General features: G+C 41.0%; 2 protein-coding genes across 3 annotated transcripts; both read right to left on the bottom strand.

Annotated features, from left to right (window-relative positions):
* Window positions 1-21,212: 21,212 nt before the first annotated feature.
* Window positions 21,213-37,700, bottom strand: rpia (ribose 5-phosphate isomerase A). 2 transcript variants are annotated; one of them, XM_031895223.1, is made up of 10 exons: window positions 37,596-37,700; window positions 35,896-36,027; window positions 35,019-35,079; window positions 32,508-32,563; window positions 31,216-31,275; window positions 30,370-30,434; window positions 29,069-29,137; window positions 27,754-27,895; window positions 27,533-27,632; window positions 21,213-23,373 (listed from the first exon to the last, which is right to left on the bottom strand). In XM_031895223.1, the coding sequence occupies exons 2-10, from the start codon at window positions 35,986-35,988 to the stop codon at window positions 23,276-23,278; spliced, it is 744 nt and encodes a 247-aa protein (XP_031751083.1). In that variant the 5' UTR covers window positions 35,989-36,027; window positions 37,596-37,700; the 3' UTR covers window positions 21,213-23,275. The 2 variants fall into 2 exon arrangements, with proteins under 2 accessions (XP_031751083.1, XP_031751084.1); XM_031895224.1 differs by having other exon boundaries at window positions 37,498-37,682.
* Window positions 37,701-42,274: 4,574 nt separating this feature from the next.
* LOC116411610 (vomeronasal type-2 receptor 26-like) lies at window positions 42,275-59,598 on the bottom strand. Its single transcript, XM_031904207.1, has 6 exons — window positions 59,348-59,598; window positions 54,781-55,072; window positions 52,648-53,451; window positions 49,547-49,774; window positions 48,029-48,152; window positions 42,275-43,176 (listed from the first exon to the last, which is right to left on the bottom strand). The coding sequence occupies exons 1-6, from the start codon at window positions 59,596-59,598 to the stop codon at window positions 42,275-42,277; spliced, it is 2,601 nt and encodes an 866-aa protein (XP_031760067.1).
* Between the last annotated feature and the right edge of the window lie 12,491 nt (window positions 59,599-72,089).

Raw genomic sequence — 72,089 nt, 5'->3', positions numbered from 1 at the left:
ACAGTTATATTTTATATATACAGTATAGTGTGAGTGGGTCCCTAAGCTCAGTAACTGACAGCAGCACAGAGTATGTGCAGCGAATCAGTAGAAAAGAAAATGGGGGGCTACTGGGGCATCTTTGGGAGAACAGTTCTGCCACGCTAAAGGGCTGTGGTTGTTATGGGCTGGTACAAGTATAAATTCCTATTGTGCTCCCTGCAGACCCCTGCGGTACTCAACAACACTGGCCCAATTAGAAAATGTTTCATTTACTGCCACTCCTTGTAATCTATCCTTCAGCCAGTTCTCTATCTAAGAACAAGTATTATGTTCCTTAATTTTATCATTAGCATTCTGTGCTGTATCAAACGCTTTAGCAAAGTCCAAGTAGATCCCATCCACTGCCATCTCAGAGTCAAGGTTCCTGCTCACCTCCTCATAAAAGGCAATTAAATTAGTCTGGCAAGATCTGTTACACATAAATCCATGCCAGCACAAACTTATAGTATTGTGACACATTACAGGGATGTATCAGGATCCTGTGGGTTAACAAATAATGGTTTCTTAGAGACAGACAGCCTTCACTAGAACCATTTGGTCTTATGTTAGTGGAGGTACAGAATGCAAAAAGGTTCCATTGGCACAGAAGTTCCCCCTCAACACACATGCCAGCGAGGCACAAATCCAAAGTAGCAGCTGTTCCACCCATAGAACCTGCACCTCCAGTGACATCTTGCCCCTAGCACTAAATACACACACGGGTCACTATGGGTGCCCCTGGCACAGTGGGTAGAAATACTTCTTCATGCCTGGTAGTGATTTTTTTTTTTTAACAGATCCACGAGAGAAAATGAAAGCTCAGTGTAGCCTGTGAGTATTAGAACATTGGGCAGGTGCTGATAAAAAAATGAAACCTTCCAGAAAATTTTAGCTTGTTGGATATTAGAGGATACGTTAGTCTTTAAAGGAATACGCTCATGGGAAAACATGTTTTTTCAAAACGCATCAGTTAATAGAGCTTCTCCAGCAGAATCCTGCTTTGTAATCTGTTTTTCAAAAGTGCAAACATAGTAACATAGTAACATAGTAAGTTAGGTTGAAAAAAGACATACGTCCATCAAGTTCAACCATAATGCCTATATATAACCTGCCTAACTGCCAATTGATCCAGAGGAAGGCAAAAACCCCCATCTGAAGCCTCTCTAATTTGCAGCAGAGGGAAAAAAATTCCTTCTTAGTTAGTCAGTGACTTTCGGAGGGGGGGGCATGGGACATGGGACATGCAGGTAAGATTCAAATACAAACTAGCTGACTAGTTATGTCCCATATATCCCCCCCTCTAGTTACTAACTGGTTACTGACGGCTAACAGCTTTCAGAGCTGTATAGGAGGGAGTAAAGTCCTGGCTATTATGTTAGACATCTGCTCAGCCATTATAGGTTACATTTTTGCTGTATAGGTTACTAACTGTATTGAAAACATTTTTTATTTTGTGCAGTCTGTCTATTTTACCCAGTTTCATTTTTACACTGAACTGTTCCTTTAAGTGTATAAGTGGCTGCATATTTTTACATCCCAGGTGCATGACCTTAAATTTATCCACATTAAATCTCATCTGCCACTTAGCTGCCCAGATTGCCAGTTGGTCAAGATCCTGCTGCAGGGATGTCACATCCTGGATAGAATTGACTGGTCTGCAGAGTTTTGTGTCATCTGCAAACACTGATACATTACTCATAATACCCTCCCCTAAGTCATTTATGAACAAATTAAACAAAAGTGGACCCAGTACAGAACCCTGAGGGACCCCACTGAGAACCTTATTCCAAGTAGAGAATGTGCCATTAACAACCACCCTCTGTACCCGATCCTGTAGCCAGTTTTCTATCCATGTGCAAACGGCTTCACTAAGACCAATAGACCTTAGCTTAGAAAGCAGTCGTTTGTGGGGAACGGTATCAAATGCTTTGGCAAAATCTAAATAGATGATATCTACTGCATCCCCACTGTCCAGCTTCTTACTTACCTCATCATAAAAAGCAATTAAATTGGTCTGACATGACCTGTCCTTCATAAAGCCATGCTGATTACTGCTCATAATGCCATTCTCCACTACATAATTTTGTATGTGATCCCTTAACAAGCCTTCAAATAACTTGCCCACCACGGATGTCAGACTTACAGGCCTATAATTGCCAGGCTGAGATCTTACTCCCTTTTTAAATATAGGAATGACATCAGCTTTCCTCCATACAGGCCATTGAACCATTGTACCCAAGGGTGTATTCCATCTGGCCTGGGTGCCTTGTTCACATTAATTTTGAGTAACCCTTTATGCACCATATCCTGCATCAACCACTGATTAGAATGAGCCGAGCCAACAGTGCAGCTATTGGGTGGGACTTGGCACTCTGTCTCCTCTACTGTATACACTGAAGAAAACAACTAGTTTAATAGATTTGCCTTTTCTATATACGTTATAACCATATTGTTACTATAACTCAATGGGGCCACACTTTTAACCCCCATCTTTTTACTATTAATATACTTAAAAAATATTTTGGGGTTAGTTTTAGCTTCTGCCGCAATGCGCTCCTCATTTTCTATCTTTGCCTTTCGGATTGCTGTTTTACACACTTGTTATAGTGTTTATATTCATTAAATGCAGCTTCTGTCCCCTCAGACTTATATACTGTCTGTGGCAGTTGCTCTTGATCCATTCCCATATTAACACTTGCCTGCCTGAACTCTGCCACCCATGTCCTGTTACCTGTTTATTGGTGCTGAATTAACCTTTGTCTTGCCTTTTCTCCCTGCCTTAACTTGATGTCCCAGTGTCTATCTTCAGTTAACCCTTTCTGTGCCTGTCTATTCAATTAAATGCAGCTTTTTTTGTTAACGCTTGCCTGTTTCCCAGGCAGCCTCCTTCTTGGTCCCTACACAAAATCTAAGACCAGTGGCCCCTGAGACCCTGCTGTGGCTCCACTGGTGTTCATTACAGTTTGATTAAGCCTCTGGTCAATGCAAATGTCTGTCCAACATCTCATTCTGAAACCAACTGTATCAACATGGATTTGGGCCTCCTGTTGCTGCTATAACAGCCTCTACTCTTCTGGGAGGACCTCCACTAGATACAGGAACATTTAGATTGGACACTAATTTCAAGAAACCAGTCCTACGTGTGTTTAAAAGGGTAGATATATAGCACTGTGCAAGCATTAGATGTTATTTCATTCCTATCTCAGTAAATCAATTCTTTTTGCATAGTGGCCTCACCAACCCCTTTGGATGTTGCTCGCAGTGGCCTCAATGTAGGTGCTAATTTTTGAATTCCTGGCTTGGAGACAAGTATTGGAAACCCATTATCATGAAAGCTCTGAATTACGGAAAGCCTGTCTTCCATGGACTCCATTCAGATTTTTAAAATTGATTTCCTTTTTCTCTGTAATAATAAAACAGTACCTGTACTTGATCCCAACTAAGATATAATTACCCCTTATTGGGGGCAGAACAGCCCTATTGGGTTTATTTCATGGTTAAATGATTCCCTTTTCTCTGTAATAATAAAACAGTACCTGTACTTGATCCCAACTAAGATATAATTACCCCTTATTGGGGCAGAACAGCCCTATTGGGTTTATTTAATGGTTAAATGATTCCCTTTTCTCTGTAATAATAAAACAGTACCTGTACTTGGTCCCAACTAAGATATAATTACCCCTTATTGGGGAAGAACAGCCCTATTGGGTTTATTTAATGGTTAAATGATTCCCTTTTCTCTGTAATAATAAAACAGTACCTGTACTTGATCCCAACTAAGATATAATTACCCCTTATTGGGGCAGAACAGCCCTATTGGGTTTATTTAATGGTTAAATGATTCCCTTTTCTCTGTAATAATAAAACAGTACCTGTACTTGATCCCAACTAAGATATAATTACCCCTTATTGGGGCAGAACAGCCCTATTGGGTTTATTTAATGGTTAAATGATTCCCTTTTCTCTGTAATAATAAAACAGTACCTGTACTTGATCCCAACTAAGATATAATTACCCCTTATTGGGACAGAACAGCCCTATTGGGTTTATTTAATGGTTAAATGATTCCCTTTTCTCTGTAATAATAAAACAGTACCTGTACTTGATCCCAACTAAGATATAATTACCCCTTATTGGGGGCAGAACAGCCCTATTGGGTTTATTTAATGGTTAAATGATTCCCTTTTCTCTGTAATAATAAAACTGTACCTGTACTTGATCCCAACTAAGATATAATTACCCCTTATTGGGGGCAGAACAGCCCTATTGGGTTTATTTCATTGTTAAATGATTCCCTTTTCTCTGTAATAATAAAACAGTACCTGTACTTGATCCCAACTAAGATATAATTACCCCTTATTGGGGCAGAACAGCCCTATTGGGTTTATTTCATGGTTAAATGATTCCCTTTTCTCTGTAATAATAAAACAGTACCTGTACTTGATCCCAACTAAGATATAATTACCCCTTATTGGGGGCAGAACAGCCCTATTGGGTTTATTTAATGGTTAAATGATTCCCTTTTCTCTGTAATAATAAAACAGTACCTGTACTTGATCCCAACTAAGATATAATTACCCCTTATTGGGGCAGAACAGCCCTATTGGGTTTATTTCATGGTTAAATGATTCCCTTTTCTCTGTAATAATAAAACTGTACCTGTACTTGATCCCAACTAAGATATAATGACCCCTTATTGGGGGCAGAACAGCCCTATTGGGTTTATTTAATGGTTAAATGATTCCCTTTTCTCTGTAATTATAAAACAGTACCTGTACTTGATCCCAACTAAGATATAATTACCCCTTATTGGGGGCAGAACAGCCCTATTGGGTTTATTTAATGGTTAAATGATTCCCTTTTCTCTGTAATAATAAAACTGTACCTGTACTTGATCCCAACTAAGATATAATTACCCCTTATTGGGGGCAGAACAGCCCTATTGGGTTTATTTAATGGTTAAATGATTCCCTTTTCTCTGTAATAATAAAACAGTACCTGTACTTGATCCCAACTAAGATATAATTACCCCTTATTGGGGCAGAACAGCCCTATTGGGTTTATTTCATGGTTAAATGATTCCCTTTTCTCTGTAATAATAAAACAGTACCTGTACTTGATCCCAACTAAGATATAATTACCCCTTATTGGGGGCAGAACAGCCCTATTGGGTTTATTTCATGGTTAAATGATTCCCTTTTCTCTGTAATAATAAAACAGTACCTGTACTTGATCCCAACTAAGATATAATTACCCCTTATTGGGGCAGAACAGCCCTATTGGGTTTATTTAATGGTTAAATGATTCCCTTTTCTCTGTAATAATAAAACAGTACCTGTACTTGATCCCAACTAAGATATAATTACCCCTTATTGGGGCAGAACAGCCCTATTGGGTTTATTTAATGGTTAAATGATGCCCTTTTCTCTGTAATAATAAAACAGTACCTGTACTTGATCCCAACTAAGATATAATTAATCCTTTTTAGATGCAAAACAATTGGATTTAATTAATGTTTTATTGGTTTTTCTGTAGACTTAAGGTATGGAGATCCAAATTACAGAAAGACCCCTTATCCGGAATACCCTTGGTCCCGAGCATTCTGGATAATGGGTCCTATACTTGTACTGCCAAACAGACCCTCCTGTAGGCTGGCAGTGCATATTGGGGCTACCAAATACCCAATCATAGCTCTTATTTGGTACCTCCTGAACTTTTTGCTTATGTTGTTGCCCAACATGAATGTGGCTCAAGTATATAAAAGGTTGGGGACCCCTGCACTATAGTATAGGTTGGCTCTCTCTGAAACCATAGGCTCTAGCCCAAACCAGGAGAATCAGCCAACCAACCTTATAGTGGGAATTATGCATTCAGACTGGTAGAGTAGAGTAAGTAGAGTAGACAAAAAGTACATTTCATCATGGCAGGGAACATGTTTTTCACTTCTCCAGTCCAATCAAAGTCCAGTCACCTGTACCCCACTCTAGAATGTGACTTGGATCACACATGATAATGTTGAGTTTAATATTAATGATAGAGTTGCTCCCACAAAAACCTGTGCCCTTGATGATAAGACCATATAGTATTTTATAGTATATTCGACCACATAGTTTATTCTATCCTTCATATTGGTGGGTCATTAGTAAGTCAATCTGACTCAAAAACACTTCAGAGAAACATTATTGGAAAAAAAAAAAGCAAGTGAGTACAGACCTGATTCTAATATAGAACTTTCTACAAGAAACGCTCCTCTCTGTTTTAGAGGAACTGAGAAACAGAACGCGCAGGTGGATTCGCCGATGCGAGAAATAGCTCCGACTCTTTCGCTTTGACTGGTGGGGCACAAACCCATTAACACCTTGTGCTCATCCAAACTGGCCAACTGCTCAACTGCCAGGGACCACTTTTATCTGCTGAAATGAAGTAGAAAATAATGATACGATGGATATTGTAAGTTTAATGAAATAGAATACAGGTATGGGACCTGTTATCCAGAATGCTCAGGACCTGGGGTTTTCTGGATAAGGGATCTTTCTGTAATTTGGATCTCCATATCTTAAGTCTGCTAAAAATCATTAAAATATTGAATAAACCCAATAGGGCTGTTCTGCCCCAATAAGGGGTAATTATATCTTAGTTGGGATCAAGTACAGATACTGTTTTATTATTACAGAGAAAAGGGAATCATTTAACCATGAAATAAACCCAATAGGACTGTTCTGCCCCAATAAGGGGTAATTATATCTTAGTTGGGATCAAGTACAGGTACTGTTTTATTATTACAGAGAAAAGGGAATCATTTAACCATGAAATAAACCCAATAGGGCTGTTCTGCCCCCAATAAGGGGTAATTATATCTTAGTTGGGATCAAGTACAGGTACTGTTTTATTATTACAGAGAAAAGGGAATCATTTAACCATTAAATAAACCCAATAGGGCTGTTCTGCCCCAATAAGGGGTAATTATATCTTAGTTGGGATCAAGTACAGGTACTGTTTTATTATTACAGAGAAAAGGGAATCATTTAACCATTAAATAAACCCAATAGGACTGTTCTGCCCCAATAAGGGGTAATTATATCTTAGTTGGGATCAAGTACAGGTACTGTTTTATTATTACAGAGAAAAGGGAATCATTTAACCATTAAAAAACCCAATAGGGCTGTTCTGCCCCAATAAGGGGTAATTATATCTTAGTTGGGATCAAGTACAGGTACTGTTTTATTATTACGGAGAAAAGGGAATCATTTAACCATTAAAAAACCCAATAGGGCTGTTCTGCCCCAATAAGGGGTAATTATATCTTAGTTGGGATCAACTACAGGAACTGTTTTATTATTACAGAGAAAAGGGAATCATTTAACCATTAAATAAACCCAATAGGACTGTTCTGCCCCCATTAAGGGGTAATTATATCTTAGTTGGGATCAAGTACAGGTACTGTTTTATTATTACAGAGAAAAGGGAATCATTTAACCATGAAATAAACCCAATAGGGCTGTTCTGCCCCCAATAAGGGGTAATTATATCTTAGTTGGGATCAAGTACAGGTACTGTTTTATTATTACAGAGAAAAGGGAATCATTTAACCATTAAATAAACCCAATAGGGCTGTTCTGCCCCCAATAAGGGGTAATTATATCTTAGTTGGGATCAAGTACAGGTACTGTTTTTTTATTACAGAGAAAAGGGAATCATTTAACCATTAAATAAACCCAATAGGGCTGTTCTGCCCCCATTAAGGGGTAATTATATCTTAGTTGGGATCAAGTACAGGTACTGTTTTATTATTACAGAGAAAAGGGAATCATTTAACCATTAAATAAACCCAATAGGGCTGTTCTGCCCCAATAAGGGGTAATTATATCTTAGTTGGGATCAAGTACAGGTACTGTTTTATTATTACAGAGAAAAGGGAATCATTTAACCATTAAAAAACCCAATAGGACTGTTCTGCCCCAATAAGGGGTAATTATACCTTAGTTGGGATCAAGTACAGGTACTGTTTTATTATTACAGAGAAAAGGGAATCATTTAACCATTAAAAAACCCAATAGGGCTGTTCTGCCCCCAATAAGGGGTAATTATATCTTAGTTGGGATCAAGTACAGGTACTGTTTTATTATTATATTGGTTCTGGGGGGAGACCCACATTTCTCAAGCTCAGACCCCAAACGGCCTAAGATACAATGACCCTACGACACTAACATGGTGCTGCCCTCAGTATTCCCACCCCGCACCTTCTGCTTTCCCACCCATTATGCCTGAGTGATTACTATCAGAATTATCCAATGATGTACAATGCTTTTTTATCCCCAAATTAAATGACTTGTACCCCCCGCTACTATTAACATTTTCTTCAAAGAATTGGGTTAAAAGAACACAAATGGGTTTATTTATCAATGTGTGAATTGGAATAAACTTGCATTCCGATTGGTCGCTTATTTATTCATGAGGAAAACCTGACAAAACTCAAATAACTTGAATTAGCCAAGTTACAATCTCAAATAAAACTCAAATTGAGAATAGAGATGTAGCGAACTGTTCGCCGGCGAACGAATTAGCACGAAAATCGGGTGTTCGCAAGTTCGCGAACTTTTAGCGAAGTTCGCAATTTTGGGTTCGCCTTAGCTGGAGCCAAATTTTGACCTCTCACCCCAGAGCCAGCAGATACATGGCAGCCAATCAGGCAGCTCTCCCTCCTGGACCACCCCCGGACCAATCCCTTCCATATATAAACCGAAGCCCAGCAGCCATTTTACATTCTGCCTGTGTGTGCTTGATGAGTTAGCATAGGGAGAGAGCTGTGCAGGGGTTTGAGGGACAGTTTAGGTAGCTTTGCTGACTAGTAATCTACTTTCTACTGCTCTGTATGTAGCTGCTGTGGGCAGCTGTCCTGCTGATCATCTGCTGTAACCCAATAGTCCTTGTAAGGACTGCTTTTATTTTCTGATTACTGATACTCTAGTCTTCTTTTCATTGTGTACTGCAGCTCCGTCTGTGTGTGTTGGAGACAGGCGTGCTGCTCATAGTAGTGCACCAAACACGTTACACATAGTAGTGACATTGCATTGCAATAAAATCACCTGAGCGATGTTTTTCCACCAGCAATAATATATTCCGTATCCACTACTGCGGCGTTTTGTCTTTGTGTGTGAACCGGCCGTAACCTTTACACGACTTGATTGGCATGTAGGCGCCGGAAGTTTAAAGCAGTTTATTACACAAGTTTAGAAATGTAGTGTGATTTCTCCCCTTAACAGCACAAAACGCAACTCTGTGTCAACAACGTATTTTTCAGAGAAGTTTTTGCCCTTGATCCCCCTCCTGCATGCCCCTGTCCAGGTCGTGGCACCCTTTAAATAACTTTAAAATCAGTTTTCTGGCCAGAAATGGCTTTTCTAGGTTTTAAAGTTCGCCTTCCCATTGAAGTCTATGGGGTTCGCAAAGTTCGCAAAAGTTCGCACTTTTTGGCGGAAGTTCGCGAACGGCCTGACTGTGCCTAGGGCAACTCCCATTGGCTTCTATAGAAACTCACATGCCTTCATGGTGAAGTTTTACATCCGAGTCTTTGGGTTTTTTACACTTAATAAATACCAGGCATTCAAGTTTTTGAACCCTAATCCTAATTGTGTGAGTTTCGGCGCTAAAAGACTTGAATTGTGGAAAAAAGTCAAACTCGAATGTTGATAAACCTCCCCCTAAAAACTGGAAATCCCCTAAATGCCTTTATACATATTGTTTATTTAGTCTGTCACATTTCTGCATAATATAAAGAAACATGATATCTGCAATTATAAATACTTGTAGTTTCTTTATTTGGGGGGTTTGGGGGCGAATCACACACCTCATGTACAATTTGAGGTTCCATTAAACACAACAGGCTAAGAAGGGTTTACTTTTGGCAACAGAACGATGACTAAAAGCCATAACAGGACCCGTGTGATTGATCAGCTGATTGTAACCTGATAAAAAAAACAAAATAAATAAACTAAATAAATAACTAATATGTCAACATCAGGTTAAATGAATCATTTTTTAATTTTTCGAAGAACTGAAAAGCAATTATTTTGGGGAGTTCTTTTGTTAGACAAGTGGAATTATATAGTACAGGTATCGGACCCCTTATCGGGAAACCCGTTATCCAGAAAGCTCGGAATTACGGAATGCCCGTCTCCCATGTACTCCATTTTAATCAAATAATTCAGAATTTTAAAACTGATTTCCTTTTTCTATGTAGAAATAAAACAGAACCTTGTAATTGATCCCAACTAAGATATAATTACCCCTTATTGGGGCAGAACAGCCCTATTGGGTTTATTTAATGGTTAAATGATTCCCTTTTCTCTGTAATAATAAAACAGTACCTGTACTTGATCCCAACTAAGATATAATTACCCCTTATTGGGGCAGAACAGCCCTATTGGGTTTATTTAATGGTTAAATGATTCCCTTTTCTCTGTAATAATAAAACAGTACCTGCACTTTATCCCAACTAAGATATAATTACCCCTTATTGGGGCAGAACAGCCCTATTGGGTTTATTTAATGGTTAAATGATTCCCTTTTCTCTGTAATAATAAAACAGTACCTGTACTTGATCCCAACTAAGATATAATTACCCCTTATTGGGGGCAGAACAGCCCTATTGGGTTTATTTCATGGTTAAATGATTCCCTTTTCTCTGTAATAATAAAACAGTACCTGTACTTGATCCCAACTAAGATATAATTACCCCTTATTGGGGCAGAACAGCCCTATTGGGTTTATTTAATGGTTAAATGATTCCCTTTTCTCTGTAATAATAAAACAGTACCTGTATTTGATCCCAACTAAGATATAAATAATCCTTATTGGTTGCAAAACAATCCTATTGGGTTTAATTAATGTTTTATTGATTTTTTAGTAGACTTAAGGCATGGAGATCCAAATTACGGAAAGACCCCTTATCCGGAATACCCTTGGTCCCGAGCATTCTGGATAATGGGTCCCATACCTGTAACATGGTACAATTTTAAAACACTGGGGTGTATCAGAATTTTTGTTTCTATGCCTGCCCCCCCCCCCCCCCTTTTGCCTTAATTGTGGGTTCTTTTTGATGGAAAAAAACAGTGATCAGCAGCAATGAGCAATAAACTGTGGGTGACCCGTATTTTCTTGTGCATTGTGGGTCACCCCACTGTGGCCCTCCTACTCAGGAACCTGCCCCCCCCCCCCCCCCCAGCTGTAGGGACTGCTCTCTCTGTAGTTTGGCCACTGAAAACATTCAATGTATTGCGCCATTACTAGAACTTATTCTTCAAGTACTCAAAGGAGTCAGTTTTACTTTGAATTACATATTTATTGTGTTAATGATGAGGGTTAAAGGAACAGTAACACCAAAAAATGAAAGTGTATAAAAGTAACTAAAATATAATGTGCTGCTGCCCTGCACTGGTAAAAGTTGGGTGTTTACTTCAGAAAGTCTACTATAATGTATATAAATAAGCTGCTATGTAGCCATGGAGGCAGCCATTCAAAGGAGAAAAGGCACAGGCACATAGCAGATAACAGATAAAACACTATTGTATTCTACAGAGCTTATCTGTTATCTGCTATGTAACCTGTGCCTTTTCTCCTTTTTTCCAGCTTGAATGGCTGCCCCCGTGGCTACACAGCAGCTTATTATATAAATTATAGTAGTGTTACTGTAGCAAACACACCAGTTTTACCAGTGCAGGGCAACAGTGCATTATATAATTATTATATTAAATCTCTTTAATTTTTTGGTGTTACTGTTCCTTTAAGCATTGCAGCATTAATGTTACACTATGGGGGGGGGAATGAATGTTACACTATGGGGGGGAATTAATGTTACACTATGGGGGGGGGGAATTAATGTTACACTATGGGGGGGAATTAATGTTACACTATGGGGGGAATGAATGTTACACTATGGGGGGGGAATTAATGATACACTATGGGGGGAATGAATGTTACACTATGGGGGGGGAATGAATGTTACACTATGGGGGGGGGGGAATGAATGTTACACTATGGGGGGAATGAATGTTATACTATGGGGGGAATGAATGTTACACTATGGGGGAATGAATGTTACATGGGGGATGAATTCACTATGGGGGGGAATGAATGTTACACTATGGGGGGAATGAATGTTACACTATGGGGGGAATGAATGTTACACTATGGGGGGGAATGAATGTTACACTATGGGGGGAATGAATGTTACACTATGGGGGGGAATGAATGTTACACTATGGGGGGGGAATGAATGTTACACTATGGGGGGGGGAATGAATGTTACACTATGGGGGGGGAATGAATGTTACACTATGGGGGGGGGAATGAATGTTACACTATGGGGGGGGAATGAATGTTACACTATGGGGGAATGAATGTTACACTATGGGGAATGTTACACTATGGGGGGGGGAATGAATGTTACACTATGGGGGGAATGAATGTTACACTATGGGGGGAATGAATGTTACACTATGGGGGGGGGAGTGAATGTTACACTATGGGGGGGGGAATGAATGTTACACTATGGGGGGAATGAATGTTACACTATGGGGGGAATGAATGTTACACTATGGGGGGAATGAATGTTACACTATGGGGGGGGAATTAATGTTACACTATGGGGGGGGAATGAATGTTACACTATGGGGGGGGGAATGAATGTTACACTATGGGGGGAATGAATGTTACACTATGGGGGGAATGAATGTTACACTATGGGGGGGGAATGAATGTTACACTATGGGGGGGGAATGAATGTTACACTATGGGGGGGGGAATGAATGTTACACTATGGGGGGGAATGAATGTTACACTATGGGGGGAATGAATGTTACACTATGGGGGGAATGAATGTTACACTGGGGATGAATGTAATGGGGGGGAATGAATGTTACACTATGGGGGGGGGAATGAATGTTACACTATGGGGGGAATGAATGTTACACTATGGGGGGAATGAATGTTACACTATGGGGGGAATGAATGTTACACTATGGGGGGGGAATGAATGTTACACTATGGGGGGAATGAATGTTACACTATGGGGGGAATGAATGTTGCACTATGGGGGGGGAATGAATGTTACACTATGGGGGGGGAATGAATGTTACACTATGGGGGGAATGAATGTTACACTATGGGGGGGGAATGAATGTTACACTATGGGGGGAATGAATGTTACACTATGGGGGGAATGAATGTTACACTATGGGGGGGAATTAATGTTACACTATGGGGGGGGGCATTTATATTACACTATGGGGGGAATGAATGTTACACTATGGGGGGGAAATTAATGTTACACTATGGGGGGAATTAATGTTACACTATGGGGGGAATTAATGTTACACTATGGGGGGAATTAATGTTACACTATGGGGGGGGCATTTATATTACACTATGGGGGGGAATGAATGTTACACTATGGGGGGGAATGAATGTTACACTATGGGGGGAATTAATGTTACACTATGGGGGGGAATTAATGTTACACTATGGGGGGGCATTTATATTACACTATGGGGGGAATTAATGTTACACTATGGGGGGAATTAATGTTACACTATGGGGGGGCATTTATATTACACTATGGGGGGAATTAATGTTACACTATGGGGGGGGGGAATTAAAGTGTGACTGAGGTTTATCAGAGTACAGGTCACATGGCTGTGGCACCCTGGGAAATGAAGAATATGGCTAGCCCCATGGGAAAAACAGATTACAATGCAGGATTCTGCTGGAGAAGCTCTATTAACTGATGGGTTTTGTAACAAACATGTTTCCCTATGACAGTATTGCTTTAACCCTTGCCTTTAAGAGGGGCCTGGATGAGTTCTTGATCAATCAGAATATCCAAGGCTATTGTGATACTAATATCTACAGTTAGTACTAGTGGTTGTATATATAGTGTATGTATGTGAGTGTATAGATTGGTAGGTGTGGGTTAGGTGTGCTGGGTTTACTTGGATGGGTTGAACTTGATGGACACTGGTCTTTTTTCAACCCTATGTAACTATGTAACTACTATGTAACCCCTCGTAGTGTTTGTGTTGCTATTATCATCATGAAATATCATCATTTCAATAGGAGTACACTTATAAAACTCATTGTTCCTACTGTAAACCACATTCCCTATTGGTAGACAATAACCATTTATCCTGTATAGGAAAATAAAGAATATATCAAACCTGCTGAATCCATGTTCTACAGACTCCAATGAATATTTGGTCTCTGTGTGACCAGACCCTGCATCTTCTATTTCCTTCTATTTGCTTTAGAGTGAAGGAGAGGCTGAAAGGAAACACTGTGTGACTGAGACCCTATAGAGGCAATGTGATCTCTATAACATTTGAGATTTTTTTTTATACATTTATGGGCTTATTTATCAATTTGCGAGTCTACAAACTCGAAAAAAAAACTGGAATTGGAAATACGACCTGACTTTGCCCAGGGCCATTCCCATTGACTTCGATAGAAACTCTCCGGCTTTTAGATGGCAAAGTTTTATATTCGAGACACCAGAACCCTTATTAGACAGGAGAATTGTCCCATTGAAAGTAAATCAGCAGACAAAAATCTTATTAATTTCCCCATAGAGACTTGCAATTAGAACTTGTTTACTTTCATTCGTTAGACTTTATTGGCTTCCAAAGGAGAACATGATTGTGGATAAATCCAATATACAGGGAATCAATATAACTATATTGTTAGGTTAGAAATAATAAATTAAAGACAAAATATCTAACAAACTCTGAATTTTGAGCCCAGGATGTATTAAGATGTTTATAAGTATAATTGGAACTGGTATCAAAAGATCTAATTAAAATAAAAGGTTCCTCTTGTTTCTTCTCAGGTTAGGGCTCAAGAGCACCCTCTAGTGGTGAAACAAAACCCTCCCTCAGTGTAGGTGGCTACTGGCCCAATTGGCTTATGAAATGCACAGGGGCATCTTTCCTCGATAAAGAGAGCTATGGAAGCCATGTTACCCTTTTTAAATATAATGGAAAGTTCCTAGAAGCCAAAGGCGGATGGTAGGAAAGGATGGAGGTTATGTCTTAATAAAAACTGTCTTTGGGCATATTTTTCCTATGAAGGCGATGAGGGAATGTCGCCTGCATTAAAATGAACTCTGAGTGACTTCTGCTTCCATTCTCCCCAGTCAGTCGTTTCCCCGTCCCACACAGTTTCAGAAAGGGCTGGTGAGTCAAGGATACGACCCCCTCAAATAGCAGAAAAATGTACGACTTTCTTAATGCTTAGAAATTCATTTTTATTTCTATCTATCTATCAATCATCTATTTGCCTATCTATCTATCTATCCATCTATCATCTATCTGTCTATCTATCTATCATCTATCTATCTATCTATCTATCATCTATCTATCTATCAATCTATCATCTATCATCTGTCTATCTATCTATCTATCTATCTATCTATCTATCTATCTATCTATCTATCCATCTATCATCATCTATCATCTATCTGTCTATCTATCTATCTATCTATCTATCTATCTATCTATCATCTATCTATCTATCATCTGCCTATCTATCTATCTATCTATCTATCTGTCTATCTATCTATCATCTATCTATCTATCTATCATCTATCTACCTATCTATCTATCTATCTATCATCTGTCTATCTATCTATCTATCTATCTATCTATCATATATCTTCCTGTCTATCATGTATCTATCTATCATCTATCTATCTATCTGTCTGTCTGTCTGTCTGTCTATCTATCTATTTATCTATCTGTCTGTCTATCTATCATCTAATTGCCTATCTATCTATCTATCTATCTATCTATCTATCTATCTATCTATCTATCTATCATCTGCCTGTCTATCTATTTATCTATCTATCTATCTATCTATCATCTGCCTGTCTCTATCTATCTATCTATCTATTTATCTATCTATCTATCTATTTATCTATCATTTATCTATCTATCATCTGCCTGTCTCTATCTATCTATCTATCTATATATCTATCTATCATCTATCTATCATCTATCTATCTATCTATCTATCTATCTATCTATCTATCTATCTATCATCTGCCTGTCTCTATCTATCTATCTATCTATCTATCTATCTATCATCTATCTATCTATCATCTGCCTATCTATCTATCTATCTATCTTTCTATCTATCTATCTATCTATCATCTGTCTATCTATCTATATATCTATCTATCTATCTATCTATCATCATCTGCCTGTCTATCTATCTATCTATCTATCTATCTATCATATATCTTCCTGTCTATCATGTATCTATCTATCATCTATCTATCTATCTATCTATCTATCTATCTATCTGTCTATCTATTTATCTGTCTGACTGTCTGTCTGTCTGTCTGTTTATCTATCTATCTATCATCTGCCTGTCTATCTATCTATCTATCTATCTATCTATCATCTGCCTGTCTATCTATCTATCTATCTATTTATCATATATCTGCCTGTCTATCATGTATCTATCTATCTATCTATCTATCTGTCTGTCTGTCTGTCTGTCTATCTATCTGCCTGTCTATCTATCTGTCTGTCTGTCTATCTATCTATCTATCTGCCTGTCTATCTGTCTATCTATCTGTCTGCCTGTCTATCTGTCTGTCTGTCTATCTACCTCTCTTCATTTAATTTTCATCTAAATCTGCTGGGTTTACTTGGAAGGGTTGAACTTAATGGACTATGTAACTCTGCTGATAAAGCCAAGCCCCATTGAGGCTAGCAGTATAGTTGCCCCGGAATGGGTCGGCAGATGGTACTGCTCAGTGGAGAGAGACAGAGCATTTAGGTGGAACTTCCCGTGTGTGAGAGTAATGGGCAAAGCCAGTCACGGGTATCAGGGTGGGGAAGGCATGAGAGACTGAGCAGGTGTGTAAATGTGACATGGTGCCGGCAGCTGAACTCATAGCGTAATGCCCCAGTAATGGCTGGATAGCGACAGATTTCCTAACTGTCTAAATACTGACTGCCAGCAATGGGCCGATATGCACAGGGTATTGTCTGTATTTAGCAACTCATGTTCCCACAGCCACCACATATTTCCAATTGTACAACACTGGCACATTGGCACGCATTGGTACTAAGCAATGTAGGGTTAGGCAAAGAGCAAAGTTACACAGTTACAAGTTCAACCCTTCCAAGTAAACCCAGCACCCACACCCTATACTTACCAATCTATCAAAAATAAAAAATGATTGGTGAACTTTGTAATAAATACTTACGAAAAAAGCTTTAGCTCCTAGTTGTTGCTCTGTGCTGCAACCAAATACAACTGCAAAAATCCAAAAAGTAGGAAAAAGCTTGAGCAGATTTACTGCAAACCATTTATTGTGGGTAGTGGTAGTGGTAGTGGTGTTACCACTACCCACAATAAATGGTTTGCAGTAAATCTGCTCAAGCTTTTTTCCTACTTTTTGGATTTTTGCACCTACCAATCTATACACTCACATACATAAACTATAAATACAACCACTAGTACTAACTGTAGGTATTAGTATCACAATAGCCTTGGATATTCTGCTTGTTCAAAAACTCTGATTGTTCAAAAATTTGAAAGTTGAGGTTAGTTCTGCAGTATGGGTTGCCTGTAGCTATACCATCAGATCTATTAGTTGACCTACAACAACTTTTTTACTAGTGAGCCACTATCAAATATAAAAAAGTTGGGGGCAACGCCAGCATCAAATCATTTCCTGGGGGGTGCCAAATAAGGGCTGTGATTGGCTATTTGGTAGCCCCTATGTTGACTGGCAGCCTACAGGGCATTCTGTATGGCAACCAAAATCTGACACCAAACCAGGAATTCAAAAATAAGCACCTGCTTTGAGGCCACTGGGAGCAACATCCAAGGGGTTGGGGGGCAACATGTTACCCCCGAGCCACTGGTTGGGGTCACTGGAGGTTCTATGGATACACTGGCCATACACGGCAGAACAAACTGGAGCTACATAAACAGGGGGTATACAAGGACCAAGGTTAATGGAAATATCATATGAGTAGGGGGTGGAATATACCACAGCTGAGCAAAGCATTGATACTATATTATCTATAGATAATCCGATTTCCAACCCTTCTGCCAATCCTGATTCCAAATGGAAATCCTACACCCAATCCAGTTGGATTAACTAATACATCAGTAATACAATCAGTAAAGATTCCTCTCGGGGAGAAAGACTTTATTAATAATGCATTGTGTAGACTGATTAAAGAGAAGATATGCATTTAAAAGGGTTTAGTAACAGGAGAATATGTTTTTTTACAAAACCCATCAGTTAATAGAGCTTCTCCGGCAGAATCCTGCATTGTAATCTGTTTTTCCCATGGGGCTAGCCATATTCTTCATTTCCCAGGGTGCCACAGCCATGTGACCTGTGCTCTGATAAACTTCACTCACACTTTACTGCTGCGCTGCAAGTTGGAGTGATATCCCCCCTCACCCCCAGCAGCCGATCAGCAGAACAATGGGAAGGGAGCAAGATAGCAGCTCCCAGTAGGTATCAGAATAGCACTCAATAGTAAGAAATCCAAGTCCGGCTTGGGACTCCTCCAGTTACATGGGAGTAGGAGAAACAATAGGTTAGCTGAAAGCAGTTCTAATGTGTAGCGCTGGCTGAAAGCTCAGACTCAGGCACACTTTACTGCTGCGCTGCAAGTTGGAGTGATATCCCCCCCCCCCTCACCCCCAGCAGCCGATCAGCAGAACAATGGGAAGGGAGCAAGATAGCAGCTCCCAGTAGGTATCAGAATAGCACTTAATAGTAAGAAATCCAAGTCCGGCTTGGGACTCCTCCAGTTACATGGGAGTAGGAGAAACAACCTGGTTTATCCTGCTAAAAAGCTGAAGTAATTGGGACAAAGTTGATTCTTCAGCAGAACATTGATCCCAAACACAAAGAAACACTGGAGTGGCTGAAGGAAAAGAAGGTAAATGTCCTACACAGACCCAGTGACAGCCCAGGTCTCATTCCAACTCAGTCTGTCTCTCTGAAAACTGAGACCTACATGTACCATTTAACCAGCTTGGAGCAAATCTGCCTGGGAGAATGGGCCAAAATCAATAAATTCAAAAGTAAACTCCACTATGTGGATTATTCTCGTACTTTACTAATAAATTCAGATAAAGTTCATTTAGCATTTTTCCTACAAGCACCTGCTGGGTTGGCCATTTGCTTAGCAGTATATGATACTTTAGTCTTAATTAAAAAAATAAATAAAATAAACTTTGGGTGTTTTCTGCTAACTGCACCCAGAAATCCCCAGATGCTGCACAATTTGCATGACAGAAATAAAGGCAACAGGTGCGTTACAGAAACCGAATCTGCCGAACAGCAGGGGAAACGCCTCTTGTACCCACCGTCCTGCCACAAGCTCTTCTTTATATTATATTCTATTTCCAGATACAAATAAGAAATTGGTGGAAAAAAAATGAGCACAAAGGGCCTTAATTTTATTATTACAGAGAAAAGGGAATCATTTAACCATTAAATAAACCCAATAGGGCTGTTCTGCCCCAATAAGGGGTAATTATATCTTAGTTGGGATCAAGTACAGGTACTGTTTTATTATTACAGAGAAAAGGGAATCATTTAACCATTAAATAAACCCAATAGGACTGTTCTGCCCCCAATAAGGGGTAATTATATCTTAGTTGGGATCAAGTACAGGTACTGTTTTATTATTACAGAGAAAAGGGAATCATTTAACCATGAAATAAACCCAATAGGGCTGTTCTGCCCCCAATAAGGGGTAATTATATCTTAGTTGGGATCAAGTACAGGTACTGTTTTATTATTACAGAGAAAAGGGAATCATTTAACCATTAAATAAACCCAATAGGGCTGTTCTGCCCCAATAAGGGGTAATTATATCTTAGTTGGGATCAAGTACAGGTACTGTTTTATTATTACAGAGAAAAGGGAATCATTTAACCATTAAATAAACCCAATAGGGCTGTTCTGCCCCCAATAAGGGGTAATTATATCTTAGTTGGGATCAAGTACAGGTACTGTTTTATTATTACAGAGAAAAGGGAATCATTTAACCATTAAATAAACCCAATAGGGCTGTTCTGCCCCAATAAGGGGTAATTATATCTTAGTTGGGATCAAGTACAGGTACTGTTTTATTATTACAGAGAAAAGGGAATCATATATAAAAATTAGAATTATTTGCTTATTATGGAGTTTATGGTTACATTGTTAGAATCCCTACTTTGGAACTTTCCAATGGGTTTCCAGATAACGGATTCCATACTTGTAGTGCTATTTTCACCATCCTCTTCATAGCAAGTAGAGATGTAGCGAACTGTTCGCCGGAGAACTAATTCGCACGAAAATCGGGTGTTCGCAAGTTCGCGAACTTTTAGCGATGTTCACAATTTTGGGTTCGCCTTAGCTGGAGCCAAATTTTGACCTCTCACCCCAGAGCCAGCAGATACATGGCAGCCAATCAGGCAGCTCTCCCTCCTGGACCCCCCCCGGACCACTCCCTTCCATATATAAACCGAAGCCCAGCAGCCATTTTACATTCTGCCTGTGTGTGCTTGATGAGTTAGCATAGGGAGAGAGCTGTGCAGGGGTTTGAGGGACAGTTTAGGTAGCTTTGCTGACTAGTAATCTACTTTCTACTGCTCTGTATGTAGCTGCTGGGGGCAGCTGTCCTGCTGATCTCATCTGCTGTAACCCAATAGTCCTTGTAAGGACTGCTTTTATTTTCTGATTACTGATTACAACAACGTATTTTTCAGAGAAATTTTTGCCCTTGATCCCCCTCCTGCATGTCACTGTCCAGGTCGTGGCACCCTTTAAACAACTTTAAAATCAGTTTTCTGGCCATAAATGGCTTTTCTAGGTTTCAAAGTTCGCCTTCTCATTGAAGTCTATGGGGTTCGCAAAGTTCGCACTTTTTGGCAGAAGTTCGCAAACGGGTTCGCGAACTTTTTTTGTGAGGTTCGCTACATCCCTAATAGCAAGGTTTTTGCACAGTAGGACAAGAGCCTTGAATATTCTTTGTATAGTATAAACAGATCTTAGTGATATCAACAGTTACCATTATTTATAAGGCGCCAACATTTACCCCAATTACAAATGGTAGTCGAACAGTAACCCTGTGTTTATTATTTTGTTGGAGAAAAAAAGGAGACATGGATTTTTTATAGGAAATCTTTATTGTAGGATTCGACATTTTCTTTACATTGCATTGCTAGTAACGCTCTCATTACATTTGTACCCAAAAAGTGACAGTCACCCCCAGATTCCAAATGCTCTCAGCGCTTTCGGCTTTACGCTGCCTCGAGTCAATATAAAGTGGTTATTGGAAATGGACCTTGTAAATGGTTTAATTCTGCTTGGTTCTGGTGAAGTCTCCAAAACGCTGTGTGAATGTTCCCAAGCCCTCGGGGTCAGTGGAAAATAAACCGATTCTTTTACCGTGTCGGTAGGAGTCAGACAGGCATTTGCTCCCATACAGATATTACAGAAACAGACGTTCCTTTACCCAAGTAGCGGGCACAGAGCTGAGGAACCTCGGCCCAAACTCCAAGCGGAATAGGAATGGCAATATTCAATCAACATTAACTGGATTAAACAACATGAGACTCAAAGGACTGTGTAAATAAAGGCACTTGTGATCAACAACAACAAACAAAACATTTGTGCAGTTTAAAGGCTAACTAAAACCCTCAGACAATTATACGCTTTCTCTAATTCCCAAGTATAGCTGCCAAGCGACCTTGACTTCCCCTCTCCTTGTGACATAGTGCAATTCACTGGATTGGCACATAAACATCAGAACCTACTGCCCATTAACTGGCGACGGGGCGATGCCCAGCACTAGAGCCCATATTTATGTAGGTGTTGGGGGTCACTGGTATTACTTTACATAGAACTGCTGCACTTGGGAATCAATACAGCAGCTATAAAGCTTAAAATGTAAGCATAGGCTGCCCATGTAAGCATACGCTGCCCATGTAAGCATACGGTGCCCATGTAAGCATAGTATGCCCATGTAAGTATAGGCTGCCCATGTAAGCATACGCTGCCCATGTAAGCATAGGCTGCCCATGTAAGCATACGCTGCCCATGTAAGCATACGGTGCCCATGTAAGTATAGGCTGCCCATGTAAGCATAGGCTGCCCATGTAAGCATAGGCTGCCCATGTAAGCATACGCTGCCCATGTAAGCATAGTATGCCCATGTAAGCATACGCTGCCCATGTAAGCATACGCTGCCCATGTAAGCATAGTATGCCCATGTAAGCATACGCTGCCCATGTAAGCATACGCTGCCCATGTAAGCATAGTATGCCCATATAAGCATACGCTGCCCATGTAAGCATAGTATGCCCATATAAGCATACGCTGCCCATGTAAGCATACGCTGCCCATGTAAGCATACGCTGCCCATGTAAGCATAGTATGCCCATGCAAGCATACGCTGCCCATGTAAGCATAGGCTGCCCATGTAAGCATAGGCTGCCCATGTAAGCATAGGCTGCCCATGTAAGCATAGGCTGCCCATGTAAGCATAGGCTGCCCATGTAAGCATACGCTGCCCATGTAAGCATAGGCTGCCCATGTAAGCATACGGTGCCCATGTAAGCATACGGTGCCCATGTAAGCATACGCTGCCCATGTAAGCATAGTATGCCCATGTAAGCATACGCTGCCCATGTAAGCATGTGCTGCCCATGTAAGCATACGCTGTCTGAGATGCCTAGTTTAAATGATAGAAATAGCACTTAGTCAAAAATCTCATACAATATATCTTACTCTTTATCAGGCACAAAAATATAAGGAAAACTTTAGAATTTGGCAACGTAAACATAATTATTCTCTTCTTTGTGGTATTACAGGCAATGGCTACATTTATGGCTCAGTATAATCAAGACAGACGTTGTCCAACTTGAACCGTTGCTGTTGCACAATGGGAGTACACTGAGCAAGTGGGGGCTATTAGCTATGGGAATGGTGTAATGGCATTATATGTCATTTATTAAGGGGGTACAGTGTGTGCACTATTTACTAAACCATAACTGTATTATAAAGGGAGGGTTCAGCTCTCTATAACAGAAACACAGATGCACAGAAACATTAAACTTGTACCGTTCCACCCAAGGAAAGTGCCAGGAAAACAGACACTAGTGCATATAACGTTGTGAGAAGCAGGGTTGGCACAGGCAGTTACAGCGGGCACAGCAGGGGGCACAGGCATTAATGCACAGGTTTGTCACGGATTTTAACCGTCCCGTCCTCCATTCCGAAATAAACTCGCTCAGCCATGTTAATGAATAGACCAGTGTCCACCACACCTATAGGGATGTAACAGAGGGGAAAATGATCATTAGTATTTTTTCATGGTAGGAATAGGTAGTTTCTGCCCCAATAAGGGGTAATTATATCTTAGTTGGGATCAAGTACAGGTACTGTTTTATTATTACAGAGAAAAGGGAATCATTTAACCATGAAATAAACCCAATAGGGCTGTTCTGCCCCCAATAAGGGGTAATTATATCTTAGTTGGGATCAAGTACAGGTACTGTTTTATTATTACAGAGAAAAGGGAATCATTTAACCATGAAATAAACCCAATAGGGCTGTTCTGCCCCAATAAGGGGTAATTATATCTTAGTTGGGATCAAGTACAGGTACTGTTTTATTATTACAGAGAAAAGGGAATCATTTAAGCATTAAATAAACCCAATAGGGCTGTTCTGCCCCAATAAGGGGTAATTATATCTTAGTTGGGATCAAGTACAGGTACTGTTTTATTATTACAGAGAAAAGGGAATCATTTAACCATGAAATAAACCCAATAGGGCTGTTCTGCCCCCAATAAGGGGTAATTATATCTTAGTTGGGATCAAGTACAGGTACTGTTTTATTATTACAGAGAAAAGGGAATCATTTAAGCATTAAATAAACCCAATAGGGCTGTTCTGCCCCAATAAGGGGTAATTATATCTTAGTTGGGATCAAGTACAGGTACTGTTTTATTATTACAGAGAAAAGGGAATCATTTAACCATTAAATAAACCCAATAGGGCTGTTCTGCCCCCAATAAGGGGTAATTATATCTTAGTTGGGATCAAGTACAGGTACTGTTTTATTATTACAGAGAAAAGGGAATCATTTAAACATTAAATAAACCCAATAGGGCTGTTCTGCCCCAATAAGGGGTAATTATATCTTAGTTGGGATCAAGTACAGGTACTGTTTTATTATTACAGAGAAAAGGGAATCATTTAAGCATTAAATAAACCCAATAGGGCTGTTCTGCCCCAATAAGGGGTAATTATATCTTAGTTGGGATCAAGTACAGGTACTGTTTTATTATTACAGAGAAAAGGGAATCATTTAACCATTAAATAAACCCAATAGGGCTGTTCTGCCCCCAATAAGGGGTAATTATATCTTAGTTGGGATCAAGTACAGGTACTGTTTTATTATTACAGAGAAAAGGGAATCATTTAAGCATTAAATAAACCCAATAGGGCTGTTCTGCCCCAATAAGGGGTAATTATATCTTAGTTGGGATCAAGTACAGGTACTGTTTTATTATTACAGAGAAAAGGGAATCATTTAAGCATTAAATAAACCCAATAGGGCTGTTCTGCCCCCAATAAGGGGTAATTATATCTTAGTTGGGATCAAGTACAGGTACTGTTTTATTATTACAGAGAAAAGGGAATCATTTAAACATTAAATAAACCCAATAGGGCTGTTCTGCCCCCAATCACTTTATTGTGCCTAAAAGCTGACTGATGATTCCTTGCTATGGGTTAATCCAACACTTTTTAATAATACCAGTATTGCAGTTGAGTATTAATAAGACGACACTTATACAGAATAATAATACAGAAATTTAATACATATTATACATCACTAAAACAATAGGGGGTCGATTTCTGCCCCACTGGGATTCTGAATATTGACTGAGAGAAGTGAGTCAGAATTGGTATCACACAGTTCTTTCCACAGAAAGTTCTAGATGATGATGATGAAACAGGGGTCGGTGGGTGCAGGGAGGGGACGATCGTTACTAAGAAACCCCCCCCCCCCCCCGGCACCCAGGGACACACACCTGCGCCCCTGACACATCCCATAACCACAGAGAGACGTTGTGAAACTACAATCTGCCCCTCGAGCGACGTGTCCCTACCGACCGGTGAGTGCTGGCACGGCACCCTGTGATTGGCTGCTTAGTAACACTAAAAAAAATTAAGGTTCATTTGACCTCCAAGGGATTTAGTGTAGGAAATTCTCTATACAATACATAACATGGCTGCCTTATAGGCAAACAGAAAATATATAATTTGGTAAAAAAAAAAAGGAGCTTTATTATACATAACCTTTATATTCGGCGCTTTATGATGTCACTAGTCCCACCGACGCTTGTATCAGCCAAGTCCTACTATGCACTATATGGCCAATAGCCACCCTGCCTGCCCAACTCTGCTATACAAGAACGAGATGAAGTTGCCCTTTATCCCTGTTGGAGCAGTGATGGTGGGATTTGCTCTCTATGTTAGTTGGGGGTCAGGACCAGCTCACAGTCAGGGTTCCAGATGCTCATTAGGGTTCTGGGCTCTGTGCAGGCCAATCAGGTTCTCTCACCCCCAGCAAACCCATTCTGTTTGGACCTGGCCTTGTACACGGGGGGGGCATTATTGTGCGGAGACAGGAACAGCCCCCCGACTGCCACAAAGTATGGAATATGATCATATAATGTAGTTGGCAATGTGCTGTGGAATATGTTGGTGCTTTATAAATAAATGTTAATAATAATAATAATGCTGAGTGTGTCATAAATCTAATTCCAATAATTAGAAGGGGGGCCCTCCCCCCTTTTTACATGTTGATTAGTATAGTAGTGAATCTTAAAGGGGACCTGTCACCCTAAGAAATAATTCCAAATCCTTTTCTATCATGTTAGTAGGGCAAAATAAACTTTACTTACACTGTATACATTATTATTATTGTTCCCTTCTGTCTTGGAATTTACAGTTACAGCCAGCAGGGCGGCGCCATTTTGTGAACACTGTTATTAAGGCAAAGCTTTGTATCCCCCCAAAATCTTATGCATTTGCCATCGGGGGGATATCTAGGAAGTGCTGAAGGGAAAGTTAAAGTAATTGTCATTAAAAATCGGAGCTGTCAGTCATGTATTGCCTGCCCCGCCTCTAGAGGGCAGAGGGGCGGCACAATGGTTATCATGGCAATATTGCACAATAAAACTTTCCCCCAAATCCCCTGCATTAAAATGCAAAAGAATCCCCCAATGAGAATCCCAGCCGGTGTGAGTAAATCCGGCTCCCTGTTCTCTGTTCCTGCAATTGGAGTTGGGAGCAATAAGCACAGTTTCCCAGCACTGAACAAGTCTGTCCCTTTATCCCCATGTCTGATTCCTGTGCCATATAATGAGGGGAAAATGCCATCATTATCTCTATATGTAAGGTACCAGCAAGGGGCCTGACACAGTGCTGGGAATCAGCATTCTCATTGGTCACTTCTCTTGTATCTTTAAGTTTTCAGTCAGTAGAATTCTCATTGGGGAATTGGTTTCCATGTGTAATTAAGTTTTTCATCAACTTCTATAGAGAACAAGGGGGCGCAGTGGGACAGCTTTATGGGTGGGTTTTCTAGATCCATTGTGGCCACTGGTGTTTCCTTCTGATACTTTATTTTGTCCTTTTTAAAGTGCTTATGCTTTAATGTTTTCACCTTTCCTGCTTCCCCCTTAGCACCCCCTGTAATTATCAGTGATAATTAAAAAATAAAAATGGAAAATATTGAGCTCTGTCTAAACAAGCCTAACTGCTGATTCTATTCTTGGGCTTACAGGTAAGGAGGAGTTCGTTATACCTGGGATTAAACAGGGAGGAAGATCAGATTATAGATTGTATTGGGATCTATTTACTGAATGATAAAGATTGACTTATTAGCACATTACTTTTACTATATGTTTATGAACCGCTACTGACTCACTAGTTATTGAGCCCCTAAACGCAGTTTATGTAACATTGAAAAACCCACAAAACTCTTTCTTTGAACTGCTTGTTAGTGGGAATATCAGCTGTTTATATTGCACAGACAATGGCATGGCCAAAATGTTGGCACTGTACCCTTGTGTTTATGGAGGGCCCTATATAAACAACTTATACGGGGCCCCAAAGCTTCACAGGACGGCCCTGCAATACACAGAACAGTTACAAGGATCATCTGGAAAGAAACTGAAATGGTAGCAGGGAGCAAAGCGCAACCATCGTGCAGATCCGTCATAAAGGATAAAGTCACTGCCATCTAGTGGCCACTTTACTCACTGCATTACTTGATTTCCTAGTGACAAATATTAGAGGTTTCATAAAAGGGAGGAATATCGGTAAGTTTAGGTTTAGTAACCCCCTCATTCTGTAACACATTTCCTGATCTGAATGGTTCGGCCCGGTAGTGAGTTGCTCTATACATCACCTGGTATCATCTTTATTTCTGTATTCACCGCTTTCCACTCGTGCACCTTGTCAAACTTCCAGTCTAACAGAAAGTTCCCGTTATCTGTGACCACTGGGCCCTGGGAAAGGAATAAAGAAAATATTATTATACACTGGCTTTTCTGGCTTCCTTATATAACTCTGCATCATCTTCATCTATACAGACTCTTCCTTAACTCACAGAGACCAGTCTGTACTCACCGCTTTACTGACAGCCATCCTTAATTCCGCTACACCCCCAAACCGACTCTGCAGGGCTTTAATCACTGGAACATAAGCCATGGGGATGACTTCAATAGGAACGCCTTTCTTCCACTGCTCCCCAAAGTTCTTGGAATCTTTCCTAATGAGAAGACATGACAAATGGTAAACAGTAGTGTGCTGTTCCTGCTGAATTGTGCTTAGTACAGGGGAATCCCTATGTGCCATAGTTTTATGGTATCTCTCTGTACAGGCTATGAGCAAACTTAGGGGGCTGTTCCTGCTGAATTGTGCTTAGTACAGGGGAATCCCTATGTGCCATAGTTTTATGGTATCTCTCTGTACAGGCTATGAGCAAACTTAGGGGGCTGTTCCTGCTGAATTGTGCTTAGTACAGGGGAATCCCTATGTGCCATAGTTTTATGGTATCTCTCTGTACAGGCTATGAGCAAACTTAGGGGGCTGTTCCTGCTGAATTGTGCTTAGTACAGGGGAATCCCTATGCTGCCATAGTTTTATGGTATCTCTCTGTTCAGGCTATGAGCAAACTTAGGGGCTGTTCCTGCTGAATTGTGCTTAGTACAGGGGAATCCCTATGTGCCATAGTTTTATGGTATCTCTCTGTACAGGCTATGAACAAACTTAGGGGGCTGTTCCTGCTGAATTGTGCTTAGTACAGGGGAATCCCTATGTGCCATAGTTTTATGTTATCTCTCTGTACAGGCTATGAGCAAACTTAGGGGGCTGTTCCTGCTGAATTGTGCTTAGTACAGGGGAATCCCTATGTGCCATAGTTTTATGTTATCTCTCTGTACAGGCTATGAGCAAACTTAGGGGGCTGTTCCTGCTGAATTGTGCTTAGTACAGGGGAATCCCTATGTGCCATAGTTTTATGGTATCTCTCTGTACAGGCTATGATCAAACTTAGGGGGCTGTTCCTGCTGAATTGTGCTTAGTACAGGGGAATCCCTATGTGCCATAGTTTTATGGTATCTCTCTGTACAGGCTATGAGCAAACTTAGGGGGCTGTTCCTGCTGAATTGTGCTTAGTACAATCCCTATGTTGGCATGGGAGCTGTTCTTGCTATGGAGAGTTCCATTCCATTAACAATTCTGTTCCTCTGGACACACCCCAGTGTTGTCAGATGATGCTCCAAGCCTTGTCCACTTTTTATAAGATGATTATAACACAATAGAAGGGCTATGGGAGATAATAGAGACAATGGCATCTTAGAGAAGACGGTAACTAAGGAATCTGGGCAAACTCCAAGAAATGATTTTGAATTCCCTCTCTGTGCTGTGAATATTCTCCTACCTGTAATCAGCGATGACAATGAAGGACTTGGCACAACCAGCCACTATTTTCTCCTGAGCCAAACAGCCACTAGAACAGAGGAAATTATTTATATATTATCTATATTATATATACACACATATTCAGGAAAATAAGAAATAATTCAATGTTTAGGGCATGTATGTTGCAATGGAGTGTTACACTATATAACAGTTTCCCGGTTAGGCTATTGGTATGTCTCTATGCCGGGTCCGAGGCCCTAACCCTTTACTGCTGATGTGGTTTCAGTTTATATGAGACTGTTAAACCTGCATTTGCAGCAAGAATATCAAATACATTCTTTATTCACTGCTCGGGGGGGGGGGGGGGGGGGCGGGGGTTATGACTGACTGGGTGCAAGACTTGGGTGCAGCTCATTGCCCAGAATCAATGGAGCACAATCCAATATTAAACTACAATGCTGCCACCTAGTGGTAATATTAGCACCAGTCAAAAGAGCTAAACAAAGAAAAAGAAGTGGAGCAGTGAAAGGTACTTATGTGACTGCCGGATAGAAAAACCGCAGTTCTACTTATAATTCTAGAATAAAACATATAATGATTTTAATAGTCTCATTAAAAAACATCCCCATGAGGGTACGGGACTATACCACACCTCCCAACATTTGAAAAAAGTAACGAGGGACAAAAAGAAAATGTTTTGACCAAGCCCATTCGACCACACTCCCTAAATGCCACTCCCATTTGACTAAATTTGGCAGATTCTGTAAAGTTTGAACACATTTCTGGGGGTTTGGGGGTCCTGTTTTATGTGTTATTACAGTTTTGCTAATGAAGGTGAAGTTGCCCCTGAAGCTGCGAGTCTCAGTTCCCCCAAGAGACCTGTTTAGCTTATTAGTTACACTTGTATCTCAGTGCAGGGGGTGAGTATTCTGGGCTCTGCCAAAAGCTACTTATTTAATTAAGTTTGAGAAACTTTGTATCTTTTTGAGCATTTGGTGTAGGAGATCAAAGGGAAATGAGGGGCTTTTCAGTAATAAACCGGGGACTGCGGCCTGAGCTGTTAAAATCGGGACACTTGGGAGGTATGAAATGCATAAACAGCCCTGACCAAGGGCTTTTCACTTGGGCCCCAAACAAACTGTATATGTAATATTATACCTAATAATAACCATTGTTCTGCACTGATTTATAGGAAAGTGAAAATACAATTTTAACTATAAACCTAAAAGAACCTCCGATTGTGATGAAACCGGATAACCCCGTGTGTGCCAGTTTGTAGCTTAGTGTTACTGTATATATATATATATATATAGCCCTTACCCTCCTCCTTTTATAAGGTTCAGCTCCGAATCCACTTCATCTGCTCCATCAATGGCGACGTCGAGCTGCCGGCAGAGAGACAGGTATTTATTATACAATGATCCCCGGGGAGAGACAGACGCTTTGTATGTACAATAGCATGTAGCGTGTTCAATATCTGCTAGGGGAAAATATCCATTACATGGAAAAAGTTACACAGCTCAGAGTTAGAAGATACATTTGGGAACATTTGACACAGAAGTCACAGGGCAAAAAGTCGGCCAATCACAGCAACCGACCCAGACAACACAGCACAGGGCCCTCCTGTTACACAGTAATGATATCGGCAGGGAACAACTGCTAATGTCACAAAAGCCAAAAGAAAAATAACTACTGTTAATAGCAAAAGTGCTCAGAAGTGCACTATAGACTATAATACATTGTTATAGGGCTATGTCCCCTTTAAAAAGAAACTAAACCCTGCTGCACAACGCGGATCAACCAAACTTTACTCAGCTGTTGCCGGACTACAAATCCCAGAATGATTGAGGAATGCTGGGAGCTGTAGTCCAGTAACATCAGTGTTGTATTCTTAAAGCAATATTGCCCAATAAAACTTTCCCCCAAATCCCCTGCATTAAAATGCAAGAAATCCCCCAATGAGAATCCCAGCTGATGTGAGTAAATCCGGCTCCCTGTTCTCTGTTCCTGCAATTGGAGTTGGGAGCAATAAGCACAGTTTCAGCTTTGGTCACTGAGGACTCCTATTGAAGCCCAAAACATAATCTGTATCATTTGTAGCCCAAGTGTTTTAGTTTTCTTTATAATAAAGGCACATGTAGGTGGGTATAGGGGGCAGTAACGTACCTCAGGGTGTCTGTCCAAGTCGCTCAGAACTAATCCGTTCTGCAGGATCAGCTGCCGGGCCTGTGGGAGACACAGATATAATGGAATCCTATTGCTCAAACTATTATTACAGAGAAAAGGGAATCATTTAACCATGAAATAAACCCAATAGGGCTGTTCTGCCCCAATAAGGGGTAATTATATCTTAGTTGGGATCAAGTACAGGTACTGTTTTATTATTACAGAGAAAAGGGAATCATTTAACCATTAAATAAACCCAATAGGGCTGTTCTGCCCCAATAAGGGGTAATTATATCTTAGTTGGGATCAAGTATAGGTACTGTTTTATTATTACAGAGAAAAGGGAATCATTTAACCATGAAATAAACCCAATAGGGCTGTTCTGCCCCAATAAGGGGTAATTATATCTTAGTTGGGATCAAGTACAGGTACTGTTTTATTATTACAGAGAAAAGGGAATCATTTAACCATTAAATAAACCCAATAGGGCTGTTCTGCCCCAATAAGGGGTAATTATATCTTAGTTGGGATCAAGTATAGGTACTGTTTTATTATTACAGAGAAAAGGGAATCATTTAACCATGAAATAAACCCAATAGGGCTGTTCTGCCCCAATAAGGGGTAATTATATCTTAGTTGGGATCAAGTACAGGTACTGTTTTATTATTACAGAGAAAAGGGAATCATTTAACCATTAAATAAACCCAATAGGGCTGTTCTGCCCCCAATAAGGGGTAATTATATCTTAGTTGGGATCAAGTACAGGTACTGTTTTATTATTACAGAGAAAAGGGAATCATTTAACCATTAAATAAACCCAATAGGGCTGTTCTGCCCCAATAAGGGGTAATTATATCTTAGTTGGGATCAAGTATAGGTACTGTTTTATTATTACAGAGAAAAGGGAATCATTTAACCATGAAATAAACCCAATAGGACTGTTCTGCCCCAATAAGGGGTAATTATATCTTAGTTGGGATCAAGTACAGGTACTGTTTTATTATTACAGAGAAAAGGGAATCATTTAACCATTAAATAAACCCAATAGGACTGTTCTGCCCCAATAAGGGGTAATTATATCTTAGTTGGGATCAAGTACAGGTACTGTTATTTACAGTAGCAGTGCCTGAAGCAAGCAGCCCATATCACACAGTGTGGGGTTACAGTACATATCCAGTCATAGAGAACCAGTTCATTTACTGGTATTACTGGACCTGTAAGTCTGACCCACAACATCAGAAGAGAAAAGAGCCTGGTTTATACCACAACTGAAATAAGAATGCGATTCTTGCCTGGAAAGACGTCGGGACACACACGATATTCAGATTTTCCTGCTTCACCCGTTCCGCTGGGAGAGAAAAATAAGAATATTAGCGCAATTATACAGGTAGTACAGAGAATAAGGCTTCATTATTGGATCTTTACAATGACCCGCAATGGTTCTGCCAGTGGGACAATCATGAAGTAATGGGCAGGGACTGCAGGTATGAGTGCAATTATATTGCCGAGGGACTGCTATATTATATATTAGACTTTCAGGTTTATGTAATAAAAGGTATTAAGTTTGCTCAGTAACCCATAGCAACCAATCAGCAGGTAGCATTTACATCTGTTTAAAAGCAAACATCTTATTGGTTGCTATGGATTACTGCTCCTGGGCAAACATGGTGCCTTTTATTACATATGGGGGTTTATATATTATGGGTAGATATATAATACATGCACGTTCAGTCCCATTTTTATATAGACAGGGATTAAAACTGGGTTTTTTATAGGATGAGTAGATTAACCCTATAAATCTTCCAACATTCAGGATGGGCTGATGGGAAATGTAGTTTACTAACAATTGCACAGTTACCCATACAGTTATACTCTGACATTCTGTGTTTCCTACTTTGTAGTTTGGGGGGGGGGCTTTCCCTGAATCAGCACATGTACAGAGCCGCCATGTACAGAGCCAGGTCCAAACAGAATGGGTTTGGCGAGATGGGAGTGGAAGAACTATTATTGGCCTGTTCCTCAACCCAACGGAACCCCCAGTGGGATGAATCAGAACCCCCAGTGGAATGAATCAGAACCCCCCGTGGGATGAATCAGAACCCCCAGTGGGATGAATCAGAACCCCCAGTGGGATGAATCAGAACCCCCCGTGGGATGAATCAGAACCCCCCGTGGGATGAATCAGAACCCCCCGTGGGATGAATCAGAACCCCCCGTGGGATGAATCAGAACCCCCCGTGGGATGAATCAGAACCCCCCGTGGGATGAATCAGAACCCCCCGTGGGATGAATCAGAACCCCCCGTGGGATGAATCAGAACCCCCCGTGGGATGAATCAGAACCCCCCGTGGGATGAATCAGAACCCCCCGTGGGATGAATCAGAACCCCCGTGGGATGAATCAGAACCCCCAGTGGGATGAATCAGAACCCCCAGTGGGATGAATCAGAACCCCCCGTGGGATGAATCAGAACCCCCCGTGGGATGAATCAGAACCCCCCGTGGGATGAATCAGAACCCCCCGTGGGATGAATCAGAACCCCCCGTGGGATGAATCAGAACCCCCAGTGGGATGAATCAGAACCCCCAGTGGGATGAATCAGAACCCCCCGTGGGATGAATCAGAACCCCCAGTGGGATGAATCAGAACCCCCAGTGGGATGAATCAGAACCCCCCGTGGGATGAATCAGAACCCCCCGTGGGAAGAATCAGAACCCCCCGTGGGATGAATCAGAACCCCCCGTGGGATGAATCAGAACCCCCAGTGGGATGAATCAGAACCCCCAGTGGGATGAATCAGAACCCCCCGTGGGATGAATCAGAACCCCCCGTGGGATGAATCAGAACCCCCCGTGGGATGAATCAGAACCCCCCGTGGGATGAATCAGAACCCCCCGTGGGATGAATCAGAACCCCCAGTGGGATGAATCAGAACCCCCCGTGGGAAGAATCAGAACCCCCCGTGGGATGAATCAGAACCCCCTCTGGGATGAATCAGAACCCCCCGTGGGAAGAATCAGAACCCCCCGTGGGATGAATCAGAACCCCCTCTGGGATGAATCAGAACCCCCCGTGGGAAGAATCAGAACCCCCCGTGGGATGAATCAGAACCCCCTCTGGGATGAATCAGAACCCCCTTCTGAGCCCCAGGCCTGATCCTCAACACCAGGGTCCAACCTCTTACATCTGAATGGAAGCAAATCCACCAACAATGTTTCAGCATTTAGTGGAAACCCACCCCAGAAGACATGGGCTGTTCATAGATTGCAAGCTCTTTGGGACAGGGCCCCCATTCCTACCTGTTATAGAAACTCCTAGTACTTCTCTGTATTTATTCTCATTATTTCTCTGTATCTCTATTTGTGTACTGCACACTATGCTATATAAAATATTAACCCTCTGCTTTCCAGGGAATCTGGGCACAACCCACCATCAAAGCCCCCCAGACTCTCGGCCATGTTAACCTCAGTTCATCTCTGCAGCCCAGTGTTGCCAGTAACAGGCGCTTGTACTGAATGTTCTATGATAGTGGGAGCCAAAGTCCTTGAATGTCTGTGGGAATCTGACTGTTTAGACTGGATAGTCAGCTAGTTTATTATAAGACACATTCCTGGCTTCCATCTAGCAGCATTAACTCCACTCTGATTGGAGACTTGCATCAACCAATCAGCACAGGATTGGCCTTTCACGCAGACACAAGAGCTGCTCTTCTAAAAGTCGCATTAAACATCCTATTCATCATTTATATACAGTTTAACTATAAAGGAAATATCCAGAGAAACCAATCAGAATAACAGTAATACCGAGTCGATTGACAGCATGAACTATGGTGGAGCCGCTGCCAATGCCAAGCGCCTGATTGTTCTGAAAGAGAAAAAAAAAAAGTATATATTATTAATTTCCAGGATTGTATTATGCCAGATTCAGCCACATTGCCTATTGCAGGAGAACTCTCAGCTCCTTGTTTCCACCGACCCCAACATGGGTTTGGTCTAGAGCTGCTGTGTGCGGGATGTTGTACAGCAGCCATATGAATGTACAGTACTATTATTAATTATATGTAATTATATAGCACCAACATCATATGTAGCGCTGCACACATAATGCACATAATGACAAACTGATAGAGCGGGTAATGAGGGCTCTGGCCACAAGGGCTTACAATCTAAAAGGAAGTGGGGATACACAAGGGTAAAAGTAGCTGTATGGGGGAGGGGATATCACTCCAACTTGCAGCGCAGCAGTAAAGTGTGCCTGAGTCTGAGCTTTCAGCCAGCGCTACACATTAGAACTGCTTTCAGCTAACCTATTGTTTCTCCTACTCCCATGTAACTGGAGGAGTCCCAAGCCGGACTTGGATTTCTTACTATTGAGTGCTATTCTGATACCTACTGGGAGCTGCTATCTTGCTCCCTTCCCATTGTTCTGCTGATCGGCTGCTGGGGGTGAGGGGGGGGGATATCACTCCAACTTGCAGCGCAGCAGTAAAGTGTGCCTGAGTCTGAGCTTTCAGAAGGAGCCAGCGCTACACATTAGAACTGCTTTCAGCTAACCTATTGTTTCTCCTACTCCCATGTAACTGGAGGAGTCCCAAGCCGGACTTGGATTTCTTACTATTGAGTGCTATTCTGATACCTACTGGGAGCAGAGAGTAGGGGGGTACAAAGAGACACACTGTACCTTCACATGATTATCCACAGCGGCGCATCCCGCGAGCCTCTTGGCCTCCTCTGTCATCCTGCGTATAGTAGTGAGCAGCCTGCGCTGGATCATGCACCCTCTGCTCGGGGGACTAATGCGCCGATGTTACACCTGCCCAGAAGGAGCCAATAATATCATTAATTCCAATCGCTATATAACTCGGGGTTTCCTATTCTGTACCCCCAGTCCCCCCCATAACTGGATTTTACTTTTTACATTAAGTCCGGGTCGGTCTCTCCCTGCCTGAAACCCACACCCTGCTGTATGTTGCGTTTATGTTACAGTTCCTTCCCCTTCCCCCTTCACTTCCTCAGAATTAATAGAGAATATTTTGCAAACCTTTGTGGTTTTGGCCTCGGTGCCGCTGGTGCAGCCCATAGCAACCAATCAGCAATAAGGTTTCAATTGCCTAGGAGAGTTACAGTAATAAAGGCAAATCCCTGGTTGGCTGCCTACTGCACTAATACCCCTGTACAGGTATGGGACCTGTTATCCAGAATGTAGGGGACTTGGGGTTTTCCGGATAAGGGGATAACTTTTAGTAAGACGAAGACGATATCCTGGAACAATTTGCAATCGGTCTTCATGTTTTATTAAGTGTGGGGGTTTTTATATTTAGTAGTTTAGCTTTTTGTTCAGCTTCCCTCTGGTTTGGAATTTCAACAGCTATGTGGTTGCGGGGGGCGGGGGGGAGGAGTTGAAGGAAGTTGCTGGGGGGAAGCTGTGCAGATGCTGGGGGGAGCTGGGGCACATATCAAGAGGGGGGAGCTGCAGGAAGTTGCTGGGGGGAGAGCTGGAGGATGCTGGTGGGAGCAGGGGGGGAGCCGGAGGATGCTGGTGGGAGCAGGGGGGGAGCCCGAGGATGCTGGGGGGAGCTGGAGGATGCTGGGGGGAGCAGGGGGGAGCCGGAGGATGCTGGGGGGAGCCGGAGGATGCTGGGGGGAGCAGGAGGATGCTGGGGGGAGCAGGAGGATGCTGGGGGAATGCTGGCTACCATTGTTTTAGGGGGGCCCTGGCTACCAATGTCTGTGTGTCTTTTGTACTGGTGGGAGGGGTCACTGGGGGAGGGGCCATTGGGGGGCAGGGCATGGGAGGAGGGGGGCCCAGAAAATTTTGCTGTGAGGGGCCCTGTTTTTTCTATTTGCGGCCCTGCCAGACACACTGACAGCATTAAAGCCAACCGGAAAGCAAAGACACATTGTCCTCCTGTGGCTCCGCCTTTCATCTCTTTTCCCCCAGATGTTACTGGTTGTGGCGCACAAAGGGTAAAACTAGAATGTTGGTAAATCTGATTCTCTTTATCATCTGGTCAGATTGACACTCACTACTAACCCTGCAGCCATGTGGCACAGGCTTTGGGCACAGTATGAATGGGTGGGAGTGGGAGCTGCCATGGTGCTGCCCTCTGGCGGCCAAACTGCAGAAGTGGCTGAATTCTTCCCTTGGTTTTAACGCTAAGTAACTTGCCCCAAAGCCCTCAGCTGCATTATTATGGGATATACAGACAGAAATAAATACAGTGAAGGAAATCCGTTGCTGCCCCTGGGATAGAAACTCCGTGCGCTCAGTACAAACTCACACACAGAGCGACAGAGCCAATGCGGCTACGGACGGGCACCGAGAGGGGCCACAATCAGTATAAACCCGCAGCCAATGGGCAGCGAACCCCCCGGACTCACAGTGACCGAGTCTCCTTCTCTCTCCGCCAAAACGTGTTCCGTTCCCAGAGAGGCAGCGCGGCGGGGTGACGTCAGGCCTAGGGGCGGGGTCAAGCCTCCTCAGCTCAGGGAGTGGGCGGGGAAGGATTTAAAGGAACCGCGCCTGTTAGCGCTGCGCTCTATAGTGAAACATTGTAAATCAAACATGAGAACTTGTAGTTACTGATGGGAAGAATTTCCTTTGAGAAAAAACGCCTGTAGGTTCCAATGGTTAAAAAAATAAACAGGACAGATTTGCTCATCACTAGTAGTTTTATCTATGGAAAAGTTACATGGAGAACAGATAATGTCTTGTCTGCTGCCATCTTGTGGCGGTTTGTGGGTATAGCAGAACAAACATATTTAGGGGCTTTGAAAGGTAAAGATGGAAATCTCATGATGTTTCCGAAGTCTCACAAAGTCCTTCATAGAAGGTAGAACTTTTACATTACATTAACATTTATTTATAAAGTGCCAACATATCCCGCAGCGCTGTACAATAAGTGGGTTCCATACATTGGGCATACAGAGTAACATATAAAGCAATCAGTAACCGATACAGGAGGGGAAGGGAGTCCTGCCCAAAAGAGCTTACACTCTACAAGGAGTAACATATAAAGCAATCAATAACCGATACAGGAGGGGAAGGGAGCCCTGCCCAAAAGAGCTTACAATCTACAAGGAGTAACATATAAAGCAATCAGTAACCGATACAGGAGGGGAAGGGAGCCCTGCCCAAAAGAGCTTACACTCTACAAGGAGAAACATATAAAGCAATCAGTAACCGATACAGGAGGGGAAGAGAGCCCTGCCCAAAAGAGCTTACAATCTACAAGGAGTAACATATAAAGCAATCAGTAACCGATACAGGAGGGGAAGAGAGCCCTGCCCAAAAGAGCTTACAATCTACAAGGAGTAACATATAAAGCAATCAGTAACCGATACAGGAGGGGAAGGGAGCCCTGCCCAAAAGAGCTTACACTCTACAAGGAGTAACATATAAAGCAATCAGTAACCGATACAGGAGGGGAAGAGAGCCCTGCCCAAAAGAGCTTACAATCTACAACTTTTCGGCTTTAGCGGCCAATGGGCTGGAGGCTGAGTGGTCAGACTGACAGATCTGCATTAAGCCGTTGCTCTTTGGTGTCGCTAAACTAACTCTGGCTAAACCGTACCTCCCAACATTTGAAAAAAGTAAAGAGGAATAAAAAGAAAATGTTTTGACCACGCCCATTTTTTTGCTACCACACCCGCTAAATACTCCCATTTTACCAAATTTGGCAGGTTCTCTAAAGTTTGAACACATTTCTGGGGGTTTGGGGGTCTTGTTTTATGTGTTCTTACAGTTTTGCTAATGAAGGTGAAGTTGCCCTTTAAGCTGTGAGTCTCAGTTCCCCCAAGAGACCTGTTTAGCTTATTAGTTATAGTTGTATCTCCGTGCAGGGGGTGAGTATTCTGGGCTCTGCCAAAAGCTACTTATTTAATTAAGTTTGGGAAACTTTGTATCTTTTTGATCAAAGGGAAATGAGGGACTTTTCAATGAGAAGGCCTGAGCTGTTACAATCAGGACTGTCTATGGGGGTATAAAACTACAATTCCCAGTATTCCCTGTTTAGCTCTACAAATAATATATAGAATACACAATGATCTCATCAGTTATAATCGGAGCTTAGTGATGTCATTTCTGTCACATGACTCACTTAAACCTGTTTATTATAATAAATCCAGTACCCCCTGTTGTAAAATATGAGGATATTAGAAGTCCCCTCGGCATTCCCTGACCTGTATAAAAGCCCTTGTACCTGTATATAGTTAGGGAACTTCTTGGCGACTTATAATATTATATTTTTTTATTTTATATTTATTTTATATTTAATAGGGGGCACTTTATTCACTATATAACCCTAGGCCCTAACATCCTCTGTTATTCAAAAGAGATGGCTTGAAAGTGAGCAATGGGGCGGCCTCTGGGTGCTGCAAACTCAAATCCGGCTCTGGTCAAAAGGTAGTGATGAGCCAATCTGTCCCGTTTTGCTTTACCGGAAATAAAAAGTGAAACTTTGGAAAAATTTGCAAAATGGCGTTTTATTTTTTCCAAAGTTATGTCTTAGGTGGATAATTAATGGGCCTTAACCCTATCAGTTCAGTTTTACAGAAAGAAAGACTGGGAGAATGTGAGCAAAAACCTAGAGCAAAGTCTACAAACTGAACCAATAGAAGTCTATGTACCTGGACACATTGTTATCTGGAAAGAGAGTCAGTGAGGGTGACAGACAAATAAAAAGGCAGAATTACTTGGTTTAAATGAATGTGATTTATAAAACCAAGCGCTGAGGGCAGTGATTTATACTGACCCATAGTCACCAGGGATATAATGATCCTGTGTTTAGGTTCCTAGCAGTTGCACCTGGGGCAATAAGTTGTGAATAAAGGGGATGTTCACCTTTGAGTTAACTTTAGGTATGATGTAGAGAGTAATAGTCTGAGGCAATTTGCAATTGGTCATTATTTTTTTATTATTTGTAGTCTTTTTCGTTATTTCGTTTTCAGTTCAGGAGCTCTGCAGTTTCAGCAACTATTTGGTTGCTAGGGCCCAAGTAACCTTAGCAACCAGGGAGTAGTGTGGATGAGAGACTGGCAAATGAATAGGCGAGGGACTAAATAGAAAAGAATAAGCTAAAAAAAAAATCAATATATTCAATCAGTTGGATCAGAAATGTAATCCCTGTCTGTAAAATGTAGAGCTGCTATAAAACACAAAGTAGCACAATGATACAAAGGCCAATGGTTTCAGACAACTAATAGCCCATTGGGTTACAGGACCTCCTAATACAGTTTGGGGGATCAGAGAACCCTGTCCCCTGTTTTTCTGTCTGTGACACCTTGTATGTATGTATGTATGTATGTATATATATATATGTATATCTTTATTTATAAAGTGCTACTCATGTACGCAGCGCTGTACTGTAGAACAATAGATTAATACAACAGAAGTTATTCATATAATAGTAGATAAATACAAAGTATTTAAGCAATAAATTCAAATAAATACAAGGTACGGTTGCAATAAGTTAAGAGACAAGAGGATTGAGGTCCCTGCCCCGTAGAGCTTACAATCTAAATATCATCCAGCCCAGTTACATACTGGAGAGAACCCCGATTGCATGGAAGCCCCATTGCACTTCTGGGAGAAAAGGAGGATCCAGGGAGTGCCTGGCTTTGGGCTCAAAAACACGGGTGGGGCCAGCAGGTTATAAAGGGAACCCTGCTACAGTGCCAGGCAGAGAGAAACACATCCGGTAGAACAGGGAGCAGTAGACTGAACTGGCAGTAACCAGAGAGGCTGCGGAGTGCTCGGCTAGAGACAGTCTTTGAGCTCCAGCCCAAAGGGAGAGACAGTTCTGCATCTTGTTCAACTGCCTGTGGGTGCCTGTTGCCATCCTAGTGTGGCCCCTGGGTGAGGGCAGGTGTTTCTCTGAGACTGCTACGTGGGAGCAACTGTCTATTCCAAAGGGAGAGGTACTTTGGGGCAGGTAGCGCTACCTGGGGAAAGAGCTCTGGGGAAGGGACTTTGGGGCAGGTAGCGCTACCTGGGGAAAGAGCTCTGGGGAAGGGACTTTGGGGCAGGTAGCGCTACCTGGGGAAACTGAAAGAGCTCTGGGGAAGGGACTTTGGGGCAGGTAGTGCTACCTGGGGAAACTGAAAGAGCTCTGGGGAAGGGACTTTGGGGCAGGTAGCGCTACCTGGGGAAACTGAAAGAGCTCTGGGGAAGGGACTTTGGGGCAGGTAGCGCTACCTGGGGAAACTGAAAGAGCTCTGGGGAAGGGACTTTGGGGCAGGTAGCGCTACCTGGGGAAACTGAAAGAGCTCTGGGGAAGGGACTTTGGGGCAGGTAGCGCTACCTGGGGAAACTGAAAGAGCTCTGGGGAAGGGACTTTGGGGCAGGTAGCGCTACCTGGGGAAAGAGCTCTGGGGAAGGGACTTTGGGGCAGGTAGCGCTACCTGGGGAAAGAGCTCTGGGGAAGGGACTTTGGGGCAGGTAGCGCTACCTGGGAAACTGAAAGAGCTCTGGGGAAGGGACTTTGGGGCAGGTAGCGCTACCTGGGGAAACTGAAAGAGCTCTGGGGAAGGGACTTTGGGGCAGGTAGCGCTACCTGGGAAACTGAAAGGGCTCTGGGGAAGGGACTTTGGGGCAGGTAGCGCTACCTGGGGAAACTGAAAGAGCTCTGGGGAAGGGACTTTGCTAGGACTGAACTGGAACTGGTTGGAGTGTGGGACTGTGTGCTGGGAGAGACTGAGCCAGTACTGACTAAAGCCCACAGGTTTCCCAGGGTTATTACTGTTTGCATTTTACAGTTATTGCATTTATCTAAACTGTTATATAAAGTTTATCTTTGCTGCAAAACTATGCAATTATTTTCCTAGTGGAAATCCCCTTGAGGTGTGCTCCTCAGTGTCCACTAGGTGGCAGCACTGCACTATAATCCCAGTCCCAGTACCTTTCATCTGCAAAGAAAATTCAGCCTAAGCAAGTAAAGCACAGCCCAGAGAAGTGAGCGTAATCCAACCCATGTAGAGTGTGCCAAAATAGAGTTACAATATTTAGCTTACTATACACAAGATTAAATACACAACTTGTGATGGCGTTTGCAAAATGATTTCTATTGGTTTCTAAGCAAACTCGTTTTTAGATTGATTTCTGGCCTGAGCAGTATTATATAACATTTGGGCAGAAATATACAGGCTAAAAGCCCCGCGCTTGAGGTGAGTATGGCAAATATCTCCACACACACAGTGTTTTTGCCTTTGGTGCTCAGATAGGCCGGGATCATTGTGATCCAAACACTGCAGAAGAGCAGCATGCTGAAAGTGATGTACTTGGCCTCATTAAAACTGTCCGGTAAGCTCCGAGCTAAAAATGCTAAAACAAAACTAACAGCTGCCAGAAGCCCCATATACCCAATAACTGAGTAAAAGCCAATAGCTGAGCCCTCATTGCACTGAATGATGATGGTTCCAGGGGAAGTGTGAATGTCCAGTTCCTGAAAGGGAGGAGAAATGGCCAACCAAGTCATGCAGATGATTATTTGAATGGATGAGCAGAACAAGACTACAGAATTGGACAGTTTGACTCCCAGCCATTTTCTCCATGAGCTCCCTGGCTTGGTGGCTTTGAAAGCAACACAAACCATGATAGTCTTGGCCAGGAGAGAAGAGACAGCTATGGAGAAGGTGATTCCAAAAGTGATGATGCGCAGCATGCAGGTTATATCCACAGGGCGACCGAGGAACAGAAACACACTGAGGAAGCTCAGCTTGATGGAGACAAGGAGGAGGAAGCTCAGGCTCCGGTTGTTGGCTCTCACTATGGGGGAGTCCCGGTATATAATAAAAATTCTCATTATCCCCCCAGTAATAAGGAAAAGAAGAACTGAGATGAATAAAAAAATGGCAGATATAACATCATCGCCGAATGAGAGAAATTCTTCCATCTTGGCAATACATTGATCCTTCTGCTCATTGGGCCATTCCATATCTGGACATTGGATGCAGCTCTCACTGTCTGTAAATGTGGAAAGAAACTCTGGTGAAGTCTCAGATAATATACTGGATTATAATATGAATAATTGTCTCCTAAACACTCAGTTAAACTATAGGTAGTTCTATATCTATACTATCGTGTGGTTTCCCCTCTACTCCTCATAAATACCCTGCACTCCAATTATCTTAGTGCTTTCTTTATTAAGGCAGCGCAATTCCACCATTGTTGGGACCTCAGAACAACTCTTCATTTGGGGCTCCTCCTGTAACTTTAGCTCCTGGTCTCTTCTGTTACCCAAGATTCTCTCCCTCTGACTCTTACAAAGATTTTTTGATGTTTTTGAAAAAATGCTGAGATCCTTCTTCCCTATAGGCCATATGACTGTCCCATTGACCACTGAGCTGGGGTCCTTTGACCATGCATTGATTATCTGAACAATTTTCTTGAATATACATTGATCCTTCTGCTCATTGGGCCATTCCATATCTGGACATTGGATGCAGCTCTCACTATCTGTAAATGTGGAAAGAAACCATGGGAAAATCTCAGATAATATAGTGATATACTGGACTATAATATGAATAATTGTCTCCTAAACACTCAGTTAAACTACAGGTAGATGCAAGAGCTGACATCTTCCCTTTAGAGCACTTTACACTAAGCATAAGCCCCGAGCAACTCTTCATTTGGGGCTCCTCCTGTAACTTTAGCTCCTGTTCTTTTTCTATCAGTCTCTTCTGTTACCCAAGATTCTATCCGTCCGAGTGTTACAAAGATTTTCTATGTTTTTGAAAAAATGCTGAGATCCTTCTTCCCTTTAGGCCATATGACTGTCCCATTGACCTCTGAGCTGGTTTCCTTTGGGGTCCTTTGACCGTGCATTGATGATCTGAACAAGACATACAAGGGGGCTTACAACCTTATTCACATCTGCCAAGGAGATGAGTGGAAAACTGCCTCCAACAACAGGGATCGACCTTGTCCTGCCATTGGATTTATGGGATGCTGCTTCATCAATGATATCTTCTGTGACCTACTTTAGACCTTCAGAATTCTGGTGTTTTCCTTCTCTTGTTTCTCAAGTCGTGCCTGTTCTACAATGCTCGAGAGAGAACCTTTACCCCAAACTAAAAAAGTGTGAATTTCCCAAACACAATATTCCATTTCTAGGTTATATCATTAGTGATGAGCAAATTTTTACAACAGGCATGGATTCACAGGGAATTTCCGCAATTTCTCCATTGGGGAATTGTTTCACGAAACCTCCGTGAAAATTTGGTGCAGAAAAATTTGTTCGGATTTTTTTGTCGCGAGTCGAAAAAGGGGCGTGGTCACATAACATCGGTCGCATCAAATTGGGCGCGGCCGCCTAAAAAAAGGGTGTGGTAGGGACAAAAACAGGCACGGTCACGTAAAAAAAAGGCACGGCCACGTCAAATTGGTTGCGAAAATTCGCCACACAGAATTTTTTTGTTGTGTGTCACAAAAAAGGGTTTGGTCGCGTCAAAAAAGAGGCACAGTCATGTTAAATTGGGCGCGGTCATGTAAAAAAAAAAGTGCGGGCAACAAAAAATAGACGTGGGCGACAAAAAAATTGTGGCCGACAAAAAAAAAGCGTGCGACAAATGCGTTTCGCAAGTTTTTCGCTGTTTTGTGAATTTTCTTACACAAAGTTTATGGCAAAATGGGACAGATTTGCTCATCTTATATATAAAAGTCAGAAGAGATGATATGTAGTGATGAGTGAGATATTTCTCAGAGAGATAGAGAGATATGAGACATATCCTACTAAAGTATCTGCAGCCTTGGACTGGTCAACTCCTGAGGGTTGAAAGCAATGAAGCATTTTTTGTGTTTTGTCAACTTTTATTGAAGATTTATTGAGAGGTTTTCAAAGATTGTTGCCCTAATCACAGCTCGGCCTAATCATCAAACTCACAAAGTCTTAACATTTCCTGGTCCATGAATCTTGTGCTATGAATTCTTAAAGGAGAAGGAAAGGTAAAAACTAAGTAAGCTTTATCAGAAAGGTCTATGTAAATACAGCCATAAGCACTCACAGAAACACTGCAGAGTCCTCTATCAAAATATCTCTATTATCTTCTGCCAGAGACACGCAGCTCTCTGCTCTCTCCTGCTCCCCCTCCCCCAAAGAATGCTAAGAACTCGCCCCCCCCCTTAGGAATGTGGATCTGAGCCAATCAGAAGGAAGCTGACTCATAGCCTAACTAACTGAGCATGTACACGGGTCTTGGTGCAGGAGTGAGGCATTATGGGAACTTTCTTTACACAGCTCAACGTTTTTTCTTCTTATTTGGCTTCTGATCATCTGAACAGGAGAAATATGGGGAGACTTAAGGGCACTATTGAGAGAACTGAAGGTATACCTGCAGCTTGGGATTAACTCCTTTAAAGGTTTTCTCCATTTTGTGTACTTGAGGTCTCAATTCTTTCATTTTATTATCTGCATTTGCCAAAGTAAATGTGCCTCCTGCTGAATCTGCCCTCTGGGATTTGAAGACCATCTGGGCTCAGGCCCAACAAGCTCTAGTGAAGTCCTTTACTCATCAGAAGTTGGTGGCCAGTAAATATTGATGACCTGCTCCGTAGTTTTAGATTGGAAATTCTGTCTGTCTGTCAACTAAGGATATTAGACTTCAAGTGCCCTCTTCTAAATTGTTCCTCATCTTATTGGTCCCTTCAAGATCAACCCTTGTGTGTCCCTTTAAGGTAACCCTGTGTGTGTTAAATTTGGCCTGCCTCAGAGCATCTCCAACTCCTTCCATGTATCCTTCTTGTGGTCAAGAATATTTTTTTCTCTGACTTCGCTCCTCCTCCTCCAGTTTCAGGTAAGGGGCACCAGCAATTGTGGATTTCTGTAAAGTAAGTTATACTCAATATTTAATTCTTTTAAAGGGGTTGGTCCTAAGGAGAGGTCACATCTTTGGCCACATTCACACTCCCCGTCTAGTTAAATCATTGTACATAAAGTTTGCAGGGAAACCTTGGGAGCCCACGGTCCATGCTTCTTAAAGGGGGGTACTGGGAGGTGCCCTGGGAGACCAGCGCACCTTTATACCTCTTGTTATGGTGTGAAATGCATTGGCACACATCTCTTTTCAGTTGTATTTTTTTCCCAAGCTGAATCTTTGCTCTTACAGTCCTTCCTAAGACTTTTGTCCCTGTTTCACTTCTGATTATTGACTACACGCTTGTTTCTGACTCTAATTCTTTACTGCCTTCCCTGACTCCAAGTCTGTTTTGACCATGATTCTGTCTGACCCTCTTGGGTACTCCGCTTTGGATCAAATTCTGCCGTGTTTAGGCTCCCTGTTAGGTCCTGCAGCAGAAAGTTCTGGGGCCCCAAATGGGCATTGGTGAAGACCAGTCCTGGTAGGGGTCTCCTGCTTGAAGGAGTTGTTATCAGTGAGAGATGGGAAGGTGAGTCCCTGAGGCAGGGGCTGTTACAGGATGGAGCAGGCGTAGACAGGACAGAGCAGGCATAGACTAGACCAGCTGGGACAGAGCGGGCATAGCCTAGACCAGACAGGATGGGAAGGAATGGGCATAGACTAGACAGGACCAGACAGTACAGGATGGGACAGAGCGGGCATAGACTGGACAGGACAGGATAAGCAAGGAGCAAAGGGAAAGATCAGGAGTGAAGAGCAAGGAGCAAGAACAGGAGCAGAAGCAAGACAAAGGTGCAAAGGAGCAAGGAAACAAGACTAAGGAGCCAGAATAGGAACACAAACTAGGGACAGGCCACAGTGCTTAATGTTAACCAATGTTCAAGCGACGAGTGTGAGGAGGGCTGGACTTAAATAGGGCAGAGTCAGCCCTGATTGGCTCACCACAACTAGCCAATAAGGCTGCTGGGGTGATGTTACCAAGCCCAGAAAAAGGTGAAAGGAAACACAAGGCAAATACCTCTTGCTGTCTGCTCTCCTGGCTCAATGGTTAGGGAGAGCAGCCAACAACCAGGAGGTCCTGGGATCAAACCCCAGCAGATCCTAACAGGAGTGTGGTCTATCAAACAGTCCCAGAGTTCCTGCTTTACAGGTTGTGATAGTGAGGCCTTACCAGGGACCTATAAAATGTCAAAAATATGTTCTCATTCTTTGTGTCAATGCCATTTTGAAGACAGCGCTTTATATGCTTTAGTAGCTACTGCAACTGAGTTGCAGAGTATGTTATCCACAAAAATCCCCAAATCCTCATTAATTAATGAGGCCCAAACACAGCTACAGTGCAGGGATTCTGATTAGTGATGGGCGAATCTCTTCAGTTTTGCTTGGCCAAAAAAATTGCGAATCTTTCAAAAGATTTGCAAAATGGTGAACAATTTGCAAAACAGTGAAAATGTCACACGTCAAAAAAAAAATTGTCATGCGCTACAATTTTTTTTTGACAAGTCATTATTTTTTACTCTCTGGGCATTTTTTTTTGACAAATTATTTTGCCCATCACTAATTTCGATCTATTCGTACGGGGAAGGGGAGTGGTTTCACTTGAACAGAACCTTTAGAGAGGAAGATTCTTATATCAGTTGACTATTTTGGGGGCAATGTCTACATTTTTTAAATGTTTTCTTCATTTTTAAACTAAATTACAAACGGATAGAAGAACAATTGATGACACAGATGGGTAGTTACTAGCCTTACACTGGCCAATGAAATCACTTATTACTTTTTCAGTAACAAAAGGGGGAGCCAAGAAAAAAAAAGGAATTGAGGGAGAAAATTCTGTTTCTCTCTCCATTTCTCTCTCTGCTCCTCTTCCTCTCTCTCTCCATGTTTCTCTCTCGCTCTCTCTGTATACAACTCTCTGACTTTCAAGCTGTAATACATTTTCAAACATCATGTATTTATACCAGATGTGTTGGAAATCTCTCCCTCAGAACACAGGACACAGTCATAACAGCAGGACTGGGCTCCACATTTTGTTGCTTTCCTGAATCCGCGGAGACAGTTGTCTGAACATTGAGCTCTTGGGATCTAGAAATTCCATAACAAATACACAGAAATTGGTAAGAATGGTCATAGTCGTTTAGAATAATACTCTGTAATGTAATTAAATGTCAAAATATTATCAATATAAAGGTTTGTGATCCCTTCTAAAAAAGATCCAGAAACCTCCCACAGAGTCCATTTTAAGCCAATAACTTATCATATAAAATGATTTCCTACTTATCTGTAATAATAAAACAGTACCTGTACTTGATCCCAACTAAGATATAATTACCCCTTATTGGGGCAGAACAGCCCTATTGGGTTTATTTAATGGTTAAATGATTCCCTTTTCTCTGTAATAATAAAACAGTACCTGTACTTGATCCCAACTAAGATATAATTACCCCTTATTGGGGTCAGAACAGCCCTATTGGGTTTATTTAATGGTTAAATGATTCCCTTTTCTCTGTAATAATAAAACAGTACCTGTACTTGATCCCAACTAAGATATAATTACCCCTTATTGGGGGGCAGAACAGCCCTATTGGGTTTATTTAATGGTTAAATGATTCCCCTTTCTCTGTAATAATAAAACAGTACCTGTACTTGATCCCAACTAAGATATAATTACCCCTTATTGGGGCAGAACAGCCCTATTGGGTTTATTTAATGGTTAAATGATTCCCTTTTCTCTGTAATAATAAAACAGTACCTGTACTTGATCCCAACTAAGATATAATTACCCCTTATTGGGGCAGAACAGCCCTATTGGGTTTATTTCATGGTTAAATGATTCCCTTTTCTCTGTAATAATAAAACAGTACCTGTACTTGATCCCAACTAAGATATAATTACCCCTTATTGGAGGCAGAACGGCCCTATTGGGTTTATTTAATGGTTAAATGAGTAATGGGACACTGCCATGATGTTTGTGGGGCACTGTTTATCTCTAAATGACACTGTTACACAGAAAATAATTCCCTCTGTCATTTAACATTTTATCAGCAAATGTATTTGTAGCTGTAATATTGGTGTGTAGGTGCCATCTCAATGCATTGTGTCTGAGCTTTCAGAAGGAGCCAGCACTACACATTAGAACTGCTTTCAGCTAACCTATTGTTTCTCCTACTCCCATGTAACTGAAGGAGTCCCAAGCCGGACTTGGATTTCTTACTATTGAGTGCTATTCTGATACCTACTGGGAGCTGCTATCTTGCTCCCTTCCCATTGTTCTGCTGATCGGCTGCTGGGGGTGAGGGGGGGGGGATATCACTCCAACTTGCAGCACAGCAGTAAAGTGTGACTGAAATTCATCAGAGCACAGATCACATGACTGTGGCACCCTGGGAAATGAAGAATATAGCTAGCCCCATGGGAAAAACAGATTACAATGGTGTTGATGTTAAAAGGCTTAAGGGTAAAAGAAAAGATATTCTTACTTCATTGTCATTTGACTTCCATTTTATTAAAGACAATGTGACGTTGAGCTGCTGGTGTGAGGGTCGCCATGGTGAGAATTCACCAAAAAGCTGTTTGTCTTGGTGCCTATCTGCTGCTAAAATGTAGTTATAGATCCATAACCCAGAGATGTACTCCCCATATTCATTAAACAAGAAGACTGGACCAATTTGGGTGGAGTATTGATGTTTTTTAAGGAAATGGTGCAGCTCCTGTATAAGATGGACACGTATTTAAATCACAATTCATTTGGACACTGCTGACCTGTCAGACATAGCAATGAGCGACTTTTTTGGCCAGGCATGGATTGGCAGCGGAATTCTGCATTTCTGCCATCGGCGGAATTATTCGCCAAACTGCGGCAAAAATCTGCCGTGATAAAGTTCAGAGACAAAAATCTCACCGAGACAAAAAAGTTGCAAAACGGATCAGTACAGATTCGCTCGTCGCCAGTCAGACAGTATCAATAAGGCAGTAACACACATTCAGTTCTTATAGATTCAATGGAAACATATTACATTATGCTTCCGTCTCGTATTATAGTAATAGGGGAGTTAAATATCCACACCCACTGCGCTCTCTCGGCTTAACCCTTTCTATCTCACTGCTCCTTCCCTCTGGAACTCTATCCCTGAATCCCTCCGTAGGGAACACTCACCCACTCTCTTTAAGAAAAAACTCAGACTGTACCTTCTGGAGCACTAAAACATTATTTTGCCCAGTCCTGCGCTTAAGGGCAAATGCCCATACCTGGTGCCTCTTACCTTCCAGTTTGTGCCTGTATGTTACCCAACCACTTAGATTGTAAGCTCTACGGGACAGGCACCATACCTGGTGCACTCTTACCTTCCAGTTTGTGCCTGTATGTTACCCAACCACTTAGATTGTAAGCTCTACGGGACAGGCACCATACCTGGTGCACTCTTACCTTCCAGTTTGTGCCTGTATGTTACCCAACCACTTAGATTGTAAGCTCTACGGGACAGGCACCATACCTGGTGCACTCTTACCTACCAGTTTGTGTGTGCATGTTACCCAACCACTTAGATTGTAAGCTCTACGGGACAGGCACCATACCTGGTGCACTCTTACCTTCCAATTTGTGCCTGTATGTTACCCAACCACTTAGATTGTAAGCTCTACGGGACAGGCACCATACCTGGTGCACTCTTACCTACCAATCTGTGCCTGTATGTTACCCAACCACTTAGACTGTAAGCTCTACGGGACAGGCACCATACCTGGTGCACTCTTACCTACCAATCTGTGCCTGTATGTTACCCAACCACTTAGACTGTAAGCTCTACGGGACAGGGACCATACCTGGTGCACTCTTACCTTCCAATTTGTGCCTGTATGTTACCCAACCACTTAGACTGTAAGCTCTACGGGGCAGGGACCTCCTTCCCACTGTGTCTCATACCACATGGCACTTACTCCCTGTGTATTTATACTTATTTATTGTATTTATTATAACACTTGTCCTCCCTGTGTGTAATTGTGTATTCTGTAAGATTGTACAGCGCTGCGTGTCCTTGTGGCACTTTATAAATAAAGTTATACATACAAACAAGACAGAGAAAGAAGTATATTCATCAATGGGTGAAAGTTAGAACTCCTCAAGTATGCTGGTAAAATCCCATAGGAATGAACAGAATGTTGGGAGTTTTAGGTGCTCATTTACTAACCATTAGTTATGAGCGAAAACAGCAAGAAAATTCGCGAAATGGTGAAAAATTCACGAAATGCATTTGTTGCATGTTTTTTTGTCTCCCGCGTCTATTTTTTTTGTCGGCTGCACTTTTTTTGCCACTAATGCACCATATTTGACATGACTGCACCCTTTCTTACGCGACCACAGCCAATTTGACGCGAATGTGCCTTTTTTTGACACACAACAAAAGAAAAATTGGCGCAACAAATTTTTCTGCAGCGAAAATCACTACTAACCATCAAATTTTAAACTTCATTTGAATTTTATTAAAAAAGTCACAGAGAGAAAACACTATGGGGCCCATTCATTAAACCACAATTTTTTTTAAAAAAAAAATCGTATTTTTTCAAATTTTTAGAACTTTTTGTAATGACCACAATAATATTATCATTATCATTAAAATAGCAGAACTTTTTCATGGCTTTTGTTAACTTCCACGAAAAAGCCGTATTTTTCACAAAGACTACGCCCATTTCAGAATTCATTCAAGCTTTGGTATCGCAACCACAATATTTTCGTACGACCAAGAAAAGAATTTTAGCGCAATTTTCGCACATCAGAATTTATCGTTGTTACTGCAAATTTTTTCCAATCGTGCTTTTAACTAGTGAAAATTCATGGCCCCTATGTGTTTAAACAGCTAAAAATCCAAATTCGACAATTCGCCAGTAGTGATGGGTGAAATGTTTAGGCAGGCATTAATTCAGAGCGAATTTGCAAGTTTCGCCATTGGCGGATTGTTTCGCGAACCAGATGAAAAAATTTGCCACGGAAAAATTTGCCGCCCGTCCAAAAATTGTCATGGGCATCAAAAGAATTGTCTCGGGCATCAAAAGAATTGTCGCGGGCATCAAAAGAATAGTCTCAGGCGACAATTTTTTTTTTACGCACATTTTTGCTGTTTCACAAATTTCTTTTGAAAGATTCACAAATTTCTCACCGAAGCGAAATGAGACAGATTCACTCATCACAATTCACTAGATTAAACTTGCTGCATTCATGTACAAGTCAATGGGAAACGTCCCTTTCCTTGAAGTTCTTTTTTTCATCTCAAAAATTTAGAGAATTCCCTGGGTTTCGTCCGTAAATCACGACTTTTTCAAATTGTTGCAGCCACAATTCAATAAAGTCCGGATTTTTTACAACTTTTCTCACAGCGGCTTTTTCTGGCCACTTTTTTTTTAGTAAATATTAGACATTCGGGAAAACGAGTTTAGTCGAATTTGAAAATGAAAAAAAATTAGAAATGATCGTGTTTCGGTAAATCTGCCCCATATGTATTAAGCTCTGAACTCACATTTGGATAAATCTGCCCCTTATATCACAAACCTCATGCACAGGGCAGTTTTCTTGTATTTTGATAATTACCTGGTACTTATACGAGTAATTCATGGATTTATTAATAAGCAACATCTCATGAAGTGCCTGAGACATTATATCAACTGCCAGATGCACCGGGGGAGAGTTGGTTCGACCACTGAAATAGTAAAGATCTGTAATACGTTCCTGCCCAGTGCAGTTACGGAGAGTGTTTAGGTAAATATATTGGTACAAATCATTCTTATTTTGGTCTTTTGACAAACACAAATGAAAAATCATAAAGATATCTTCAGTTAACTTGTCGTGTGGGAGTTTGGATGGATGCAAATTCTCTAAAAATCTTCTCATTTCAGGAGTCCCGAGATCATAATGGTAATGGGGCACGAACACCAAACTGAGATTGAATATTTCCATGCCATACGCAATAACAAAATCGTTATTCCCCCAATTAGGTGAAAGGATCAAAGTCTTTTCTTGGAACAGGGGATTTTCAATAGGTAATTCCGTGACAAACAGGGTAGAAACCGTTCCAATAAGTATAATGACACTGGTAGAGGATCCCTCAACTGTGCTTTTATATTGCTTTGATTTTATTGCATATTTGTTGTTGCTATTCATCTTTATTGTATACGCAATGCAGATGCCTTCCATGTTGAGATATTTGCTCAAACTGCGATGCTCTTTCTCTCCACTGATATCATCAGATGTAATTATTCCAACCCAGGTCCAGCCAAAATGTCTCAGAAATGTACTTAAAGCAAAATAATTGGCTTCATCACTTTGTACTGTACGGAAAAAGTACGGGAAGGCAGCTCTGTCCCTGAGCGATATGTCTGTCGCTCCATAACTGATCTAGATTTGGAGAGATGACACAAAACTACAACCAGCTTCACAGAATAACACAAGGGGCAAATTTACCAACATTCTTTTTTTTTATGGCCTTCAAAGTCATATCAACCTGACATAGTATAAATCTGAATTAAATTTTAGATTACAAATGGCACTAGGCAGGGGTGTCCCCTACCACCTTTGATTTTTGTTATGATAATTGAACCATTGGCTCAGGCAATAAGGGAAAATTCGCTAATCGAGGGAGTACAGGTTAAGGGAATTGAGCACAAAGCACAAAGTTGGCCTTTTTGCTGACAATGTAATAATTTCACAACAACAATACCGGCTTTATATAAACTCTTACATTGGTTTGGTATACTATCATCCCCCCTTCATGTCTTTAGTAGATCCATCAGATTTGGAATTTATTTCAAAACCAAACCAGATACTAATCATAGTTTTCATATACAGGTATAAAAAAAAAGCATCATCTGTGAATGAAAACTTTGTTTTATTCAGTTGTTACACATCAGCCCTATCCTTGTGTTCTCCAAAGAACAAACAGAAATGCGGGCGGATGATTTTCTTATACCATGATGGGGAAGGGCAGTAGATTGAAAGCTGAGATACATTTTTCAGCCTTTAGCTCTAATTTTAAGACATTAAAAGAAAGAGAAAGATTGCCAGTGCTCAGTTTGCCTTTAAAATTAATATTTACAAAAGATGAGGTGTTAGCGTCACACTTTGTAAGCTCCCGTGCCAAGTCAAGGCCCCTCATTGTATGTGAGTCCTACACTGCCTATTAACATTATAAATCTGTGATGCAGTTAAATTCAAGTCCCCTAGTGAACAATGTGACTGAGTAGTAAGACCATGTTGCACCTACCCTTAGCTCAAAAACTCTAGTGACTAGTGATGAGTGAATCTTCCCCATTTCGCTTCACCATAAAATTCGCGAAACGACAAGAAAATTCGTGAAACAGTGAAAAATTTTAGAAACGCATTTGTCGTGCAATTTTGTCGCGAGCATCTTTTTTTTGCCTGCTTCACTTTTTTTATGCGACCACGCCCAATTTGATGCAACCACGCCTTTTTATGATGCAACCGTGCCCAATTTTGACATGCCTGTGCCCAATTTTAACACGACCGCGGAATCTTTTTACACGATAAATTTTTCCGCAGCAAATTTTCACATAAGTTTTGCACCAATGGTGAAATGCGGAAATTTGCTGCGAATCCATGCCTGCTGAAAAAATTCGCTCATCACTACTAGTGAGTGTAGTGACTAGTAGTAACTAGCTGAAAGACATTGGTAAAAGATTATGTTACTTGTGATATTTTTTTTTTCACCTGGGAATATCCATAGAGAGTCAGTATCTGGGCTATGGGTACAGTTGTCTCTGAGGTGAGATCCCCAATAAACCCAGCAATGTGTCTCTTTCCCACACAGGAGTAATTGGGAACCGGCTCCCTGGTACCAGATAATATCTGTAATACACTCCTCACAGCCTTCCGGGGGTCCCCACAGGAATCGTATATATGGTACCCCAGGGTCAGGTTGGGTAACTGGGTCGGATCCTTGTTAATCTGCTCAATGGCGAAGCGAAAATCCACCAAGTAGCGGTAAGCCTGTTCATTTGGTCTGAGATAATGAATAAATCACCTTTACTTACAAGATTATTATCATTACTTAAATATTAAGTCTTACGTACAGGTATAGGATCCATTATGCAGAAACCCATTATCCAGAAAGCTCCAAATTACGGGAAGGCCAACTCCCATAGATTCCATTATAATCAAATAACTAGAATTTTTAAATATGAATTCCTTTTTCTCTGTAATAATAAAAGAGTACCTGTACTTGATCCCAACTAAGATATAATTACCCCTTATTGGGGCAGAACAGCCCTATTGGGTTTATTTCATGGTTAAATGATTCCCTTTTCTCTGTAATAATAAAACAGTACCTGTACTTGATCCCAACTAAGATATAATTACCCCTTATTGGGGCAGAACAGCCCTATTGGGTTTATTTAATGGTTAAATGATTCCCTTTTCTCTGTAATAATAAAACAGTACCTGTACTTGATCCCAACTAAGATATAATTACCCCTTATTGGGGCAGAACAGCCCTATTGGGTTTATTTCATGGTTAAATGATTCCCTTTTCTCTGTAATAATAAAACAGTACCTGTACTTGATCCCAACTAAGATATAATTACCCCTTATTGGGGCAGAACAGCCCTATTGGGTTTATTTAATGGTTAAATGATTCCCTTTTCTCTGTAATAATAAAACAGTACCTGTACTTGATCCCAACTAAGATATAATTACCCCTTATTGGGGGCAGAACAGCCCTATTGGGTTTATTTAATGGTTAAATGATTCCCTTTTCTCTGTAATAATAAAACAGTACCTGTACTTGATCCCAACTAAAATATAATTACCCCTTATTGGGGCAGAACAGCCCTATTGGGTTTATTTAATGGTTAAATGATTCCCTTTTCTCTGTAATAATAAAACAGTACCCATACTTGATCCCAACTAAGATATAATTACCCCTTATTGGGGCAGAACAGCCCTATTGGGTTTATTTCATGGTTAAATGATTCCCTTTTCTCTGTAATAATAAAACAGTACCCGTACTTGATCCCAACTAAGATATAATTACCCCTTATTGGGGCAGAACAGCCCTATTGGGTTTATTTCATGGTTAAATGATTCCCTTTTCTCTGTAATAATAAAACAGTACCCGTACTTGATCCCAACTAAGATATAATTACCCCTTATTGGGGGCAGAACAGCCCTATTGGGTTTATTTCATGGTTAAATGATTCCCTTTTCTCTGTAATAATACAACAGTACCTGTACTTGATCCCAACTAAGATATAATTACCCCTTATTGGGGCAGAACAGCCCTATTGGGTTTATTTCATGGTTAAATGATTCCCTTTTCTCTGTAATAATAAAACAGTACCCGTACTTGATCCCAACTAAGATATAATTACCCCTTATTGGGGGCAGAACAGCCCTATTGGGTTTATTTAATGGTTAAATGATTCCCTTTTCTCTGTAATAATAAAACAGTACCTATACTTGACCCCAACTAAGATATAATTACCCCCTATTGGGGGCAGAACACACTTATGGGCATCATACTGTTCAGTGGACCCCTGGCGTTCAAATTCAGGGTGTTTTATCTTGGTACCTAATGATACATGGTAGATAAGATGCTGTAAACTGGAAGCTTTGAGAGGATTTTTGGAAATTTTATCAAAATTGCCAACTTTAGGAAAGCTTTGCAACTTTGTACTTTGGAGTAGAAAGACATGAGTACCCATTTAAGATTCGGGGGAATGTGTACTTTCCAAAAATATATGACTTTCTGGGGTGAGTGTACTTTTCTTGTAGCATTATCCCACATATAATGATGTAAATGTGTTGATTTTGCAGAAGCTGAAATTACAGAAATGACAGTACATATGGGGGTATGTTCCCATTGGGGCCCCTACATACCACATACTTAGGTAAACCTATACATATTGGGCATCAAACTGTTTAATGGACCCCTGGCATTCATATTTATGGTGTTTTATCTTGGTACCTAATGCTATGTGGGAGATAAGATGCTGCAAAGTGGAAGCTTTGAGGGGATTTTTGGAATTGTCATCAAAATTGCTAATTTAGAAAAGCTGTGCGGCTTGGTACTTTGGAGTAGAAAGACATGGGTACCCATTTTAGATTCGGGGGAATGTGTACTTTCCCAAAATATATGGCTTTCTGGGGTGAGCGTACTTTTTTGTAGTGTTATCCCACACAAAATGACGTAAATGTGTTGATTTTGCAGAAGCTGAAATGACAGAAATGACAGATCATATTGGGGTATGTTCACATTGGGGCCCCTACATGCCACATACTTAGGTAAACCTATACATATTGGGCATCAAACTGTTCAGTGGACCCCTGGTATTTATATTTAGGGTGTTTTATCTGTTACTTTATGACCTGTAGGAGATAAGATACTATAGACCAGAAGCTTTGAAGCGATTTTTAAGAAATTTCACAAATTTTGATAAAAAACAATAACTTTAGGAAAACATTGCTACTTGGTAGTTTGGAGCAGACAGACAGTTCTACCTATTCTGGATTCCTCAGAATCTGTTCTTTCTAAAAATGTATAATTTTCTGGGATAAACCTTCTGTTAGTGGAATTTTTGGCCTTGAAATCTAAAGTATGCAGCTTTCTGGAGCAGTGCTTTGGGAATTTGGTAGGTACTGCTGGGAGTTTTTGACCTATACAAGTGAGAAATCTCCATAAAACTATATATATTTGGTATTGGCACGTTCAGGAGACATGGGACTTTCCAAATCAGTTGTATTTTCATGCATAAAATAATTTTTGTTTCTGGTGTAACCGTTTATATTATGGAAATTATTATTGATAATTTATTTATAATAAATATAATTTATTTATAATAAATATAATATAATTATTTATTTATAATTTATATTTAGAAGCCTATATCTGGTTACAGAATTGGAATTACATAAAAATTCCACCAAATTTTGAAAGCTTAGGTTGTCCTGAAAAAAACGATATATAGTTTTCCTGGGTAAACTAAAAGTCCCCCCGAGGAAAAGCCCCTAAAGTGAAACAGTGCAAAATGTTCAAAAACTGTCTGGCAGTAGAAGTTCCACTTTGTTCAGAACTGCTGGCAGTAAAAGGGTTAAAGAGGCGGAATGTCAATATTTAACCCATTTCTTGATGTAGAATGCTCCGGCTTTGTGTTGGGTGAAGCACGATAACACTGGGTCATTTAATTTGCAGATATGGGATAGGACTTTTTGTATTAGGGACCCAAATTACGGCATTAAGTTACGTGAGCAACACCTTCGTTTTCTATTACAGGTTTCTAAGACCTTTTTTGTTTTTGTTTTTAATGGAAATATGGTAAAGACTTTGTCAGCCTTCTGTTAATTCTCAGAACAACTGTTAAGTTGAGAGAAACATTGCACCAGATACAGCTTGGACTCCAGTATGGGTAGAGAATAAAATATGTTTTCCAGTTATTAATCTATTCAATAAGATGTGTTATGTGTGTCTGTAGGGTCTGAATATAAGGTCTGACTATACCCCCTTCTGTCATATTTACATTAAGGTTTGGTGACAGGCAGTAACTACAGCCAATGGGAGTAACAGGCAAGAACCTCAGAATCTGAACCCACGGCCAATTACCTTGCTCCTTTTATGAAAGGAACAAGTATCTTTCTCTACTTGTCCAGCAGCTCAACCTTCGAGCCCCACGCTTTTGGGTGCCAAAATGTAACCTCTTTTGGGCTCAATAACTGTCTTCTTGAACTAGTACAGGTATGGGATCCCTTATCCGGAAACCCGTTATCCAGAAAGCTCCGAATTACGGAATGCCTGTCTCCCATAGACTCCATTTTAATCAAATAATTCAGAATTTTAAAACTGATTTCCTTTTTCTCTTTTGTAATAAAACAGTTCCATGTAATTGATCCCAACTAAGATATAAATAATCCTTATTGGATGCAAAACAATCCCATAGGGTTTAATTAATGTTTTATTGATTCTTTAGTAGACTTAAGGTATGGAGATCCAAATTACGGAAAGACCCCTTATCTGGAATACCCTTGGTCCCGGGCATTCTGGATAACGGGTTCTGTACCTGTACCAGTAGAGCATGGGTTACCCAAGGGAAGCTACTTTACATTGGTTGGTTTGTGACCATTTCTGTTTACTGGAATATCTGAAAATATCTGGTGATTTGTTAGTAATAATCAGAACGTCACAGGAATATACCAGTGGTTACCAGCAACCCATCAGTAGGGGGCCCCTTTACTGGTTGCTATTATCCCCTTCTTTCCCTTAGTGCCTATAAGAGATACTACTTACAAAGTACAGAGGAATCTACTGGAATTGTCCCACGGAAATGTAACATTTATCATATAGAAATGTGAAGCCATCACCCCTGCGATCACAATGTCTCCTTCCTGTATGTATTCATACTCCTTCACTGGTTTAATGATCTGCAGGTTACAGGCAAGATTCAGGGGTTGAACCCCAAATCTGTAGGGTCCCCCACACAGGAATATCAGATAGATCAGCACTTTCACAGAATAACAGACAGCAGTGACTCCCAACATTGCTCCCATATATGCCAATATAAAGCAGAAGATCAGAACATTCCCCCAGCAGCATTCAGGGGCACAGAGAGACACAGGGGCCCCAGGATCCAGGTACATGTGTATAGCAGAGTAAGGGGCCCGGCTCATCCAACCCTCATTTTATAGAGAGCAGAGAGAGGATTTGCCCCAGTAACAGTCAGTGGCACAGAGAGACACAGGGGCCCCAGGGTTGGGCTGTGTGTGTAGAACAGAGTAAGGGGCCCGGCTCATCCAACCCTCACTTTATAGAGAGCAGAGAGAGGATTTGCCCCAGTAACAGTCAGTGGCACAGAGAGACACAGGGGCCCCAGGGTTGGGCTGTGTGTGTAGAACAGAGTAAGGGGCTCATCCAACCCTCATTTTATAGAGAGCAGAGAGAGGATTTGCCCCAGTAACAGTCAGTGGCACAGAGAGACACAGGGGCCCCAGGGTTGGGCTGTGTGTGTAGAACAGAGTAAGGGGCCCGGCTCATCCAACCCTCATTTTATAGAGAGCAGAGAGAGGATTTGCCCCAGTAACAGTCAGTGGCACAGAGAGACACAGGGGCCCCAGGGTTGGGCTGTGTGTGTAGAACAGAGTAAGGGGCCCGGCTCATCCAACCCTCATTTTATAGAGAGCAGAGAGAGGATTTGCCCCAGCAGCAGTCAGTGGCACAGAGAGACACAGGGGCCCCAGGGTTGGGCTGTGTGTGTAGAACAGAGTAAGGGGCCCGGCTCATCCAACCCTCATTTTATAGAGAGCAGAGAGAGGATTTGCCCCAGTAACAGTCAGTGGCACAGAGAGACACAGGGGCCCCAGGGTTGGGCTGTGTGTGTAGAACAGAGTAAGGGGCCCGGCTCATCCAACCCTCATTTTATAGAGAGCAGAGAGAGGATTTGCACAATAGAATGAATATAGGCACCGGCATCAGGGGGTTCATCAGCCTTTTCTGAAACTAATAATTTAGAATTATTTTCTCTGCTCATTAGCAGAAAAAATAAATGTGCGCAGAACTGAAATCCTAATGGAAAATCTGTATAGTCACATGCTTTCTTTATCACAAAGAAAGGACAGGGTGACACTCCAGCATACACCCTGATATTGGTGGGAGACATTGGGACACCTGTTGCTGTCACCTAATGGGAGCCAAGCCATAAAGCAAAGGGAAAAATGCAATGGGTATCTGGCAAAGAATAGCTGCATGTAAGGGCCTGTGTGGCTAACGAGTAGAGCACTGGTATAGTAGGCTTAGTATAGTTCTTTTTAAAGGAGAAGTAAAGGCAAAAACGAATGAAAGCTTTCTCAGAAAGGTAAATACAGCCATAAAAATTCAGAAACGCTGCACTGAGTCCTCTATCAAAAGAACACAGGATTTCTTATCTTCTTTTGTGTAAACATGTTCTTCTGTGTCAGACTTCCTCTCTCAGAAAAATCCTTCAGGGCACTGACAAGAGTCTGCACAGCTCCCTCCTCTCTCCCACTCCTTTCTCCTCCCTCTCACATCACAATTTGCTCCCCCTCCCAACTGTGCTGTATAATCTGAGCTACGAGCAGCCAGAGCTGCAGCAGGAAATTACTGAGACTAAACTAAAATGGCAGCTGCTATTTTAAACAAACAGAGGGAGCTTCTACAGCTCTTTATTTGGGTATGGTAAAGGTTCCTGCAGAATAAATATAGCGTTCTAGCTTGTACTATTGTGGCTGATCTATTGGCAGTAAAATGCCAAAATGCTTTTCCTTCTCCATTATAAAGAGAGTAGAAGCTAGATGGCAGTATAAGGGCATCTCTGCAATATATTAATAAGGTTAAACACATTTGGGATCTTGTAATATATAACTAGACATTCATGTTTCAAAAACCCCTAAAATGAAAAAAAGTCACAGCGCGTTAAAAAAAGACACGGTTGTCAAAAAAATTGAGCAACAAACACGGTTTGTGAATTTTTCGCCGTTTTGCAAATTTTGCTGTCGTTTTGCAAATTTGTAGGCAAAACTAAACAGGACAGATTCGCTCATCACTAGTAATAAAGGGTAGGGAGAGACCAAAGCAGAGGATAAATATGACTTAGGGCTGTAGGTAGCACATAGACTTTTTATATAGTGATGGGTGAAAAAATTTGTCAGGCATGGATTTGTGCCAAATTGCCTCTTTTCGCCACTGGTGGATTTTTTTGCGAAACGGGCAACAAAATTTGCCACAGAAAAATTCACAGCGCGTCCAAAAATTGTTGTGTGTGTCAAAAGAATTATCTCACTTGTCAAAAGAATTGTTGCACGTTATCATCTTTTTATTGGACGCTTCGCCAATTTGCACATTTTTCGGCAAAGCAAAGTGGGGCAAGTTCTAATGTTAATTAGGATTCGGATTTGGTTCAGTATTCAGCCAAATCCTTTATGAAGGATTCGGGGGTTCAGTCGAATCCACAAAAGTGGATTTGGTGAATTCCTATAATACATTTCATGGAATTTTGTACATTTGAGTGTTACAATGGGGGGGAAATATCAGAATCTAATCAGGCCATTCAATTTATTCATTTTCTGGAAGAGTTAAAATCTTCAGTTCAGAATTTCCTGTGCTGTAACTACAAGGAATCCTTAGTGGCTTTGCCTAATTACAAGAAACAGCCCCATGTATAACATAACTCATGCCGCCGCCCCCTCCCTCCGGCGCCTCAGTATCCAGCTCGGTGAGTCCCTGGGGGTTATATAATTACAAGGCTCACTCTCATAACTGCTTGGGAAACTTTTGTTCAAAAAATAACAGCTCAGAGTCTCCCAAAGGGACCGCGGTGCCTACGGCTTATTATGTTGGTTTGAAAAACCCACTCACTGTTCTTCCACTTCAGCTGATTATTCTTCTTCTTATTTTCTAAACGCTACTTCTCCTACAGTTTTAGGGGTACAACACCCAAACTCCCCACACTTCTTTGTTCAATAGCAGGTTGCTTGTGCTCCCCATGCCCCCCGTCTTTTTGTGGCGCCGCTCCCAATTTTCCCATTGACTTTGACAGGGAAGATTTTCAAACTGCTGCCGCACTTACAGCTTTGAGGCTACACCCCCCAAACTCGAATAACATAATAATGGGGTCACCCCGAATGAAAATATGATATTTGTTGGATGTTGGAAATCCAACCTGCTGCCATTCTCACAGTATTAACACCAGGGTCCCCAAACTCTTCACAGTTGGTCACTAGGGGACTGCAGTTGTAAGTTTGAAAAAATGGTCGGGGCCAACAACAGCCAATCAGATTTCACCTATTGAATTTTATTGGTTTAATGTCAGGGTTCCCAAACTTTGCACTGTTTGTCAGTGGATGACTACTGGAGCCCAACAACAGCCAATCAGATTTTACTTATAGACTTTTATTGGTTTAAATTGAACCTGCTGACATTCTTTAAATATTAATACTAAGGTCCCTAAACTTTTCAGAGTTAGTCACCAGGTAACTGCGGTTCAAGGTTGGAAAAAGTGGGTGGAGCCACCAACAGCCAATAAAATTTCATCTACTGGCTTTCAATGGGGAAATTCAACCTGCTGCCAGACTCACAGTACTAATACAAGGGTCCCCAAACTCTTCAGAATTGGTCACTAGGGGATAGAGATGTAGCGAACTGTTCGCCGGCGAACTAATTCGCGCGAACATTGGGTGTTCGCAAGTCCGCAAATTCGCGAACTTTTCGTGATGTTCGCAATTTGGGTTCGCCGGCACCGAAAAAATCGCAAAACTTACAATAACGTTACGAATGCTCCGAAAAAATCGCAAAACTTACGATAACGTTACGAATGCTCCGAAAAAATCGCAAAACGTACGATAACGTTATGAATGCTCCGAAAAAGTCGCAAAACTTACGATAACTTTACGAAAGCTCCGAAAAAGTCGCAAAACTTACGATAACTTTACGAAAGCGCCGGACATTACGAAAAAGTCGCAAAATTACCGATCATTTCGAAAAACGGCGTGTGTCAATTTTTGCCCTTGATCCCCCTCCTGCATGCCACTGTCCAGGTCATGGCACCCTTTAAACAACTTTAAAATCAGTTTTCTGGCCAGAAATGGCTTTTCTAGGTTTTAAAGTTCGCCTTCCCATTGAAGTCTATGGGGTTCGCAAAGTTCGCGAATATTCGCAATTTTCGGTGGAAGTTCGCGAACAGGTTCGCGAACTTTTTTTTTGAGGTTCGCTACATCCCTACTAGGGGACTGCATTTTTAGGTTTGAAAAAGTGGGTGGAGCCACCAACAGCCAATCAAATTTCATCTATTTTTTTTTGTTTAAATTTAAAATGCTGCCATTCTTATACTATATACGCCAGGGTCCCCAAACTTTGCAGAGTTAGTCACTGGGTGACAATAATTCATGGTTTTAAAAAAAGTGGGTGGAGCCACAGATAGCCTATCAGATTTATTTCATTGATGTTAATGGGGAAATTTAAAGTGCTGCCATTCTCACACGTTTAATACCAGTGTCTCCAAACTTTTCACAGTTTGTCACTGAGGGTTAAAGGTTAGGAAAAGTGGGTGGAGCCACCAACAGCCAACCTGTTTCCACCCATTAAATTTCATTGGTTAATATTTATACTGATGCGATTATTTAAGTATTAATTCCAGGGTTGTTAAACTTTGCAAAGTTAGTCACTGGGTGCTTGCGGTTCAAAGTTAGAAAAAGTGGACGGAGTCACCGACTGCCAATCAGATGTCACTCATTGACTTTTAGTGGGAAAATGTAAATTGCTGCCATTCAGACAATATTAAAAGCAAGTTCCCAGGTCACAGGTTCCCATGAATCACATTTAAACATTTAACTCCTGGGTTTATAACTCCACTTACAGAGGACCCACTTAAGGAGCAAACACCTAAAGAGCCACTATCCCCTAGAGCAGGGATCCCCAATAAGAGGCTTGGGGGTAACATTACACAAGTCCAAGCCTGGCAAATTGTTACACCCATCATTACTTATGATATATTCTTGGCCTGAACTGACTGAAGTTTAAAGAAACTATTATATGTAAGTTGTTTACAGATAGGTAATTGCTCATTTGCCTTTAATTTGCAAATACTTTAGGGATATACTGAATCATTTGTCATGAACCCACATTATTGGAACACCCCCAGATGTCACATGATGTTATGGAAAGTCCAGACTCCTGTTATCACATGAGGTCAAGCATCAGGATAAACATCACGAAAGATGAACTGATAACAATGAGAACACTGGACTTTGATTGGACAATATATGGGAGCAGTGGGGGCAATTGGAAATGCCCCACTGAAGGGTATAAATAGAAATAATAAAATGTGAACAATTTGGAAATTTAATGTACAATATTGAATCGTACACTGCTTCCCCATCGATGTAATTACAGCTTATCTGATTTCTTTTCAACATGATCCAGGTTGTGTTCTTGTGTAATTTAACCCAATTTTGGGCCTCACGCCTATATAAAAGCGTCAAACACAAGCTCCATCTGCATGAAGGAAAGACATTAATCCTTTCTGAATGAGAGAGCCAAAAGTCAAATTCTTTATTAAGTAGATTTTTATTGATAAATATATAGAGGGGTTGTCTGTTTTTACAGACCATGTGTATCCTGATTAAATCACAAAGAGCTTAAACGACTGCAATTGAATCCTTGGATACAGCAGTAAATACACAGAGCAGATGTGTCTAAAAGGATGAAGTTGCTTAAGCACATTGCTAGAATGGTTATCATTCTTCTAATCATCTTCTATATAGTCTGTATCTGATAAACAAAAAGCATAATTAGGTAAAGTACTGCTAAATTGTGGCATTGTTGGAAATATGTATGCCATTCGTTAAAATAACATTTTCAGCTTTTCATTACTAGTAAATGAGATTTTTTGTTCATTTCAGTTCTAAACATAATTATATAACATTTGGGCAGAAATATACAGGCTAAAAGGCCCGCGCTTGAGGTGAGTATGGCAAATATCTCCACACACACAGTGTTTTTGCCTTTGGTGCTCAGATAGGCCGGGATCATTGTGATCCAAACACTGCAGAAGAGCAGCATGCTGAAAGTGATGTACTTGGCCTCATTAAAACTGTCCGGTAAGCTCCGAGCTAAAAATGCTAAAACAAAACTAACAGCTGCCAGAAGCCCCATATACCCAATAACTGAGTAAAAGCCAATAGCTGAGCCCTCATTGCACTGAATGATGATGGTTCCAGGGGAAGTGTGAATGTCCAGTTCCTGAAAGGGAGGAGAAATGGCCAACCAAGTCATGCAGATGATTATTTGAATGGATGAGCAGAACAAGACTACAGAATTGGACAGTTTGACTCCCAGCCATTTTCTCCATGAGCTCCCTGGCTTGGTGGCTTTGAAAGCAACACAAACCATGATAGTCTTGGCCAGGAGAGAAGAGACAGCTATGGAGAAGGTGATTCCAAAAGTGATGATGCGCAGCATGCAGGTTATATCCACAGGGCGACCGAGGAACAGAAACACACTGAGGAAGCTCAGCTTGATGGAGACAAGGAGGAGGAAGCTCAGGCTCCGGTTGTTGGCTCTCACTATGGGGGTGTCTCTGTGTGCAATAAAAACTCCCAATATCATCACAGTTATAAGGAGAAAAAGGACTGAAATTACTGAAAAACACACAGATATCACGTCGGTAGTATACGACAGGAATTCTTCTGTTTTAGCAATACACTGATTCCTCTTCTCATTGGGCCATTCATTGTATGGACATCTGATGCACTTTTCACTGTCTGTTATGGTGACAAAAAAAAGAAAGAAAATAGTTACTCTCTACAGTGATGAAAAACTAATAAACAATAAAAAAAGTTAAATCCTGTATGTATATTTTTTATGTATGCAGCATGCTGCAGGAGAACGGTGCTCAAAACAATAATAAATATAAATAAACACAAAGAACTCTAAATAAAAATTTAGGGGCAGATTTACTAAAACTTCATAATTTCTCTTTTTTTTGCCAGACAATTGAGGTTTCGAACCACAACCAAATCCCCCCACCATTGTACCGTAGGCACGTGCCAATCCTGCCTACCCCTAGTTCTGACACAGCCAATTTTCTTTAGAGCACACTGGAGAAACCTGTGTTGGTATCGGATCCGTTATCCGGAAACCCATTATTCAGAAAGTTCCAAATTACAGAAAGGCCATCTCCCATAAACTCCATTATAAGCAAATAATTCTAATTTTTAAAAATGATTCCCTTTTCTCTGTAATAATAAAACAGTACCTGTACTTGATCCCAACTAAGATATAATTACCCCTTATTGGGGCAGAACAGCCCTATTGGGTTTATTTAATGGTTAAATGATTCCCTTTTCTCTGTAATAATAAAACAGTACCTGTACTTGATCCCAACTAAGATATAATTACCCCTTATTGGGGCAGAACAGCCCTATTGGGTTTATTTAATGGTTAAATGATTCCCTTTTCTCTGTAATAATAAAACAGTACCTGTACTTGATCCCAACTAAGATATAATTACCCCTTATTGGGGCAGAACAGCCCTATTGGGTTTATTTCATGGTTAAATGATCCCTTTTCTCTCTAATAATAAAACAGTACCTGTACTTGATCCCAACTAAGATATAATTACCCCTTATTGGGGCAGAACAGCCCTATTGGGTTTATTTCATGGTTAAATGATTCCCTTTTCTCTGTAATAATAAAACAGTACCTGTACTTGATCCCAACTAAGATATAATTACCCCTTATTGGGGGCAGAACAGCCCTATTGGGTTTATTTAATGGTTAAATGATTCCCTTTTCTCTGTAATAATAAAACATTACCTGTACTTGATCCCAACTAAGATATAATTACCCCTTATTGGGGGCAGAACAGCCCTATTGGGTTTATTTAATGGTTAAATGATTCCCTTTTCTCTGTAATAATAAAACAGTACCTGTACTTGATCCCAACTAAGATATAATTACCCCTTATTGGGGGCAGAACAGCCCTATTGGGTTTATTTCATGGTTAAATGATTCCCTTTTCTCTGTAATAATAAAACAGTACCTGTACTTGATCCCAACTAAGATATAATTACCCCTTATTGGGGCAGAACAGCCCTATTGGGTTTATTTAATGGTTAAATGATTCCATTTTCTCTGTAATAATAAAACAGTACAAGTTTAAACACAAATTAGTAAGAAAATGATTAGTGTGGGAAATAAACATTAATAGTAAGGGATAGCTGTCTGAGAAACAAAGCTCAAATATAAATGTATACCTGTTGTGTTGGAGATCTCTCCCTCAGAACACAGGATACAGTCATAACAACAGGACTGGGCTCTGGGCTTTGGGGTCTTCCTGAATCCATGGGGACAATTGTCTGAACATTGAGCTCTTGGGACCTTAAACAAGGAATAAACTACTGTAATACTGAGGCAGAATTTGAAGCATTTTTCATTTAGAACTGTCTGATGTTAATGTGGAAGGAACTCACAGAGTTGCCCTAAGGTTACTGGGACGGCAATGTTTGTGAATACTAATTCATCACAAATATTAACTAGTTCTCAATGTGAAGAGGGCAATAGTTAAAGGGGTTGTTTACTGTTAGTATGATGTAGAGAGTGCTATTCTGAGACAATTTGCAATTGGGCTTCATTTTATGGGTAGTTTATTAATTATTTTACTCTCCAGTTGGGCATTTCAGCACATTTACTACGTTTAAACTCAACATGGTATGAAACTGGATCATTGCTGTATTCATAAAAAGTCCCGATAATGCTTGAAACATTTGTACGAAAAATGAGAGTTTACATTCGAAAATCTCGAATTTTTCGAGTTTAAAAGCATTGCTAAACCTCGAAAAATTCGAGTTTAGATGCAAGTTCTTTTCCATGAATCCTCTTTACTTTTCCCAAACAGGAAATTGCTCCAGCAACCATTTTAGAAGCAGTGGCACTCTTGGAAAACAATTTGTTTAAGTTTCACTGGAAACAATGATGGGATAAAGTTCCCCTTAAAAAGTGTGATACTCAAAACAATGATAGGATAAAGTTCCCCTTGAAAAGTGTGAAACTCAAAACAATGATGGGATAAAGTTCCCCTTAAAAAGTGTGATACTCAAAACAATGATAGGATAAAGTTCCCCTTGAAAAGTGTGAAACTCAAAACAATGATGGGATAAAGTTCACCTTAAAAAGTGTGAAACTCAAAACAATGATGGGATAAAGTTCCCCTTGAAAAGTGTGAAACTCAAAACAATGATGGAATAAAGTTCCCCTTGAAAAGTGTGAAACTCAAAACAATGATGGGATAAACTTCCCCTTGAAAAGTGTGAAACTCTAAACAATGATGGGATAAACTTCCCCTTGAAAAGTGTGAAACTCAAAACAATGATGGGATAAACTTCCCCTTGAAAAGTGTGAAACTCAAAACAATGATGGGATAAACTTCCCCTTGAAAAGTGTGAAACTCAAAACAATGATGGGATAAAGTTCCCCTTGAAAAGTGTGAAACTCAAAACAATGAGGGGATAAAGTTCCCCTTGAAAAGTGTGAAACTCAAAACAATGAGGGGATAAAGTTCCCCTTGAAAAGTGTGAAACTCAAAACAATGAGGGGATAAAGTTCCCCTTGAAAAGTGTGAAACTCAAAACAATGAGGGGATAAAGTTCCCCTTGAAAAGTGTGAAACTCAAAACAATGAGGGGATAAAGTTCCCCTTGAAAAGTGTGAAACTCAAAACAATGAGGGGATAAAGTTCCCCTTGAAAAGTGTGAAACTCAAAACAATGATGGGATAAACTTCCCCTTGAAAAGTGTGAAACTCAAAACAATGATGGGATAAAGTTCCCCTTGAAAAGTGTGAAACTCAAAACAATGAGGGGATAAAGTTCCCCTTGAAAAGTGTGAAACTCAAAACAATGAGGGGATAAACTTCCCCTTGAAAAGTGTGAAACTCAAAACAATGATGGGATAAACTTCCCCTTGAAAAGTGTGAAACTCAAAACAATTGATGGGATAAACTTCCCCTTGAAAAGTGTGAAACTCAAAACAATGAGGGGATAAACTTCCCCTTGAAAAGTGTGAAACTCAAAACAATGATGGGATAAACTTCCCCTTGAAAAGTGTGAAACTCAAAACAATGATGGGATAAAGTTCCCCTTGAAAAGTGTGAAACTCAAAACAACGATGGGATAAACTTCCCCTTGAAAAGTGTGAAACTCAAAACAATGATGGGATAAAGTTCCCCTTGAAAAGTGTGAAACTCAAAACAATGATGGGAAAAACTTCCCCTTGAAAAGTGTGAAACTCAAAACAATGATGGGATAAAGTTCCCCTTGAAAAGTGTGAAACTCAAAACAACGATGGGATAAACTTCCCCTTGAAAAGTGTGAAACTCAAAACAATGATGGGAAAAACTTCCCCTTGAAAAGTGTGAAACTCAAAACAATGATGGGATAAAGTTCCCCTTGAAAAGTGTGAAACTCAAAACAACGATGGGATAAACTTCCCCTTGAAAAGTGTGAAACTCAAAACAATGATGGAATAAAGTTCCCCTTGAAAAGTGTGAAACTCAAAACAATGATGGGAAAAACTTCCCCTTGAAAAGTGTGAAACTCAAAACAATGATGGGATAAAGTTCCCCTTGAAAAGTGTGAAACTCAAAACAACGATGGGATAAACTTCCCCTTGAAAAGTGTGAAACTCAAAACAATGATGGGAAAAACTTCCCCTTGAAAAGTGTGAAACTCAAAACAATGATGGGATAAAGTTCCCCTTGAAAAGTGTGAAACTCAAAACAACGATGGGATAAACTTCCCCTTGAAAAGTGTGAAACTCAAAACAATGATGGAATAAAGTTCCCCTTGAAAAGTGTGAAACTCAAAACAATGATGGGATAAACTTCCCCTTGAAAAGTGTGAAACTCAAAACAATGATGGAATAAAGTTCCCCTTGAAAAGTGTGAAACTCTAAACAATGATGGGATAAACTTCCCCTTGAAAAGTGTGAAACTCAAAACAATGATGGGATAAAGTTCCCCTTGAAAAGTGTGAAACTCAAAACAATGATGGGATAAAGTTCCCCTTGAAAAGTGTGAAACTCAAAACAATGATGGGATAAAGTTCCCCTTGAAAAGTGTGAAACTCAAAACAATGAGGGGATAAAGTTCCCCTTGAAAAGTGTGAAACTCAAAACAATGAGGGGATAAAGTTCCCCTTGAAAAGTGTGAAACTCAAAACAATGAGGGGATAAAGTTCCCCTTGAAAAGTGTGAAACTCAAAACAATGAGGGGATAAAGTTCCCCTTGAAAAGTGTGAAACTCAAAACAATGAGGGGATAAAGTTCCCCTTGAAAAGTGTGAAACTCAAAACAATGAGGGGATAAAGTTCCCCTTGAAAAGTGTGAAACTCAAAACAATGATGGGATAAAGTTCCCCTTGAAAAGTGTGAAACTCAAAACAATGATGGGATAAAGTTCCCCTTGAAAAGTGTGAAACTCAAAACAATGAGGGGATAAAGTTCCCCTTGAAAAGTGTGAAACTCAAAACAATGAGGGGATAAACTTCCCCTTGAAAAGTGTGAAACTCAAAACAATGATGGGATAAACTTCCCCTTGAAAAGTGTGAAACTCAAAACAATGATGGGATAAACTTCCCCTTGAAAAGTGTGAAACTCAAAACAATGAGGGGATAAACTTCCCCTTGAAAAGTGTGAAACTCAAAACAATGATGGGATAAACTTCCCCTTGAAAAGTGTGAAACTCAAAACAATGATGGGATAAAGTTCCCCTTGAAAAGTGTGAAACTCAAAACAACGATGGGATAAACTTCCCCTTGAAAAGTGTGAAACTCAAAACAATGATGGGATAAAGTTCCCCTTGAAAAGTGTGAAACTCAAAACAATGATGGGAAAAACTTCCCCTTGAAAAGTGTGAAACTCAAAACAATGATGGGATAAAGTTCCCCTTGAAAAGTGTGAAACTCAAAACAACGATGGGATAAACTTCCCCTTGAAAAGTGTGAAACTCAAAACAATGATGGGAAAAACTTCCCCTTGAAAAGTGTGAAACTCAAAACAATGATGGGATAAAGTTCCCCTTGAAAAGTGTGAAACTCAAAACAACGATGGGATAAACTTCCCCTTGAAAAGTGTGAAACTCAAAACAATGATGGAATAAAGTTCCCCTTGAAAAGTGTGAAACTCAAAACAATGATGGGATAAACTTCCCCTTGAAAAGTGTGAAACTCAAAACAATGATGGAATAAAGTTCCCCTTGAAAAGTGTGAAACTCTAAACAATGATGGGATAAACTTCCCCTTGAAAAGTGTGAAACTCAAAACAATGATGGGATAAACTTCCCCTTGAAAAGTGTGAAACTCAAAACAATGATGGGATAAACTTCCCCTTGAAAAGTGTGAAACTCAAAACAATGATGGGATAAAGTTCCCCTTGAAAAGTGTGAAACTCAAAACAATGAGGGGATAAAGTTCCCCTTGAAAAGTGTGAAACTCAAAACAATGAGGGGATAAAGTTCCCCTTGAAAAGT

Source organism: Xenopus tropicalis, chromosome 1, assembly GCF_000004195.4.
Source record: "Xenopus tropicalis strain Nigerian chromosome 1, UCB_Xtro_10.0, whole genome shotgun sequence".
Classification (NCBI taxonomy): Eukaryota; Metazoa; Chordata; class Amphibia; order Anura; family Pipidae; genus Xenopus; species Xenopus tropicalis.
This window is presented reverse-complemented; position numbering and strand designations above follow the sequence as displayed.

Excerpts from the sequence above, each read along its gene's own strand:
- rpia (XM_031895223.1), bottom strand. The coding sequence starts at position 35,988 with ATGATCCAGCGCAGGCTGCTCACTACTATACGCAGGATGACAGAGGAG. Across the intron at positions 32,564-35,018 it reads TCATGCTGTCAATCGACTCG|CGGAACGGGTGAAGCAGGAA; the intron begins GTATTACTGTTA and ends TTTCTCTCCCAG. Across the intron at positions 27,633-27,753 it reads GGATGGCTGTCAGTAAAGCG|GGCCCAGTGGTCACAGATAA; the intron begins GTGAGTACAGAC and ends TTCCTTTCCCAG.
- LOC116411610 (XM_031904207.1), bottom strand. The coding sequence starts at position 59,598 with ATGTTGGGAGTCACTGCTGTCTGTTATTCTGTGAAAGTGCTGATCTAT. Across the intron at positions 55,073-59,347 it reads AGTAGATTCCTCTGTACTTT|ACCAAATGAACAGGCTTACC; the intron begins GTAAGTAGTATC and ends TCATTATCTCAG. Across the intron at positions 49,775-52,647 it reads ATTACTCGTATAAGTACCAG|CTGCACCATTTCCTTAAAAA; the intron begins GTAATTATCAAA and ends CTTATACAGGAG.